General features: G+C 40.5%; 3 protein-coding genes and 1 long non-coding RNA gene across 11 annotated transcripts in view; 3 read left to right on the top strand and 1 right to left on the bottom strand.

Moving 5' to 3' along the window:
• The window catches only part of ttc14 (tetratricopeptide repeat domain 14), a 9,449-nt gene extending 699 nt beyond the window's left edge, over window positions 1-8,750 (top strand). Inside the window, exons 3-12 of the mRNA XM_034583708.1 lie at window positions 278-477; window positions 1,527-1,611; window positions 2,346-2,475; window positions 3,147-3,302; window positions 3,729-3,800; window positions 3,914-4,033; window positions 4,154-4,276; window positions 4,748-4,865; window positions 6,435-6,541; window positions 6,765-8,750. Coding sequence (XP_034439599.1) covers window positions 278-477; window positions 1,527-1,611; window positions 2,346-2,475; window positions 3,147-3,302; window positions 3,729-3,800; window positions 3,914-4,033; window positions 4,154-4,276; window positions 4,748-4,865; window positions 6,435-6,541; window positions 6,765-7,716 — 2,063 coding nt within the window. The 3' untranslated portion in view covers window positions 7,717-8,750. The remainder of the gene's footprint in view (window positions 1-277; window positions 478-1,526; window positions 1,612-2,345; window positions 2,476-3,146; window positions 3,303-3,728; window positions 3,801-3,913; window positions 4,034-4,153; window positions 4,277-4,747; window positions 4,866-6,434; window positions 6,542-6,764) is intronic.
• Window positions 8,751-29,324: 20,574 nt separating this feature from the next.
• Window positions 29,325-40,452, top strand: fxr1 (fragile X mental retardation, autosomal homolog 1). Of its 7 annotated transcripts, XM_034582819.1 has the most exons (19): window positions 29,384-29,491; window positions 31,814-31,866; window positions 31,978-32,071; window positions 32,162-32,233; window positions 32,460-32,608; window positions 32,735-32,828; window positions 32,957-33,073; window positions 33,343-33,513; window positions 33,672-33,750; window positions 34,149-34,258; window positions 34,397-34,492; window positions 35,340-35,471; window positions 35,635-35,887; window positions 36,033-36,126; window positions 36,314-36,426; window positions 37,058-37,267; window positions 37,468-37,545; window positions 38,058-38,143; window positions 38,622-40,452. In XM_034582819.1, exons 1-19 carry the CDS (start codon window positions 29,441-29,443, stop codon window positions 38,808-38,810), a joined length of 2,241 nt encoding a protein of 746 aa, XP_034438710.1. In that variant the 5' UTR covers window positions 29,384-29,440; the 3' UTR covers window positions 38,811-40,452. The 7 variants fall into 7 exon arrangements, with proteins under 7 accessions (XP_034438715.1, XP_034438711.1, XP_034438710.1 ...); XM_034582820.1 differs by lacking the exon at window positions 37,468-37,545 and having other exon boundaries at window positions 29,365-29,491; window positions 38,622-40,229; XM_034582822.1 differs by lacking the exon at window positions 35,340-35,471 and having other exon boundaries at window positions 34,406-34,492.
• Window positions 40,453-41,079: 627 nt separating this feature from the next.
• dnajc19 (DnaJ (Hsp40) homolog, subfamily C, member 19) lies at window positions 41,080-43,495 on the bottom strand. The gene is made up of 6 exons (XM_034582827.1): window positions 43,354-43,495; window positions 42,931-42,982; window positions 41,929-42,002; window positions 41,698-41,777; window positions 41,443-41,513; window positions 41,080-41,273 (listed from the first exon to the last, which is right to left on the bottom strand). Exons 1-6 carry the CDS (start codon window positions 43,354-43,356, stop codon window positions 41,203-41,205), a joined length of 351 nt encoding a protein of 116 aa, XP_034438718.1. The 5' UTR covers window positions 43,357-43,495; the 3' UTR covers window positions 41,080-41,202.
• Window positions 43,496-53,498: 10,003 nt separating this feature from the next.
• On the top strand, window positions 53,499-66,223 carry LOC117760127. Of its 2 annotated transcripts, XR_004613618.1 has the most exons (4): window positions 53,499-54,080; window positions 54,388-54,451; window positions 62,070-62,168; window positions 65,970-66,223. It is a non-coding gene; the product is annotated as an uncharacterized LOC117760127 (long non-coding RNA). The 2 variants fall into 2 exon arrangements; XR_004613617.1 differs by lacking the exons at window positions 62,070-62,168; window positions 65,970-66,223 and adding an exon at window positions 55,257-55,368.
• Window positions 66,224-71,718: the final 5,495 nt, after the last annotated feature.

Below are 71,718 nucleotides of genomic sequence, written 5' to 3'. Positions count from 1 at the left end.
GCTCAGTCCTCTCCTGCTCTCTTTGTTCACCTGTACTGTTCAATACTGGTTTGTATTGCTCATCAGGGCTTCAACCAACAATTATTTTCATTATCAGTTTATCTTTATGTTGTTTTTTCTATAATAGAAGTCAGAAAATTATGAAAAATACCTGTTCTACGATTAAAGAGCTCAAAGTAATGTCTTCAAATGTCTTGTGTTGTTCAAACACTGATCATATCACTGTTTTCTTATTTCCTGCGTGTTTGATTTGTATTTCTCCCTGTGCTCTTCTCAGAGCCCTATGCCATCATGCCACCACTGGAGTTATTCATGGAGGTGTCGTACGAGGAGAGAAGATCCACGCTGTACAGAGACTTGGAAAAGGGAGACATTGTGGTGGGCAGGATCAACAACATAAGAGATTACGGCTTCTTTCTCACTCTGCTGTGCATTGCAGGAGGACTGAAGAGAGACATAGAAGACCTGGAGTTGTCGGTGAGTCAGAAAGCTAAACTAACAGAGTGTACATGACTCAGGTCATACATGTTCTCACACATTAAAAATGGCCTACTTCCACTTAGGGTGATGCCTCATATCATTAAATTAAAGAAAGAGAAAACTGGATCTGCCAGTTTATCTGGATCCGCCCCACAACAATTCTTGAGTAATGGATAAAAGATCTGTTCCAAAGGCTTTGGGTTCTTTCTGGTTCCACACCCTTCCCTTCCACCAAGTTTCAATAAAATTGGATCAGTAGTTCTGAGGTGATCCTGCTGACAGACAGACAGACAGCATTGGAAACGTAACCACTTTGGTGAATGTAATAAATAATGTTGGCCAGATCCAACTGTGTGGTTCTCTGGGTTTCTGATGGTTCCTGGTATTTACATCCTGAGTGATCAGAATCTCAAATGCATTCACACCTGAGATGGAGGCTGACACCAGGTCTGAACTGGGCCTGAGTGACTGCCATTGCTATTCCCCAGTGTGTTTTTTTTTTTTTAATGAACCACACGGGTTGAGATCTTATGCAAACAAACGTGTGAGAACTGACATTATTTGTACATCTCTGGGAGTGCTCCATTCCAGATGCTCAGCAGATCAGGTGGGAGCGGGAGGAATTCACAGAACTACATAAACCTGTCCAACTGCGTACCCTGGTTAAATGACACGTCTGGAATCCCAACCAAACCAGACAACCCAGAACAAAGAAGGAATGAGTTGGTTTGCTCAACATCAGTGATTGAATTGGTGTTAACTCTCAGTCTAACTATGAAAGATTCACAATGTGCTTCAGAACCTGGAAAACTAAAAACAGTGAAATTGATGCATTTTTGAATATTTGTAAAACCATCACATCCATGAGTTTTTCTAACTCGTTATGAAAACACAATGCAGTTCCCCCTAAAACCATTTCACTTTGAGATTCTCAAGTATTTGGTGTCATGGGTAAATGCTCATTAATCAGTTTGATTCCTCCTGCTCCCCTGACCTTTCTGGATTCTGTACGATTTTGAAAACGTGATTTTCCTCTCCACTTTTAGGCTCTGTGTCACATCAGAGAAATTCCCTCCACCGGCAACCACGATGATCCTCTGTCCTACTACCAGATTGGTGACTTCATCAGAGGTTAGTGTCTTGTTTGGCTTCGTCAGTTTAGTTTTTACACATAGATAGATAAAGTTGGCATTTGTTCCCTAAAGTTATTACTAGGCTCTGATCCTTAAAGTGACGGTTGTGGCTAACTGGCCCAATACTGATAGCCATAGCCACGCATACCTTCTGTAATTTCTTCCTGGTTTGCCTCTTGCTGGTGTTTAGTTGCAGACCATAGTTGTTAGTTCACACTGGGTCAACACACCAGCGTCTTTTTAAAACAGCATGGTGGGATATGACCCATCGTCAGTGTGTTACTGCCCTCTTGTGGCGTCATATATTAACACCCAAAAAATGAAACCATAAACACCAGTATAGGCTGCAACAAAGACTTGACTCAAACTGGTTTGTTTTTATAATGGGATGAGACCTTTTTTTGATCATGTAGTTTTTTTTAAGAAGGTATTTCATCACCAAAACAACGAATTTGTTGTCAGAAGGTGTTAGCTTGTTGCTATGCTTAAGCCTTGTTCAGACCAACATTAGCACAATGGTAAAAATACATACCCCGATGTTACACATTTGAAATACTTTCTCAGATTGCCCTCTCGAAATCCACCCATTAGTCGGAACTCCTTACATTTCACACGTAGAACAACATAACTTTATTTTGTCTGTGATTATTTAATGTTTTTCCTCAATCTTTATTGAGGACAGATGAAGTAAAACAAATCTCCTCCTAAGCTCTGTGCTTTGTTCTTCCCCAGCTGGAGTGAAAGACATTGACCGCTACCAGGAGAAAGTCACCATCTCCCTCCAACAGACGTCTCTGTTGCCCGGCTTGGGGCACGTCAAACTGGGGGTCATCACCCGAGAGGAGCTGCCCGTACACTACAGGTAACACGATAACATGATAATACAAACCACAAGAAAATGGGCAACACTGAAGAGACTTTGGCAAACTAACACAGAATGAAACACACAACGTGTAACTTAACAATATAATGTTTTAACAAGGAAGAAACAAGACCAGACAGATAAAATGAGGATCAAACGGTGGAACATGAGCAGAGAAAATGGAAAAATGCAAAAGATTAAATAATGTATATAAATATAGGAATAGTCAGTAAAATAAGAACCAATGCCAATCATTTGTAAAATCTTTCACAGGGATTTAAAAGAAGTTGTAGAAAAAACGTGGAACACAATTTCATTTAAAAATGTCATATCAAAGAAGTAATTCTATTTAAAATAAGATGTACGTGATTAGTCTGTTGATCACAGCAACAGCTTCACCCTGTTCACTTGATTCTCACTTTTTTAAATTGTAAATAGAACAATTCGATTTTTGGCTAACACTCTTTACTTTATTTGTTTACAGCTTGATGTGATTTTTGTGACTATAAAGGAAAATAAACAAACCTATCAAGCTTGCTACGGCTTGAATAACCATCATGTTTGTCTAATATCCTCATTTATTGTTCTGCACAGATCCTCTAGTGTTCTCAGTGTTCCCGCTCGAGCATGGGACTCTTCCACGTTGGTTCACTCTGAATCTTCTCTTTCAGTCGTAGTGTCCGTGCAGCCAGTGACTCCAGTGAGACGTACGAGTTTATTCTGAGGCGCTGCCATGGTTACCACAACCCCTCTGTAGTGGAATACCTGCTGGACAAGGTGCGAATCAGTGACACCCACCCACCGTCAATGATGAGAGGACTACAGAGGTAAATATGTCGACTGGCTTGACCTACTATTTTCCCAGAAGTTGATTCAGCTTTCATAATATGTTACGGTGTTTTTAGCAACAGGATTGATTGATTGATCAGTGGCTCACTTGATTTTATAATGACAACCCAGAACAAGGGAGGAATGAGTTGCTCAACATCAGTGATTGAATTGGTGTTAACTCTCAGTCTAACTATGAAAGATTCACAATGTGCTTCAGAACCTGGAAAACTAAAAACAGTGAAATTTATGCATTTTTGAATAATTGTAATATATACACAACCTCTGTTAGCCAAATTTCCACTTCAGGGATAATAAAGATCATCTGTCCTTCAGTCAGGTTCTCTTTGTAAAACCTTCAGTAACATTGAGAGGACTGATGTGAACGTCTTCGGAGTTCTTACCTGTGTCTCTTTTCTCCACAGTAAACTTTTCCAGGCGGAAGATTTTGCCTCTGCCATCAGGAAGAAACAGTCTGCATCCTGGGCCTTGAAGTGGTAACGCTAAACTTTTTTTCAATTTTGACTGCAGCTCATAGAAGGATTTCGCTCTCTTCTCCCTCTGGCTGCTTCTTAATGTGAGTGTTTACCTTTATGTTCTTTCTTTTCAGTGTACGTGCAGGTGTGGACCTCTTCAAACATGGCCGTCATGTGGAATCTATGAATGAATATAACAAGGCCTTGGAGATCGACACTAACAATGTAGAGGCTCTGGTGGCACGGGGAGCTCTGTGAGTTGATTCTTATTTTAATACAGGATATTTTACAGATTCTTATATTTACCAGGGTCTTTGTCATTTCTACTTTATCTGTTTACATTTGAAAAATAAATTGTTCCCATTGTTGCTCAGGTACGCTAACAAAGGCGGCATCATGAAGGCTATAACAGATTTTGAGAAGGCGCTGGAAAACTGTCCAGATCACCGCAACGCCAGGAAGTACCTCTGCCAGACGCTGGTGGAGAGAGGAAAACAGTAAGCACTTTATTTTGTGTATTGACCCTGTTAACAGTTCAGAGTGGTGACATCAGAAGTCAATAATGGTTTAATATACGGTTACTCAATATAGTTTTTGATAAACAAAACATGTCGGCGCTTTCTCCCAGCTTAATTAAACCTTTCCTCATCTGCACCTCCTAGTACATTTACAACATGAGCATCAGTGTTTCCACTTTCAAACTTCTTGCACTAGTGTACAGTTAAATTTATGTTTAGAAGACGGCTGAATACCTAAAGAGTTTGGACATTACCAGACTCGGGTGGAAAACTGAATTGACGTGACACAATGTGACAGAAATGCTGTTTAGGAACAGATGAGTCAGCATCAACTGGTGTGATTTGTTTTCAGACTAAAGATTAGGACAAGGTAGAGACGGGAGTGGCTCCAGGAATTTTGTTAATTATTTGTTACTGTAAATATACCTCAAAGTTTTATTGTGTGTGTAGGCTTGAAGAACAAGAGAAGCTAGTCACAGCGGAGGGACTGTACAGGAGAGCGTTGTCTCTGGATGACTCGAACCCTGAGGCACAAGAGGCCCTGCACAAGATCACAGACGCGATACAGGTGAGTGGGACCACCGCACTTGACGAGGGGTTTGGGGGAAGTTTGCAGGTATGCACGAAGTACATCGTATACCAGATGCTAACAACAGTGGGCATATCAGAGCTTGATGCTCTTTATTAAAATACAGTATAACAGATGATGTCAGAAAACAAATAAAGTAGTTGTTGAAGCAAATAAACAAACATTCCTTTGTTTTTTTCCACCCGATTCTTTGTGGGTTTTTTGGACGTTTCACAGTTTGGTGTGTCGATGGTGAACACCCAACACGCTAAAATCCAATACCGAGCAGTGGGAGAGCATCTGCATCCCACTGTATATGAAAACCTCAATCATTCTAACATCACCAGTGTGTGTGTACAAACTTTAAGAGCACTGTTGCAGTACAAGAAGCAACATTTCTAAATAAAAGTTGAATTTGGTTGAAATCAAAATACATTTGTTTTCCTATTCAAGTTATTTAGCCACTATCTAAACTCAATAAATGTTCGGGTTATGAGCAGCTCATCCATTTCTTATATCAAAGGGAATATTCTGTCTTTATACTGTCTGTCTAGAAGAATGGATTTGGGAAAATCGTCTGTATACGCCCAGACTTTCAGTGAAGGGATCTAATGAGAGAGCTGTCCATGGTGCTGAATCATGTCTGACTGCATTTACAATGGGATAAACCATAGTCTGTAAATAGAGATGGACGCCATGACGGCTCCACAAAGGTAAAACCAAAGTGTTTTGATCACCTCCTGGTGGCTGGCTGTGTCATAGGTCATAAGCCCCACCTCCTCCATGTTAACGGTCACCCAACACGTCAGATACGTTTTTCTCAAAGATGGTTTCTGTCATTTACGTTAGCTCTTATCACACTGATGTACTTGCTGCTGTTTGTAATACTGATGAAGTGTTTTGGTGTGTGTGTGTGTGTGTGCAACCCCGGAACTCTGCCCTTTGACCCTTCGACTGCCACGGCCTTGTCACCTGTCTCGTGTGGGGGGTGAATAAATCAATAACTGCACAATGACAACGACTTCTCTTCTGGACACTGGGCGTGCTGCCATGTCTGTGGTCCAACACGGTAACGTTGAAACCGTCTCTCTCTCTCTCTCTCTCTCTCTCTCTCTCTCTCTCTCTCTCTCTCTCTCTCTCTCTCTCTCTCTCTCTCTCTCACTCTCTCTCTCTCAATGGGGAACAAATGCTGTTTATTTTCCCTGCACATCTCTGCCCTCTGTCCTTCCATCCAACCGCCTGTCTGCCAACTTCCTTACTCCTGGAATCTAATCACTTTTCCTCTGGTAAATACGTGTGCATTCCTCCGTCATTCTGTCACCTGTGGTTTTTAATTGCGACGCTCTTCTGTCCTTCTTAAACTTTTGATTTTCCTTTTCCTCTCCACTTTCTTCTTGTGACGTAAATAACAAAATAAATAAACGAATGACCGAATGCCGTTTCTTTGGGGCCTCGGTTGCATGCTTTTGGGTCATGGTGTGTTTGTGTGTGTTTGATTGAATATGTCTGTGGGCTTTTGCGTGCCTTTGTTATGCCTTGCCTTGCCTTGCCTTGCTCGGTGACGTGAAGAAATCGATTCGCCTGCAAGAAGAAGCGCAGGCTAAGGAGCAGGTGAAAGATAAGAGCGGCCAGACCAGCGCTGAGAAATTGCGTAAGATCTTAAAAGAAGAGAAGAGGTGAGTTGGTTCTAATCTTTTAAAGGTACGGGAACGATCAATCACCACGTACCGGGTCGCTAGTTTTAATGTGATGTCATTCTGAAGCATTATTAACATGTTTTAAAACTTATTTTGTAGTTTCAAATGCTGGTAAGGCCATTCAATAATGTAATAATGTAAGTAATGTAAAATGCAGGCCATTGATCAGGATGAGAATATCAGTGGATTTATGTTCCCTCAGAATGAAGAAAAAGCGAAAGAGGTCTGCGTCTTCCTTGTCATCGTCCTCAGCTTCCTCCAGGAACTCCTCTGCTTCCTCATCTTCCTCCTCCTCCCGTAGGAGGTCCAAAAAGAAGAAAAAGAAGCGTAGGAGGTCTGAGCGTGGAAGTAAACGCCACCGTAGGATCTCCTCAAGGGGGAGCAGGGGGAGTGAGGAGGGTAAGAGTGAGAGAAATGGGGGGAAGGATGAGGATGAGGTGGAGTGGTATCCCGCACCTCCAAACACCTCCGCCACCTTTCTCAACAAGAAGGGAGGCCCGGGGTTTGGAGAGGGGGATGATGAGGAGGAGGTAGAGGAGAAGATCGGTGAAGAAAGAAGGATCTCTCAGCTTTATTCTTTGTCGGCAGCCTCAGATAACGAAGAGTCTGACTCCTCACGTAGAGAAACCAAGAGAAGGGAGAGCAAGGAGAGCAGGACGGGGAGAAGGAAAAGCAAAAGCCCAGAAAGAAAGGATAGACGGAGCAGAAGTAGCGAAAGGAGGGATAAATACAGGGAAAGAGAGAAGGAGGATAAAGGGAAAAACAGTGACTCCAAGAGGAGAAGTAGCTTAGATGAGAACAGGAAGCAGAAAGTGTCGTGCTCATCAGTGGACTCGGAGTATTCACGGAAATCTAGTTTCTCTGGTTCTGCCTCCAAACCCCTGGAGAACAGGTCAAAGAGGAACTCCGTCGATGGCAGTAGGTATGACAACAGAGGGAGGGAGGACATGAGCGAGGTAGAAGAAGTGAAAAGAGAGAAGGAACCTAGACAGGGGGGGGCGGATGGAGGATTGGGTAAAAGTGCTGGAAATCATAAGGAACAGAGAGGTGTGTCTGGGGAGAGCTCTAAGAAAGCCCTTCCCTCGAACCTCCTTGATATCTTCAGCCAGATTGCAAAGTTTGAGAAGGATAAAGGAGTCGGGCCCAAAAAATAACTTCAAAACAAAAGCCCAGAAAAGGCCAAAAACAAGTGTTAAAAAAAAGAAATGGATGTTTGTGCCATTAATTCAACTGAGAAACTGTCGATTGAATGTGACAAGTTGGTGTCAGTGGCAAAAGGAGTGAATCTGATTTGAAATGTGTTCTCTCTGGGGGATTTAAGGCCTGTAGTGAGCTGTAATTTTTGCTGGATAATAGTTGTCATAAAAAAATGTTCATCTGAAAAGATAAACAATTAATAAATAATTGGAAAAAAAAATCTCAAAATGTGAAAACCTCGTATTACTATTGTGAACGCTGATCATTAGTGAAAATTCATTCATTTCTACTTGATATATCATATTTAAAGATAACGTGACCAAATATGATTTAAGTATCAAAGACTACATATATTGAGTATTTAGTCAATATCATACATTAGCTGTGGTAATTTCCCACTTTACAAGCTGCTGCATTAGTTGTCCTGTATGTGTCACATCAGCTGCTACAGGCTTTAACATGTGTTGTTCTTTGTTTATCTCAAATTGAGACTTTTCTCTTAAAGGTTATATGTATGACATTTACTGCCACTAGATGTCGCTCTCTCACCAGCACTCATGTTCTCAGTTGACCAAAAACTGAGAACAGTTCAAACCAAACTTGCTAAAAAAGAACTCACACAAACTTACCTAAAACTACAGAAACCGTCTTTGAGTTAAATTAGTTTTGATGATCAGATCCCAACACTCAGTGGGAGGGTCACTTCGTTTTCTCGGGCACCATTTCTCCATGTTTTGAAATGGAGAATGAGTCTTGGCTGTGATATCAATGATCAGGATCTCAGATATATAACCTTTAAGAAGATTCTGCCTTGTGTCCATTTGTCTGTTCTTTCTGTAGCTTGTTAAATATCTTCCCAGACGACTTGACTGTTAGTTTCACTGTTCTTTTTTCAGCTTTATACAATACAGATGTTCCAGTTGTGTGCCAACACGTTTTCTCTTGTCGTGAAAAGAACTCGATGAATAAAGCGTTTACAATGTCAATACTACATGTTGTGATCCTTAAGTCTTTGTGTTTGAATGAAATGATGTTTTACATGAGGTTGATCGTTGACAGTTTTCTACAACTTTTGTTTTGTGAGGAGATTCACATGATGGAGTTTCTCTTACACTTATAACAGCGCTTTAATATTAGACTAATTTATTATTTGTTTTTTAAATTACTAATTTTAGAAATGCACTACATTGAAGAAAGAAACATTTTTCACAGCTCATTTGTAAAAATCAAAAGCAACACGTTTGAAAAAATGATCGTTTCCCTGAAACTGTTTATTATTATCAGTGCAAGTACTTAATAAACACTTGTTTTCCAGCTGAATATAAACAGACAAGAGGCTTCGGAGTTTTTCTTAGTGATGTGCAAGCTTCTCTAAACAAGGTCAGCGAATTCTATCCAACATTTATCAGCTGAAGAGTGTTTAGAGGCGAATGAAGAGGTTTTCTCCAGATTAAAGCAGAGTTTAAGACGACTCTCCTGTAACGAACATGCTCATCACAGAGAACAGCATTAGCACCATGAACTTTTATACCAACATTCATGGTCTCCAGAGGACTAAAACTAACTTTCTCAGTAGATATCTTTAAATTTTGGTACATTAACTGACTCAAAGGATTAATTAATTAATCCCCCAGACAAAACAAATACCTTCCTCACTCATGCTTCACTTTAATTGTGCAGAATAGCAAATATGAACATGCTAACATGTCATATTATCAGTATCATGGTGAACATTATACATCCACATGTTATGATGCATAAACTTTATTGTCCAATATCACATCTTGACATGAATCTTACTCATTTGCTTTAAACGCAAACTTCAGCTTTTCTACATTAACATCTTATTTTTTTTGCTAAATGTTAAAACATAAGATCTTGTCCGTGAACCTTTGATCCTCGATGTATCTTTCAATTTTGTTCACTTTTTAATATTATTCTTTATTATCTGTCAGTCTGAGGAAACATTGTCCAAAAGGTCCAACACATCTGTTTGTCTCTCATCCTTCAACTTAGCAAATTAAACCAAACGTGGCCTGGTGGCTTATTGGTGCTTTAAGCTACTTGGTGTCACACGTTTGATTTAATAACTGGACACACACACACACACACACACACACACACACACACACACACCAGTGGCAGTGCGACCAGCCGTGCGTTTCTCCCTGTTAAAGTAGCTTATACTTTAGGCTTAGCTCACAACCTTTCACTTTCCTCCTCAATCATTACTGGTCCCATCATCAGTGACGCAGCAGATCATGTTGCAGTCTATCTTGTTAGGGCAGATTAACCACTAATATACAGGCAGGAAAAAAGCCTCTTCATCTAATACTGTACACACACACACACACACACACACACTCCTGATCCTGTCCTCTGTCTCAGACGCCTGACATCTTAATCTGAATAAATTCTGACTCCAGGAGCCGCTCGCTCTGTGGGTCATCATTAGACCTTTAAAGAAGCACTGGAGGAATTTTTTTGGTCCTCAGCAAGATGCATCACTGAGCACAGGGATTATTCTGGAGCCATTATTCATCCTAAAAGAGACTCGTGTGAATTTCAGTCTGATTTTTGCAACACATTTTCATTTTATTTTTTTTTTTTTCATCCATGAATACAAAGTTTTATCTTCAGCCTTCGCACCTTGTCCAGTAAAATATTTAATTTTTAGATTTGAAAACCTATAGATTTATGTTTGACCCTGCATAAAGTACATGTTTAATGTCCATTAGAAGAGAAAGTCTGGTTTTACTCCTTCGTGGTACCTGAACAAAGACACATTTTTAAGTTTTCAAAAAGAGTCTTGATTTAAGAAAAATATACAAATCTGTGGTCGTAGAAATCTTCATACACATCTTATTCCTGCAGAGGTTTCTCCACCTTAGATGCTCAACACTCAGATTGACATTTCCTTTAATATACACAAGCTAATGCAGGTGTTTCATAGTTTCATCTTTGTAGTTTCATGGTTACGAGTATATTCACAAACCTGCAGAGAATATTTGCACAAAAAGCACATGTAACATGGAGGGTGGCGGCTGCGGCTGTAACGTTACACTTGGCTGACTGGTGGGATCAGGGCTGCGTGGGGCCAGGCCCTCGGTTGCAGGACTTGTTTATGACCCTGGCTGTTTGTTTCAGGGTTGTCATCATGATGGAGGTTCGATCAGACACCTTCCTCATGGTGTTTTAAGCTGGATAAGAATCTAAACATCTGTATTTTTGCACATTGTTGTATATTAGTGGGTCAGCCACTGCTCCAGATGTGTCCACGATAGAAGCACAGCTGTGGTAATGCAAGTATCTTAGCAAGTGCTCAACCTCCCTCTGTCATTTCAGCTGGATCTGAGGATATTTGGCTAAAGAGGAAATACATTCGTAATCGAGCTACAGTCGTGCAGCTGTCCACTGGAGGGCAGTGGAACACTATCTGTGGACATCACTAGATTTCCAGAACGAGGGGAACATAGTCGAGTGCGTCTTTTTCTCACTGCTGCTGCTCTCTGCCTTTGTCTGAGGAAGGAACTTCATATAAGTTTAACATGTGAGTGAACCTGAAACAGACGATTGAGCTTCACGTGCTCACTGTTCAACTTGTTTCAGTAAACAGGGAACCTCTGTGATCTCTGGGCTAGAATCTCAGAGGTCCACGTTTCACCTGGGACCCTGAATGGATCGTAAACAATCAGCTGGTGGTTTATTTACAACCAGCGAAATCTAATGCAGTAAAACCTCCATGAAAGTATTCATGTACAGTAAATACTGGAATAAATACTGAAATGACGTGTTTTAACGTAATGATCATTCTGGAGGATGTAGTGCTGAGTTGTTTCTGTTGTGTAGCCGACTCATTGATATAAATGGAATAGATAAAGGAATATGAGTTAGTGCATAAGTTCCAGCGAGGATTGATAAACAGCCATTATCTAATAATAATACTAATATAATCTATATAATTGATCTAATCTCTTCCAGGTGTGACACCCAGATTCATTTAAAACATTTTCTTTTAACTCTCCAGCCCTTTCATCGTGAGGTTTGTGTTAGAAACGTTTGGCTGCAACATAATTAAATCAAAGTAAATAGTTTTTGTGATTTGGATCATGTGGCCCAAAACTTTCCTGGGCACAAACATCAGAGCAAAATTCTGAAAACACACTTAGTTTTTAAAAAGTGCATTTAGAATATGATAACAGTAATAATACGTGAAATAAAATTATGTCAAATACGTGTGTGCGTTAAACAATGTACCAAGAAACATTATGTAAGAACACAATGAGAGAAAAAGAAAATCCGCTCCGACTGCAGCTAAATAAACGTCAGTAAAATGTAAAAGTATTGTGAAAAATGTCCGTCACAGAGTTTATATCCAACACAAATATCTTTGAGGGGTGTACAAATAGGTCTACTTGTATTTATTTATATTTTATTGATATATGATATAGTTTTATCAGAATAAAATGGTGAAATTACACAAAAGGGGTTGTGTAGTTTTGGAAAACATCCCATATATGAAAGTCTTGTGGGTAAACCAGCGTGAATTGAATTGATCCAACTTTTAGTCACGAGTTAATATAACTTAATAATAATGAATGCAGATCATGAGGCTTTAAAGCAGAGCAACAGTTATTTTCCTGTTCACCACAAAATGCTACAAATATCACAACTCATCATCCACATGTTCCGTGTCCCGGAGCCACAGAGACACCTCGTCATTGTCCTTCTCTGCCACCCCCGAAGGACTTTATTTCTCCGGGAGGTTAAGTCCCAGCCCTGCACCGCCGAAATAAGCTGAGAGGGGAAAAGTGACAGAGAAAGAAAAAGAAAGAACGACAGAACGAGGAGGAGAGCGGTGTGACTGCCTGAGGGAAAAGAATAAGGAGACCTTTAGTCCTTGAAGGTGTGGGTCCCTCCGACGGCTCGGGGGGTCAGCGGCAGCAGCTGTCCTGCTTGACCGACTCTGATGAAGCTGCAGATTCTCGCCTTCATGAATCATCCCGCTCCATTCTCCTCCTCCTCCGCTCCCACCTGGTCTCCTTTTCACAAAGAGAGGGGATTCCTCCTCTTAGGCCTCTTTCTTCAGCTCTGAGGCAATCAGACTGTTGAACACGCACAGGGAGATGAGACATTTTAAATTAGTGTTCGCAGAGAGGGAGAGAGAGAGAGAGAAGGGGGGGAAATGACATTTTTCATTTTCTACAATAAAAGGTACTACATTGAATTCTCCGAGCATGACAATACGGAGGAGTAAGTAATGGAATAGGAGCAGACGTGGTGTCCGTGTGTTAGTGGATAATGAGGAATTTAAAGACGTACGCTCCTCTGCTGCCATTCAATCAGAGTCTGTCGCTGTCACTCGTCTCAGCGCCGTCACAATACTCAAACTTCCTGAAATCATTTCTCGAGTCGGCCAGAACTGGTCGTGGGAGTCAGCTAATCCAGGGGGAGGGGGGGGGGGGGGGGCAGCAGCGTGTTTCTATAAGTTACAGTATTTGCTCAGGTGGTAACGAGGACTCGATTACCAACCAGGTAGAGTGGACCAATGACCTGAAGCCTCCAACCCTCACAGGCCACGTTTGACCCGTGTGTCACAGGTGATTTCACATTTCACTGTCGAGGATGTGACAGTGAAGAAAGATCAGAAACAGAAGCAGAAACATCTTGAGGGGTTTTCACAGAGGAAGTGAAGCTTTGCAGCGTGGGATCATTCAGACATTTGTACCAAGATACCATCTGTACAGATGTTTGCTGTGACCGAGCCCGCACTTGTTAAAACAAATACTGTACTTTAGTAAAAGTAAGTCATGCAAATGTTACTCAAGTTAAAACATGTAAATATCATCATAAAAATGTACTTGTAGTTTAAAAACAGAGTTCCTGTGGGACAAAATGACCCCTGTCACAGTTATACTATTATATATCATCATACGACTATGATTTTAGATGAGTTGATCAGGAAATTGGTGAAATCTGCCGTCACAATCATACAGATTCAAAATGTTTTGTCCCAACCTCAAAATTATAAAATGATAAATAAAAGAACTTTTTCATATTTATGAAGCTGGAACAATGAAAAGTCCGGTTCTAGCTGCAGTTTCATTTTCTGTCACTTGACTTATAGATGAATCACTTTCATCGTTTCCGCTCTACTTGGACTTCGTCTTTATGTGTTTTGTGTATAAAAACCATAGAAATGTGAAAAGCGGTACCACAAACAAGTACCAGGTAAAGCAAGTATCTTATATATTGTTATCTGTTTGTTTTAATCAGCCTCATCAGCACAAATACTTTTTCCACCTTGAATTTCCACCAACCTGCACATGTTGAATCCCGCAGGTCTGCATCTACAACTGTACATCCCATAATGTGCCGAGTATTTGCAGAGTGATCAGTGGTTCCAGAATATACTCTGTGTGTGTATAATGTACAGATCCCACATGGTGAGGTGTCAACACGTAGTAACAGTTTGTCTTCAGGCTCTTTGTTCAGTCCTCTCACTGTAATAATTATATTGACCATAGTGTTTGTAAACTACAGTATGTCATTTGGAAACCTAACGTGGTGACATCATCACAAAGCGCCATAGTAATTTCGACCTGTCAAACGCACACAGGCCCATTTCCACTGCGGGACAGAAATATTCTTTACTGCTACTTGACATAATTGCAGCTCTGCGAGTGTGTGAACTGGAGAGTGAACCTCATTTATCAGAGTCTTAACATCCTCCTGGGGCCGCTCCGCTCGCAGCGAGCCGTCATTAGAGAGCACACGCACAGCGGGGGGCCCCAAGACAAAATGCAAACAAGTCTGCACGTCATTGTTCTGCGTGTCCTCTGAGTTATTCCTCGCAGCCTAATGGCATAATGTTTCTTTTAATTCTTTTCATTTCACGAGGGGGATTCAGCACGACTCACTTTGCATGTACCGCACTGACGTCTTTTTTTTTAATCGGAAACGCACAAAGCTTCAAACGTTGTTCTTGCCATATGGTTTTGACAGCTCTATTATCACCATGTGAACCCTGTCGTGTGTCTTTCCTCACAGCCATCAGGTTTTATTTATCCACACCCCCCCCACGATGTCAGGATGCCACCACTGAGTGTTCAATTCAGTTCCAATTTGGATTTTTCTTTTCACTGATGAATTCCAGTTGTGGATGTTTTTTTTCTTCTACATTCATTATTGAATGGGAGCGAGGAGGAGGCGGGAGTTCAGGTTCAGAGAGAAGCTGCACCGCCGCCATCAGAACATCCTTCAACTTGTGGAGATGAATGTTCTGCAAGTGTTCATGGCCGAAGTGAGAGATGAGAGGAATGTGTTGATTTGCTAATGGAGCAGAGGTGACAGGTACACAATGTCCTGTGTACAAAAACACTCCTGCTCTGACCTCTTTTCTCTCTTTCTTCTCTTTTACACCTGCTTCTCTCTCCCTCCTTCCCCACTTCTCCCTTTTTCTCCTTCCCATTTTTCCGGCCCATGCATATTTAAATATTCCAGTCACCATTTATGACTGACACTTTCCGAGCCCTCAGCATTCAATTGTTACATCCTCGACTTCTCTGAAGATGCAGGGACAAGCACATTGTGCACCCGAAGGAAATGTTCCTTCTAACAACACAATTACACCTGCATACAAAACAAGCGCGCACACCCCAGTGCACAGATGTATGCAGGAACACACACACACACACCTGCATATTTGCATACACGTGCACACAGATAGACACTCGTGCAGATAGGTGTTCTCATAAAAGCTTGCAAATTCCATTACACTACAAAACTCGCCAACCTCCTGAAAAGGGTTTGGATTAATTTAGTAAACAGAGGGTCAGAGGAGCTGTGTGGAGGTGAGGTGTGTGTGTGTGTGTGTGCACAAGCCTCAATCTGTGTGTTTGCATATGTGCATGTATGTGTATGTGTGTGTGTGTGTGTGCGAGAGGAAGAAATGCTGACTGTGTGAAGCAGAGTCCTGGCAGCAGCAGCAGCAGCAGCAGCAGCAGCAGCAGCAGTCGTCTAAACCCAGCCACTCTCTCCAGAGATAGCACTTCTTTCTCATTTGCTCTGGCCCTATTTTAATAATAGCTGTGCATAAGTAATTTCTAAAAGGCCAGGCAGGCACATGGGAGCGGGTGTGGGGTGGGGTGGGGTGGGGGGGAAATTAAACTCATTTTATCTGTGAGCAGGTGGATTCCTATTTATCATTAACATGCATAGAATTTGCACAATGTTATTTCTTGCTGCTGCTGCTACTGATGGAACGTCATCCAAATAATGTCGGAGGAGGGTCTGGCTCTTTTTTTTTTTTTGCTTATGCTGGAGTGAAATTCATAGATAAAAGTACCAGGGCTTTTTTTTTTTTTCTTCTTTCTTGCAATTTTCTGCAAACGGAAACTAATTCTGGGAAGCTTCTTATTACAGTGCAGGCTCATTTGGTTTGCATTAAAAGGGGGGACAGGAGCGACATTAGGATTTCTGCCAGATTTCCAGGAGATGCTCCAACATTCGCTCTTATATCATTAGTAACGCCCCCCCCCCCCCCACTTACAGAAGCCCCTTTCCTCTTTTAACTGGCATTAAACAATCTCTACTCATTATTGGCCCAATAATAAGACTGGAATATATTTGACTTCCTGATTTAGATCCTATCAAAATATTGGAATGTAAATGTGTAATTCTGAACGCATGATATGGAGGTTTTAATAATTGCTGCATATTCTCTGTGTTATTTTAGCATAATTCAACAGCAGGATTATTGGCCATTTTATTTAAAATTAGGATTGTGGGTTTTTTAAATTTGTTTTGGATTGTTAATCTTTTATTGCCACAGCTGTTTCTACTTTATCCAGTTTTGTTCTCAAAATATCTTTTATTACGTTCCAAGTTTCCGTCATTTATGTTTATTAGGGCTCCGGCTGTTATTTTCATTTATAAAATGTAAGAAAACTTAGTCCCAGGTGATGTTTTTCATGTGGAGGGTTTTGTTTTGTCAGACCAATAATCCAGAGCCACATGATATTCAGTTTAAAATCATATAAGACAGAGAAAAGCAGCAAATCTTCACATTTGAGTTCTTGAAACTAGCGTAATTAATCAATTATCAAATAGCTGCTGAATACTTGAGTTTTAACTCTTTGCAATATGTATTTGTAAAGGACTTTTTAAACTTTAAAGGGCATTACGGGTATTAAAAATATAAATATCATCAGTATTAAAAAAACAATTATTAAACTCAAACCTTCACACTTTTCCATCCCGTTACCTCTGCATCCACACCCATGTTGTTATCATGTGGTGGAACGACATCACACGCCACACTTTGAAGAGGGGGATCATGGGAGATACAGTGCGTCTGCGGGCGGGATTAGACGCGCTGTGACCAGTCATTCACACCAGTGTTTACGGCGATGAGGCGCGAGATGATGATGTGTGTCTCTGTCTCCTTTTCTCTCCCCTGACAAATAACAGCATGGCAGCTCATGGCAGCTCGGCGGCTGCTGACAGTCAGCCAAGCAGCCAAGCAGGCAGGCAGTCAGCCATTGTTTTGTAATGTGTTTCACTCTGCCAGCGCTGATCCTTGCTAAGGTACTTACCACGCCATTGTTGTCTAAGTATGCTATTTTCTGGCTGGGCACCTCCACTATAGAATAGGCTGCTTTTTCCCCCCTTTCTTCCTCTCTTTCTTTCTCTCTTTTCCCTTCAAAGAAGAGGTTTGTTACAGTCACCGTCATGCTAATCCTGCTGTGTGATATGTATATGTGTCAACACAGAGAAAGAGCGAGGGAGAGAGGGGAGACTTAACCCGACAGAGGAATGGCGTGAATGGCAGAGAGGCAGATAGACAGACAAGTCCCATTCACTCCCCGCTGTCCTCCATGACACCAAATTACTGTTTATCAAAATAAGACGAGCGCCATAATAAGGATCCTTTAGGAGTGTATCGTCTAATGCGTCTCCAGTGTGTTGAGGCCTTATGGTATTTGCACAGAAACACTCAGCCGGCAGTCAGATTAAACAGAGCAGGTCAGAGGAGGACTTTCAGCCGCTGTCCTGATCATCAACGTATTTACAGAAGGAATAACAGTCGTAAGGGGAAGTTTTTCTTTGTGATGTGGTGTATTTAAAACAAGGGTCGTTCAGGAGATTTAAGTTTGGGGATTTTTTGGGATATACTCCAGCTATCACCAGTTAGCTTAGCTTAGCACAAAGATTGGAAACAGAGGGAAACATCCGGCCTCGCTCCGGCATCGCTCCGTCCACGTTTAACACAACACACAAGAGTTTCATCAATCCTCTCATCAAACTCTGTGTATTTCCCCCAAAAAGTTCACTTATTCCTTTAAAAACCACAGATTTACCCTCACAAAGTGATACTGTGCACACAACTTTATTTTCAATTCATGTGCAGATCCAAAACATTACAAAAATATCAATACGACAGGCTGAATGCTGGGGAAATGTATAAAATGATGCCAGGTTCGAGTGATTTCACTCAGCGTGTACGTCACAGTTACAGCAAACCAATACAGATTATACCTGACACCGATAAATGTGGAATTAAATCAGTTTTTCCGACCTTAAAAACAACTTAAAAGGGAAAACTGTATGTTTACAAATCAACCCCTGAAAAATCCTAAATCAACAACAGAAAAACCTTTTAGTTTCCTGTTAGATCAAGGCTGCAGTCATGACTTTAACAATAATGACACTGTTGATAATGTAATACAATCCCATTATTCTGGTGCACAAACAACAAATCAAAACAATTGTTTTTAGGGCTGAAAAAGCCAAAAGTAGAGTATTATTAATTGTAAAATAAAACTCAAAAACTAAATGTTTTGTGAAATTCTTGACTCCTCACGACCCCCCAAACTCTCCGAGACAACACACGTGGTCGTGTCCCTGAAACTGCAGCGTCCCCTCCTGCTGTGATGCATCACTGCTCAATCTCCACTGTAATTAATCATCACGTCTCAGACCCTTTTATTTCTCCATTTCTGGTTATGTGTGCATATTTCACTCGGCCATTCTGACGCCAGGAACAGAAAATCTGTGAGAGCCTTAATAAGCCTAATATAGAAACATATTTGAACCCTGGTCCTCCACTAAGTAGATTATAAACATTTATTATAGCATGTTATCATAATATCCTGCACAGCATATTGCAAAACTTCTGTGGGCCAGTTTTTCTCCCGGTGCAGTGGAAGATCATAGTTAATTCAGCAGCGTTATGGTAATGTAGAGGTCCCTATCGGTCCCGGCATCACACATACTAACAAGCTTAGGATAAGCCCAGCCTGGAATGGTATGAGGTTTGAATTTCTGGAACCAACGCGGTCTCTGCAGCCAAATCTCACTTCAGCAGAAACCAGTGGGGTGATTCCTCTGCTTAAAAAATTAGTGCTAGTGCATATATATTTTTTTGCAAGGAAAGGAGGTTTGGTACCTTGTGAGGATGGAAAAAATGCACTGTGGGTAAGAAAAAAAATATTTTAAGGATGGCAAAAATCGTCTTGAGAGGGCTAATCAGCCGGCGACTCTGAAAAGCCTGTAATGTGCATTAAGAGATTTATACACAGTGCAGAGGTAAAGCCTCGCAACATTGTTGACTCATTTAAAGATGCCAACATCTCAACTTTGTGCACTGTTAACAAATGCACACATGTTAAGTTGGTGTACTCTGCACTTCTCCTGTCTCTGTAAATCGCGGTGTATCTGCCATAAGCATGTTATAGCCCCGGGGCTCATCAGCAGCATGTGATCCCAGGCAGTGCTGCCACTGTGAGACAACATGCGAAATCCTGTTTGTGAGACTCGGCTGTTCTCAGCTCTTAGACTAATCTAACCACCCTCAACCTCCGGGAGAGGAGCGTCTGTCGCTCTGAGAGCGGGAGAGGAGGAGAGAGGGAGAGGAGGAGAGAGGAGGAGGAGGAGAGGAGAGGAGAGGAGAGGTGGGGGAGACGTGAGGAGGAGAGGAGACGACTTCGGTGTTACATTCAATTTTCTCTCATCAGTTAAAGAAAACACGATTGTTTGCCAATAAGAAGTTGCTGATGAAGAAAATAAATGTATTTATTTGAATATATGAGTTTATCACAGAAATATGTGTACATTTTAAAAGATTCTCGGTTCATCTCACATGAAAAGAACCAAACCAAAGAGTTTAAACTACAATAGAAACATGTGTGAGGGAGCAGATACTGTAAGTCCGGATCGTTGTTTCCCGTCACGTCTCGTCCAAATTGCCGGTGACAGGATGACACCTCCCACACTAAACACAAAATATTCTAATATGAATAATTTCAATTCTTTCAGGCCTTTAAACACGTGAGAGAAAACTTATGTCAGGTTTATAATATGTTATATACACAGTGTTAAAGGTATTGGAAGATGGAATTCTTCTATTCTCCCAATGTTGCTTTCACAGCCTCTTATAGCAAACTAAAGAAACACGAGCTTGTCAAGGTAGTTTTGTTGTAGTGTTGAGATTATCAGAGCATCTGACACGGTGTCAATCACACAAATGGAAGTATTATTTCATTTTGATCTACTTTTTATTCCTTTGTTTTGTGTGTTTTCCATGTTTCTGTCTGAGTTTGTCAACTGTCTGTTTATGTAGATTTTTGTCATAACCCCCCAAAAAAGGCTTTAAAATGAAAGTGTGTATGTTCATCGTTGAATATATTAAAAGCTACAGTTTACACCATTATGTCCACGTAAGACATCATGATGACTGTTATCCTGCATTAGTGAACTTTATACTCTACGTTCTGTCTCGTCCACAAAGTTCGATTCTGTTCAAGACACCAAACTCTGGACATTTTCACTCACATTTCTGGATTTCGAAGAAGACGAAGAAGAAGCGAAGCAGATTTTAAGTTAGTTTTCGGCGTCAGTCTCACTTTTATTCTCCCTTTTCACTGTTTCAGTAACTGTCTCTCTCTCTCTCTCTCTCTCTCTCTCTCTCTCTCTCTCTCTCTCTCTCTCTCTCTCTTTGCCCCTCTCTGTCTGACTCTTCCTGTCCGTCTCTTTTCTCTCTCTCTCTCTCTCTCTCTAAATGATAATGCAGAACATCACAGATTTGGCACTTGTTTCGCGGCAAAAATTAATTAATGCAAACTCCAAGTGCTATCAAAATTATACATTTGGAGCGCGCGGGCAGATACAGAGAAAGAGAGCGAGTGAGAGATGTGAGGACGCTCCGGTCTCATTAGGAGAGCAGGCAGAGTGGAATTAGTCTGAATATAATGACAGGCCACACTATCTCATGTAAAAACAGCCCTGTTTTCCTCTCTCATTCATTGGCACTAGTAATTAGTTTTGGCCCTAAAACTGTCACCCTTTACTCTAGAAAAGGCAGATGTGATTTGAGGTGCAATTTAATCTTGCTTTAATGAAGAACTAATGGACGCATTGCAAATTACTCCCCCCCCCCCTCACCCTCTCTCCCCCACACCCACTGTATGATTGAACAGGGGCTCGGGAGGGAGAAGAAGAGAGGGAAAAAAAAAATCTATTTCCTGCTTTTGAAAAGATCAAGAGTATCTTTGATAATGGTGAGAGCGTCACCGGCAGCTTCATCGCATCGAGCCAACAAGCCTCTTTTGCCCAAATCACAATTCAGTGGAGAGGAGGCCACAATTAGTGACAAAGCAGAAAGAGCGCTGCGGGGCCCGGGCGAGCAGAAAGCCCCCCGGCGCTCCAGGCTCCTTGTTAGAAACTGGCCCTGGAGGTGTCACACAGGAACAATGAGGCCTCATAAATTACCCCTGGAATAAATAAAAAAAAGAGGAAAAAAGATGTACTACTAATTTTCAATTACACCTATAATGCATTCCCGATTGGGGAGAGAAATTGGACATGTGTGGGGGAGAACAAACAGTCGCCTCCCTCTGTTTGTGACACACCGGAGCCTGTGATACCCAGAGTGTATTAGCAATGAATTACATGGTGTTTAATATAGCAGTGCGCTGGTGATTTAGCTCCACGGAGATCCAGAGAGAAAGAAGAGGAGGATTGAGTATCGCTGCCAAATAATGTCTCGTCATTACATTTGATTTCTGTTAGAGGATAATCACGAGAGAGAGAGAGAGAGAGAGAGAGAGAGAGAGAGAGAGAGAGAGAGAGAGAGAGAGAGAGAGAGAAGGAGGGAGACAAATTGCATTCTTATCTAATTTGGCCTAATTTGGAAAAATGATGTTGTTGTATGGAAAAGGGAGCATTTGTGCCGGCCCAGAGGAAAGAGAGGAGGTGGAGGAGAGAGTTTGAAGTGTGGGAGAACTGCCCGTCTGCTGCTCTCTAAACCACTTAAGGGACACTGTGTTTCAAACTGGCATCGCTAACGCATGATGCTGTAGAGAATATATCAAGGCCAAATAATGGTCCTTGAAACGGGTGAAAGGAGATGTGAGAACTGAGGAGGGTCAGACATGTGGAACATGTGTATCTGTCTTCCTGTGTGTGTGTGTGTGTGTGTGTGTGTGTGTGTGTGTGTGTGTGTGTGCGCGTGTGTGTGTGTGTGTGTGTGTGTGTGTTTGACTACAGCAGCAGCACGGCAGAAAGCCTAATGGGAGTGGGCTTAACTCTTGCACACAGCCTCGCTACATATCTGATTACTGGGACCAGTAATTTTCTTCCTTTAAATAAGGAAGAAATTGGATAGGATGAATGAAATTTGGCTGTCGTATTGCAGTGATGGTGCAGCATGGAGATTATGTGTTTCACATAATCGTTCATCATTTCCCGACCAGTGTTCGGGCTTAGCATAATGGAATTGGTAAACTGGTTTAAATCAGAACGTGAGGACAGACTATCAGGCCGAGTGTGAGGGTCTGTGGTAATGTCTTCAGACCGAGCAGAGTATTTCCACCACAGAGCTGCACACACACACACACACACACACACACACACACACACACACACACACACACACACACACACACACACACACACACACACACACACACACACACAGACCACACAACAAACACTTCAGGAACACGCTGTCTCCTCTGCTTCTCCAAAGAGCCGGAAAACTCGGAAAAAACGCCTCATAAACATCTTTGAAGATTGTTTTTTTTTTTGCGGTACAATAATTCAGCTTCAGATCTGTTTTTCATGCATTGACTTGAATATTGATCTGTGGACTTGTCTCATATTCATTGAATATAACAGAGTTATGACCTATTCTTAAAGGATTAAGACGTTGGAGGTGACTGCAGCAAACCTGATGGAACAAAACATACCTGAAAATGTTTTAAATTTCTTTACTTTGCATTATGTGTTTAACAACTTCTTTTAGCTACTGAGTATTAACCACAGATTGTTCGTTATTTACTTAGAATTTTCATTTTTTAACATTTACATCTATTTAGGTTTCTTTTATTTTCCTGTACGTGTAACTGACCATGTAGCTCTTTGTGGAAAAGTCTAAGAAAAGATGATAATGATGTTTTGATTACGGAAAATTGGAGTCAACTGGATAAATTACAACAGATTGTATTTTATATTATTATGATGTATTGATGTCTGAAGTGGATGTCATGTCTGTCATATTCCCTATAACATCAATTTTGATAATCCATGTTAACTCTAATACAAAACTAAGACAAAATACTTGAACTGATGAATGAGTGTTGATTAAACTGTGTCCGTCAGTCATTTTTCTCCTTATAACAAAAACACAGTTTCATAATTGTGAAAATGCATAATTGTAATGATGAATATAGATTATATGTACATGTAATATTTAGTTTTTATTATTAATATTATTTACTTATTGTAATTGCCATGCGACATGTGGCTGTTTGCTTTTATTTCTTTTTCAGTTTTTGGTGTTGGGGGATTGTTCTTCATTTTCCTTATTGGGGAACTTCCTCCAGATCAATTTACTTTAAATAAGTGTTAAATGTGGTTTACCCAGAGGGTTGTTGGTCAATCCCCGTCTCCCCCATGCCGCTGTTGGGCAAGATACTGAATCCCAAACTGCTCCTGACTGCTGAGTGAGATGTGATATAGAAAGTGCTGCTCATAGATGCACTGATGTGTGTGTGAAAACTGTACTTTAAAGCACTTTGAGTCATTAAGACTAGAAAAGCTCAATATAAATAGAGACCATGTCTCTGCTCCTGTTTCACTGTGGAGCCACATCCGCTCTGAGGAGCAGAGACCAGTCCCCAGGAGGGAAGCTGTTGGCCACTAGGTGTCACAGTGGCTGTTTGTAAAAGAGGAGCCACAGGCTTCTCTGGGTTTCACTGACAGCTACATCCAGTGTGGTCCGACCAGGATCCAGCCACCAAATCTAAGCAGCTGCTGCAGAGCAAGAATTTAGTGAATTTCACTGAAGAATATGATTTTCTAAACAAACTGTTTCTGACAAACACCAGTCTCCAGCTGTGCAGGAGCTTCTGACGATCAGAGGATGAACAAGGATGAATAATGTTTGAATCACAAACCATCAGCATCATCTGTGCACCAGATGTGACAGTATTTCCATTTAAGTATTAAAAATGTGATACTGTGATGAGTTTGAGCTTTTAACAAGGCGGTGTTGAATTTCTACAGGGGTAAATCTGATCAATCTGACTTTATACATGTTTTAGTAAACTAAACATGTTATTTGTAGACTGACAGTTGAACTGTTGGTGTTTGTGACTCTTTGACATTACAAAGGAATCAAACTACAGCACATGTGAACTTCAGAATGCTTTTTTTTTTATTGGAATTGGTTGACCTTTACTCAGAATTAAAGATTTTACTGGTTTCAATGCACCAGTAAGTGAAGGTCATCATCAGTACGTCAAGATCCACAGTGTCAGTAAAAACATATATAATTATTGTTATATGATAATCTCTGTCAGGCTTTTTTCATCGGGCCAGAAATGCTTCACATATCATCACTTCTAACTGACCTGCAGTCCCAGTGGTCAAACTGGGATGGAGAAAGGAATCACTGGACCAGATCCACACCTGTAAAATACAACAGAGCAAACAGAACTCCTCACAGAAAATAAATCCATCTATCTTTTCATTTTTTGTTGTTGTTGAATCCAGAACAAGATGAATGATGATTCATAAAACTGTATAATGTTTGTTTTTTTTACAGAAATACAGCGGAAGGTAAAAAAAAAAAACATTATACAGTTTTATGAATCATCATTCATTTTTTAAAAATGTTTATATATTAGGTATGCCAATATATATTCAGTTTAACAAATCTAGATATTTATGATTCATGTAATATTATGTAAGAACTGAATACTTGTCGGCTGTGTGGTGTTATTTTAATAAATCTATTGTTAAAACCTGTACAAATAACACATAGTGGTTATTATGAAGAGTTTATAACACATTTTAAAAAGCATGTAAATTATAATATCACAGCAGTCTCTTTTCTAAACATATTTTTAAAAGCTTTCACAACGTTTCTACTTTATATTCATTTGTTTTATTCACTTTTACTCTCATTTAACTATAATGATTAATAATTAATTGACAACTGTTTTCATGACTAAGTTTGAACATTAATTTAGACATTTAAACTGTTGGTCAGACAAAACAAAATATTTGAGGTTGTCACTTTGAGCCGATGGGAATTCTTCTGTTTTACAAACCAAACACTTAATGGACGGATGAAGACAATGATCAGCAGGTGAATCCACAATGACAACTATCATCAGTTGCAGCCAAACTAAATTAGCTAAACGTAAACCACCACCGAGAGTAAATCAATGTCATAGAGGCCATTTGCTTTGCTTTTCATGCATTTATTAAGTTTTTTATCTTAGTTTTGGGCTTCAGTTCAGAGAGGACAGAGACAGAGCTGTGAAGGCATCTGGATCCTCCCTCAGTAACTGAGATTTAACATCCTTGTGATATTTACTCTCCAGTTTTTTCACCACAGTTTTCCCAAAGGCTCATTCTTCATGGTGAGTCCATTCAAGGTCTGCCTCACCAGACGTAATGACTGGTTGTTCCACTTCTTCTTTCTCCAGTCGTCCAGAGCACCACATTTTTTCTGCACCTTCCATCTCACCATCGCGACAAAGCCTCGGATCTGCTTCACTCTCTGGCCGATAAAATCGCCTGTATTTTGGATAGTATGATGAATTCCTGACGTTGTTGACATCTTATTGTATGGCATTGAAAATGTCATTTGTTGGTTGCAAGTTAATAGCAGTAAGTGAAGAAATGCAAGTTGTTCGGTGTATTGGCGGGTTGTCCTTCTTCTATGTTGGGTTTATTTGTGCGGAGAGAAAGGAGAAATTCTTCTTTTTATTTTGTATAAAATGTCTTTGATATCAACATTCTTCTTCTTCTTCTTTGTCCGGTATATTAAAGGATAAACTCTAACTTATATAGCCCACTTGTCCTCTGATCTGAAATGTCTTCGATATCATCCTTTAATGTTTTCTTCATCTCTGTTCGGTTTATTTGTGGGTGGCAACCAACGTCAAAGTGCTTCCCTGCCAGTGAACCGAGAGCAGAGAAGAAGAAGAAGAAGAAGAAGATATCAAGGTGCATTACCGCCATCTACTGTGTCTTCTTCTTCTTCTCTGCTCGGCCCACCGGCGGGTTTAATGTGTAATGTACCAAGATGCATTGGATCTTCAATGAGGTTATGCTTTGATCCGCATTTTTGTTTGTTTGTTTGTCTATTGAATATTAGGTCATTCAAATCTGAATCTCTACGAGTAAATGATCTGATAACTGCACCTTGATGTTGGATGCCAATAAACCGAACAAAGAAAAAGTAGAAGATGATCTGCAATTTGATTTATTCTGTGTGATTGAAATACTGCAATAAAATGAATATGAGTTTAAATGAATCAACACTATGCTAATTCTCATATTCCTCAAAGCAGAGGCCAAGGTCTAAAGGTAGCTAGAGCTTATTTGAAAGCCTCACTCTCAGCTGCACGAAATCATATTCACTATTCACTCATTTAAGCAGCAAATCACTTAATAAGGCTAAAATAATCTCGTCTTCTGTTTTGCTGTTGTAACCAATAAAATCAAAGCAAATCAAGAGATCAAAGACTAGTTTTTTTTTTACTTGCAGAGGAAACAAGCAAAAAAAGCAAAGAACTTTCCTTAAAAAACTGAAAAGATTTTAATTCCAAACAACTCCAGTATTGATTCGTTTTACAGTGGCCTATATGTATCGTTCCATCCATCATATCTAACAGGACATTATCCATTTTTAATACACACTCCGTCCCATGCATTTGAATTTCTAACCTTAGAACACATTGGAACAGAGAAGACAGAACTATGGCTCATAGACAGACATACCTATGTGCTCCAAGTAGAAACACAATTGTTGTTACTCAAGCACACACACACACACACACACACACACACACACACACACACACACACACACACACACACTAATCAGTGCTTCACTTGCTGCCAGTGAGCCTTATTGAAGGCTGTGTTAATGATGACTTAATAGTGTGTCTTTAGATCTGGTCAATAGCTCTAAAGAGCCATGAGTCACATCACCCGGGTATTGAAAATGTCAGTAATGTGCGTGATGACTCAACACTCTGAGAGCAATTGGGTTTATAAAAGCTCAAAGTTCAGCCTTAAAGTTTCAGTGTGTAGAATTTAGTGACATCTAGTGGTGAAGTGTCATGTTGCACATTCACCACACCTCACCCTCCTCTTCCAAACATGAAAGAGAACCTGTGGGTCGCCTTCAGTTGTCATAAAATCTCTTTACTGCATCATTTACACTGTGTTTTAGGCCTAAATGTCCGGGACCGGAAGTGGCTAAGCTAACGGACTTCATTTGAAATATTTTATTGCTCCTACAATCTGTTTATGGCACTCTTAAATTATATTTATATATTATATTGTTTTTGTCCTTTAAATCTGTGGAATGAGGCCACAGAGACAACAGAGGGCTTGTCATCACAGGGGAATCCATAGCATCTCCTCCTGTCAAGAAGTCAGCCACGGCCCAACAGTTTGGTGAGCTCTTCACGACGGAGGTGGGAATCGGACCCACTTTGCAGCTGGTGAATGAAGAGGTAACCTTATACTGGGACTCCACCTCACTGGAGTCCAAGCCCCTTGTATGGTGGAATACCAATGAGCACAAATATCCTCATGTTGCCATGTTAGCAAAGCGCTACCTGGCTGTTTCTGAGTGTTAATGTTCATGTTACAGCACAGTTCAACAGTTGATTTTCTACATGCTGCCCCTTCATGAATATATTTTATATTTGTATTCATATCTTTGGATAATATTTATGTTGCACAGGCATAAAAAGAAGCTGAAAGCTGCTCATGTTAAGTACAGTACAAGTACAGGTATTTTTCTAAAGCTGAAAGCTTAAGTACTGTTAATTGTGTGTGCCTAGTGGAGCACACACCACTAGGCACACATATTAGGATGTTACCAGGAAGCCCGATAGGAGGCTGGATTTTCAAAATAAACCACCCCAGACAGTAACAGGATGTTAACAGGAAGCACGCAGAGAGGACAGTTGAAGTCTTTAAAAGAACAACTTTCACAACTGTTCAGCAACATTGTTTGTTCAGCTCAGGTGGTTGAAATGCTTGTAGAGTAAATAAGTGGTTGTGGTTTCAAAACCAGCCCTCGGCAAAAGTTTTATTTTGCTTATTTACTGCTGCTGCTGTTAAATAGAAACACACAAAGTCCTCTCTCTCTCTCTCTCTCTCTCTCTCTCTCTCTCTCTCTCTCTCTCTCTGGGTCTGTCTGTGTCTCTCTCTCAAACTGAAAGAGTCTCTCTGGAACCTGCAGCAAGCACTAGGGACACATTCAAACTTTCTTGGGAGGAATTTTCTAGTTTTTTTTTAATATGGTGCACCTAAATGAATACTTATTTTACAGTTTTTATATATTTGAGAGAATATTTGTGATCACAAATTTTGTAAAATTTACTTTTTTTAGGTAAGAAAGACACAGCAATAGTCTGTTCAGTTAACCAATGTTGAATACATGTTAAAATACAGTTTTCTGTTTTCTGTTCCTTGTTTTTGTTTCCTCAAAACTTAGGTACTTACCGAACCGGGATTTTACTGTTACACCCCTACTATGCAATAGTGAAAAATGTATTAATGGCACGTGTCAATGTCAACTTTATTTATAGAGCACATTTAAAACAACTTGGTCGGCCAAAGTGCTTTACAAAGTAAAAGGTACAACAAGAAAACAGCAATATATAATACATCAAAATACTAATGATAATAAAATAACATCCGCTGGGATAACAACGTGCACAACTGGAAAAGAAGACCAAAGAGAAGAGATGTGTTTTTAACAATGATTTGAAGCGTGCAAAAGATATTTTTAACATTTAAAAATCAATCCACATATTAACCAAACTTTTCATCTCAGGCTCTTTCAGGGTCCATGTTGGGGTCCGGGGACCTCAGCTCCTCCAAAGTCTCCATTAGATGTTCATCTCATGTAAATAACAACAATAAAAACATGTTAATCTCGTGTAAATAACAACAATAAAAACATGTTCATCTCGTGTAAATAACAACAGTAAAAACATTATATTTCACAGTGTGAGTGTTTGGTTTCATTTTGGAAGCTGGTAAACAACCCGGACACGTGTCACCTCTCACCTGCCCTGACTTCTCCCCCCTGATGCTCCCAGCAGCAGCACCTGTCGTCCCAACATCCTTTGCGTGTCCAATATGGAGGAACTGGCGGTGGAGGTCCGCGGCTCCAACGGGGCTTATTACAAGGTAAATACCGGCGTATCCGCGCCTTATCACCGGGGACAGCCCGCCACATAGTGCGGGACATCATCCGGAGGGTGTCGGACTCCAGCTGCGTGTTCCGACCCGCTCCGAAACCACGTCGTTAGCTTGTACTAGCATTGCTAGCCGGAGTTAGCTGGCTAAGCTAGCATCGGTGGGGCAGCTCTCGAACCAGCGACCTTTATCCAACACTCAGCCGGGAACTAACACGAGCTCGTCTCCGATCAGTGGAAACTCATAAAGATTCAAGTTGTTATTTACTGCGCTCGATGTTTGGCGTTAGCTTCCTGGAGCTAAAAGTTAGCTAGCTAGCTAGTTGACGTCAAGACGTGAAGCTAAGTGGGAGCCGAGCGATGATTTATTCGGGTAATTGGGTCGTGTAGCTGCCCGGGATTCGAACGTATAACCCTCGAGTGAACGTGTTTGATGTTTACGAAGCTGAATTTCTGGCCATGACAGTGATTTCTTGTGAAACTTCACGTTGTGTGCGTCTATTATTTGACACCTCATCATGCCCGAGCTATTTTTTCTCTGTGTGTGTGTGAGCCAGCTGTTCCTTGTCAATCCTGACCGGCTGCCATGTCAGTGGAGGGGGTCACCGACACCACAGACTATTTCGAGACTTGCTGCGTAAAGTCTCTTCTCTAACTCCTCTCACTCATCACCTTTGCCACACTGATTCCTCCTTTCCTTTCCTCCTTTCCTTTCCTCTCCTCGTCTCAGTTCAGGCCTCATGAGTCACTTGGTCCTCAGCCCTGGTTGAGTTGTGAAGCTGTGATTCAGTGGTTCTGTAAAAGACCAACTTCAGCGATGTTCTGCTGTACTTTCAGTTTTGATCTGGTTTCATTTCACACTCGTGATGACATAAACCTTGAAGACCGTGTCACAGATCATAGTTTAAACTGTTTAAAGCAATTTCCTGAAATACCTGGGCACTATTTTTATCAACTAACTCAGATTGGATCAATATGACAATTGGTGGGGAATTTGTCAGTTGTGGATAAAGACCTGGTGCAATGGTTTAGTCTTATAATTCTGTTAATGTCTCTTTTTTTAAAATCTCATTTCTATCTTGCGTGTCTTTTATTGCATCTTCCTCTCACACTGTATTTACTTTCTATTTATTCATACTTGTTTTGTTCTTCCTTTGCAATGTATGTAAAGCCCTTTGGCTCAACTCCTTTTTTAACACACCATATAAATACACCTACTTGACTTCATGATAAGGGGGGTGGGGGGGAACACAACATCCAGTTCAAATTGTGTTTTGACACCAGTGTAGCTTGTCAGTAGGACACAGGCTGGATTTATTGACCATTAGCTAAACGTAGAATACTACAGACTTAAAACAACAGGACTTTTGGGCTCCAGAACACGTAGCACATCTAACTGCTGTATTTCTTTGACCAAGTCATAGCATAAAGTGAGTTGATAATGTGTAAAACACAGACACAGGAATGTACTCAGCTTGCTTTGTGCTGCATGCTCTGGCACTTAATAGCAGCCAGACACATTTGGCATGTAACACATGGCTTGTACCAGCACAGCACACCCAGAATACCCAAACAAATTCCCCTGTCCCTCTGGGTGTGGAGCCATGCAGATTATTTTAGTTTATTTGCTCAGGCTTCGAGGTATCTGTAAATACATGTTCCGCCTCTTTAATAAATTAGGTGTGAGTGGAACTTTATTCATGGAGACTCGAATAATTGATAAATGACATCTGAAAGAAAAATTACATACACAGAACAAGTGGTTATTCTTTTTTTTTTGTAAGGAAACTACCAGAGATAAACTGGAACCAGTGAATGTTTAAGTATATTTTCAAGCAAATATTCCAATTGATCAACTATCAGAGAAGTTGCTGATTATGTTTCTGTCGATTGACTGATCGTCAAACTTCTAAAAATCATTTTATACTCTTAATTTTGTAGAAATGTTTTGCAAAATACTATATTAACTCTTTGTTGTGTTACTTCCATGCACATTTATCTGTATCAGCCAGTAAGGTATTTTGTGTATGAGGAAGCAGCTAAAGAACTCAGACATCACCCTGAGAGAGGGAAGACAACACTTGATGAGGGAGAGACAACAACACGAGAGAACAGTCGTGTTTCAGATTTTAATTGACTCACCTTGAAGCTCTGCTCCTCGCAGTTTCTGCAAATTGTTTGCAAATCCTTTATGTCCTTCACAAGGTTTCTTCAAGAATCACAGTCATTTTCCTCCGTATTCCTCAGTTGAACTCAGTTGCTCTTCACTTCAGTCATGTTCTTACAGCTTTGTGTATGTCTGTCTGTCTTGCAGGGCCTTGTCAAAGACATCCACGATGACTCTCTCACCATTGCCTTTGAGAACAAGTGAGTCGTATTCCAGCTGCAGTCTTAAATCACGTCAGGTTCAAGATATTTAAGACAAATGTTGTGAGCACCATGTTTTAACAAGGGTGGAAACTACTGTTATATTTTCAGTTGGCAGCCAGAACGCCAGGTGCCCTTCAATGATGTCAGGTTGCCCCCACCCGCCGACGCCAAGAAGGAGATTGGGGAGGGCGAGGAGGTGGAGGTGAGGAGCACACACATGTGGTCTTTCTCTTTATTTTACTTTCTTGTCTCTCTCTGTTGGTGGTCTTACTCTGTCTTCATCTCCTGACAGATCCTCTCCAGAGCCAATGATCAGGAGCCCTGTGGTTGGTGGCTGGCTAAAGTTTGCATGATGAAGGGAGACGTGAGTGTTATTCATTATGAAGCTTTTACACTTCACACTCAATGTTTACATTAAAATGAATGCTTTTAAGTATTTCAGCATTATTATCAAAAATGTACGAGTTTTGTCACTAAAACATTGTTTTTGTTGTCTGTCTTGAGGTTAAAAAAACCTTTTACTCATGTCATAATTGCGATATAATCAATATGCTGAAATTCATTTCACACACACTTGTCTGTACTTTCAGTTCTATGTGATTGAGTACGCAGCGTTTGATGCCACCTACAATGAGATCGTGACCTTTGAGCGCGTGCGTCCAGTCAACCCCAACAAGGCCATCACCAAGAACTCCTTCTACAAGTGCTCTGTCCCTGTTCCTCAGGACCTACAAGAAGCGTACGTACACCACGACAAGGGTGGTGGACACATCTTAGTCTTACAGCTTGTGTATTTCACGATTCACATAGTATTTATACTTTTGATCGGACTTTTAAAAAGTATTTAATTCATCTCGTATCACAGGTGCCAGAATGAGAACGCCCATAAGGAATTCAAGAAGGCCGTGGGAGCTCTTACTGTCTCTTACTGCCCAGAGACCAGCGAACTAGTGATTGTGGTAACTGCTTTAATCCTGTCGTCAATATGTCTGTGTAGTGGATGACTCTTCTTAGTCGTCGTCCACAAAGAAGCAGCTCCATGTATGTTAATAATTCATTCTTTTATTTTGTGTGTGTGTGTGTTTAGTCCACCAATGAGACAACAGTGAAGCGTGTGTCTCTGCTGAGTGACATGCACCTGCGCAGTCTCAGGACCAAGCTGCTTCTGATGTCACGCAACCAGGAAGCTACAAAACATCTGGAGGTCAGTTAGTAACCTGGGAAACCACCCGCTCATTGAGGTCACACAGGAAGCTTAGCAATCATATGATCGTGTACCACATTCCTTTGTGTTTTATCTAAGTACAACTAGTGTTGATCAAAACAGTCCTGTGTCAGGCAGGTGGATGTGGATTTTCAGTTTTCGTAAACTATGATAACTTCTCTCATAAAAACATATTTCAAATGATTACAGCTATGTTTTTCTGTATCGTCAGACAAAGTCAAGTGAGATGCATCTCCTTCTTTGTTCAGAGCTCCAGGCAGCTGGTGTCGTCCTTCCAGGAGGAGTTCGTTGTGAGGATGGATCTGATGGGTCTGGCCATCGGCACCCACGGCAGCAACATCCAGCAAGCTCGCAAAGTTCCAGGTGTCACTGCCATCGAGCTGGATGAGGAAACTGGCACTTTCAGGATTTATGGCGAGGTAGGGTGGTGCCTGACCGAGTGGTGCTCGAAGCTTCAGAGGAAAAGGAGTGAATGAACCCAAGTCTAAGAAACATAATATGGACACATTTAAATTTGTTTATGTACCTGTGTTTTAGTTGAATGTATAATGGATAAAGTAACTGGGTTTTCTTCTAGAATGCAGAGGCGGTGAAGAAGGCCAGGGGCTTCCTGGAGTTTCTGGAGGATTTTGTCCAGGTGCCAAGGAACTTCGTTGGTATGTAGACGCGCACATTTCCTGCTTGAGATTGGAAATCCCGAAAATCTCTTTTTACCAGCAGCAGTCACAGAGAAGCTGAAAATTAGATGCTCTGTGTGCTGTGCTTTTCTATATATGTGTTTGTTCTCCAACTTTGAAAAACTCTTAAAACTTTTACTATATTAAGTGTTTTGTATCCTGGGTCTGATCCTACTGACTGCTTTTAATTGTTTCTTATTGGACTTCAATTCTTCATTTTTAACTTGTTGAGCACATTATAACTGTGTTTTAGGTTCTGTGTAAATTAAGTTGATTATTGTCATCTGTAACTTTGTAAAATCACATCACAATTTAATTTTAAACTTCAAAAAATGGTTATATATTCTATATTTACTAATTTAGTTGATTGTCTGCAGGCAAAGTGATCGGTAAGAATGGTAAAGTCATCCAGGAGATTGTGGACAAGTCCGGTGTGGTGAGGGTGAGGATAGAAGGAGACAATGACAACAAGCAGCCCAAACAGGAAGTAAGTCTGCTGCAGCAGCGTGTTCACTGCGGCTGATAAAGCTGCTTGAAGAGAAAAGATAACAGTCAGTTTCACACAACTATACAAATGATGTTCACTCATTCCCATACTAACAGTGCGTTGTCTTTTTGTGTTTAGGTGACACAGGGAATGGTCCCCTTCACCTTTGTTGGTACTAAGGAGAGTATTGGCAATGTTCAGGTCTTGCTGGAGTATCACATCTCGTACCTCAATGTAAGGACAGTACGTATGTGTGCGTGTATGTGATGCATGTTTATTTATGTTATAATTTTCTGGAAACCTTTCTAATACTAACCAGTGTTTCACTAATGAAAAGCATGAATTGATGATGCATGTTGGAATAATCTGCATAGACACAACCTAACTCACATCTATCTGGCTGTCTACACCGCTTCATAACCCATCACAAAATCTTAAAAAAAACAAGCTGCTTTGATTTGATCTTGTGCTGTGCAGGTATACAAAGTGATATCAGATGGAGTAGTATTAAAAAAAAAACAAATCATTAATGATGTGTAAGGCCTGGGTAACAAAACAACATCAATAATGATTATCGCAATAGAATTTTCATTAATAGCAACATAACTAAAGATTTGTAAAATGTTTTGTTTGTCGTTCTCTGCTCATAAAGAAGAAATGAAAACCACAAACTTCAATCTAACGTAAAAACAAAATCAACTTGTCAAAGAAGAACAGAAGCCATTTATTTATGTGTGGCTACTGTGTCTGTCGTCATCTTGTCAATACATTAAACACAAGATGATCTTTCAGACTTAGCGATCCATTGATCATATTATCGGTTTTGTTGAGATAAATCAAAGTAACATGTTGCAGCATCAGTACAACCAGATGTGAAGTTTTCCACACATATATTAATACCACCTCTGTTGAAGTTAAATTCCACGTTGAAACACCTGATTATTCTTATTTATCGTGAATCACACTTAATGATAATCATGACCAATGATCACTTTGCTGCTCTGTGGTGTGTATTTTGCTGTGTGTGTGTTTATGTATGTGCATGGTCTGTGCCACGTGGGTGTGTTTGTTTTGTGCGTAGGACATAGTGGAGCTTCTTTCCGAGGGCCAGCGACTCGAGGAAGAGCTGAGGCTGAATCTGGATTTTGCACAGGGAACCAGCCTAGCAAGATTCAGAATAAGCAACAGCATGCACACTGGATGTGATATAGATGTGTGTATGATAACTGCATGCTGACCAGTGATGACATCTCTAAAAGATTTGATTGATTTCCTGAAAATGCTAAATTATTATAATCACATCTTCTTTTTTCTTGCTTTTCTTTCTGTCTGATTCACTTTATTTGAACCTTTTCACTTATTTATTTTTCGCCCAGGAGGTTGAGCAGCTTCGTCTGGAGAGGATGCAGATTGACGAGCAGTTGCGTCAGATCACCCAGGGTCAGAGGGGGGAGAGAGGAGAGAGGGGCGAGAGGGGCGAGAGAGGCGAGAGAGGAGAGAGGGGGGACAGAGGAGGAGCGTACAATGCAGATGGCAGCGCCAATGCCTCCTCGTCCACCGTACATGTCGGTCGCTCCTACAACAGTCGTGGCCGTGGACGCAGAGGCCACAGCTACAGCACTGGATATGGTAGGCACCTTTAAAATCAGCTTATATGGTTCCAGATACTGTGTTGAAATAGTCTGTGCACAAATTATAAAATAAAAAGCTCCAGTATGTTCACATCTGTCCTAACTTCTTCTCTCTGTCTTCTTGTGCATCTGCCTGAGTTCAGGTACCAACTCAGAGCAGTCCAACGCCTCTGAGACCGACTCAGAGCGCAAGGAGGAGCTCAGTGACTGGTCCCTGGCTGGGGAGGACCAGGACAGGTGAATAGCTTCAAACTATTGAACCCAAAGATGAACAAACATGTTCATCTGCCATTAAAGGAAGTTTTATTAGCCTGACCATCTTTTGTTATGTAGCTATTGATTATTCGGCAGTGGATGTTTTTCATTAGATTTTTTATGAATGGATCAGTGTGAGATGTTGATTGGTTTACTAACTGACTTCCAGGGACAGGGAGCGAGGCCAACGGCCACAGAGAGATGGTCGTCGGAGGCCAGGACCCGGCAGAGGCCGTGGAGGAAGAGGAGGAAGAGGAGGAAGAGGATACAGCAACAGTTATGGTAAAATATACTATCATACACTTTTTACAGTTGTTGTTGTCACAAATAGGCAGGAAGGCAGTCTAAGTAAACAATAGTAAGCAGTAATAAAGGCTAGTGGCTATGTTTTCACCAGGTACTTTCTTATGCCTCCGTGTTGGTGTTGAGAAGATCACTGTGAACAATTTCTTTTGGCCTCATGAACATGATATCTTTCAAACGCCTTCAAAATTTTTTCTCAACAATTAAGGTGGAAATTACGACAAATTTTCAGACAAATTACTATTTGATAAAATGATGAACTGATGTCCAGACGGTCAAAGGTCAACTTCACTGTGACCTCATAATGAAACCACTTTTATAACCTTGATTTAACGAAACACTTCAGGAACAGAAGGGGAGATTTTAATCATGTTTCCTGTAACTTAACTTGAGTCTGTAAATGTAGTTTTATCTTTTACTTCTTCAACCTCAACGTGGACTGAACGATGAACCAGCACTAATTGGCAGAGATAGATTTGCGACAAGTTTTGTGAACATGTGAACGGGGCTTTCGAGGACACACTGTGTAGAGAGGAACTACCACACACCTTTCTCTTTTCTTAAAAGTAGGTTTGATTCATCGAAGTCTAACTTGTTTGTCTCTCTGCAGCAGGGCCCCAGGGCCACGAGGATAACAATGCCTACGGAGTCCTGGAGACCAACACGGAGACCGACCACACAGCCGATACAGATGCTAGCGAGTCAAACTTGCCTACAACCCGCCGCAGAAGGTCTCGGCGACGCAGAACTGACGAGGACGCCACACTGATGGACGGCATGAGCGAGTCGGACAACGCCTCAATGAGTGAAAATGGAATAGGTATGGAAGTCACATGATCTATAATATTATTAAACCTCATTGGTCCTAGTTGTCAAAGGATGCTCTAAACGTTTCCTTCTTGGAGCCGACTGTTGCTGTCAGAGTTTCAGTTAATCAGTGTGAAATCAGTCAGTGCAGTTTAATGACGGTTTTAAGCCCCAAATCAATCGCTGTCTTTGTGATGACCCAACAACCCGTAGATGACCCGGAAGCTAAATCTCAGCGTCGTAACCGTAGTCGACGTCGCCACATCCGCCTGCCTGAGGAGAGGCAGCCAGGTAACCATGACAACCTCCAGTGTGCTCACCCCTGGTCCCTGGCTCTGAATGGCTTATTGAGAAAGTTGAACACCAGGCCTCATGTTTGCTTGTGTGTCTCCAACTTACTAAACAAAGACTTCTCCTATAACGGGTTAGACAGTAAACATGCATCTTCCGTGTGTTATTTTGGCCTCATAATTCATTACTAATAACTCAGCCACAACTTGTTTTGTGTCGTCATCTACGCAAATATCAGTCAAGTTGTCGCTCAACTTGTGTAACTTTCCGAAAGCTGACAACCATGCCTGCTTTTCACAGTCATTGCACAGGTGTTAACATTCCTCACCTCGCACTGCCACCACTGTTTGTGTTCTGCTTCTCTACAGGGAGAGTAAGAGGTGCTGTCATCCTCATCGGGATGAAGTTCCAAACATGGGGCAGATTTGTTTAGAGCTATGCAGCCGTCTCAGCATCTCGGCTTCTGTCTTATTTTACCATGGTTTTTCTTTCCTCTTGTCTTGTGTGTACAGTGACTGTGGCTGACTACATATCCAGGGCTGAATCTCAGAGCAGAGAGTTGACCTCTACCGACCCCAAGAAGATAACCAAGGATGTGGTTAGTACTCAAGTGATCAAATTGTTGGCAGACCACAGGTGACCTTCATAAAAGCTCTTGGTGAACGACCATCACGTATTAAACGGAAGGATTTTCTCCAAATTACTTGGGAGGGTATCTTGAGATTATAAACTTTTGGAGCTGATTGGTCAATGACAAGAAAAACATGGTCCAAAAAACTAATTTTACTAGATAACTCCATAATTAGGGTGAGAATCTAAAGCATCAGAAAAGTGACGTCAGGAAAAATTCCCTATGAGTCAGAAAATTACATCATACATAGTTTAAAAATGCATTTTTCTAGTCATCTCTGCATCCTATTGGACTATAGACACGACCTGAAGCTTATATAGATACATGATCATATCTTTAAATTAAATATTTAGCATTGCCTGATGGCCCCTCTGATACTTTTATTTAATGTAAATATTGCTTTTTGATTCTTTTCAAACCTTCTCTGTGCCACATGTCTCTTCAGGCTCAGGTGGATGCCATCGCTGAGCACAGCCCGCCGTCTCCCCCGGCAACCACCAATGGTTCCAACAACAGCGACACCGCTGCTGACGGTGAGGGCAGCAGCAAAGCTCCCAGGTCTCCCAGTGAGAGGCCGGCCAAAGTGTCCTACGAGGACCCAAGCCCACAGCCCGTTGTTAACGGACTCTCCTAGTCAGACCGCATCAAAGGAAATGGTTTCAAATATTTGAACACGTTTGGCTGCACTGAATTTAATCTCACTGTCTCTAGAGCAGCCCTCGTCTAAATACAAAAAGCACTGTTCTTTTTTTTTTTTTAACGTTACGAATATTTGAAACCTGTTTCACTGTGCAAGTTTTAGAGGTCTAACCCTAAACCCCATTTTACATGTGTTCTGTTCCAACTATCCACTTTACTACATTTTTTTTACAATAGTTCTTCCTGTATGAGCTTGCCAAAGATAGTCAAACACACTCAGACGTACATACATCTCTATTCTACTGTTCCTCTCAGTCCACTCTTCATTGAGAGCTCAGGGGGAGGTCGGACTGAATGCAGTATTTGTAAAAAAAACGCAGACAGGGATTCAGTTCGAACCCATAACTGTGGTATGACTTCAGCAGTTGTTTTTATTGGTATAAATAACATCATAGCAGGGTTTTAGAATAAGAAATCATGCCTTTTAACAGGCAGATGCAGAAAGATGCTTCCACACCCTTTTTCAGGATGTTTTATGAAATCTGAAGTCGTTTGGAACTTCAGCGTTCTGCATGAGCAGCGGCTCAGTGCAGGCAGGTGTGTCGGAACCCCCCAAGTATGTAAGACATACACGTGATCAGCTGTTGTGCCTTGAGAGTAGATTCAACATGTCGTTGCCTGGCTCTGCACACCATCTGAGATCCGCTCACTCATTTCCGTGTTACTTGGTCGCCTCCACCTGTCACAGTGGAACCAGAGCAGCCGTCTCCTTTGTGCTACATGTACCGGCACTGTCGGCAGGTGCAGGCCGACACTGAGACCCTGGTAGGATTTCAGAGGCATATCTTTTTTAATTCAGGTGTGTCTATTCTTAATGTTTGTGGGGCAAATGAGTCCAGTTATCCGAGTTTGACGTTAGCTGCTTTGTTTTTCAATATGCAACCACTTTGGTCATAGAAGAAATGTTATTACAGAGTGTCTGGAGAGGAAACAAACAATGGAGGAGTTGTTTTCTTTGCACTGAAACTTAACCTTTTTCTTTGTTTAAAAAAAAAAGTTGATTGTAGTCGAGTCTGGAAAGTGACCTGTTACTGTTTCGTGCTGGACAGAGATGTAGCCATCAGTGCTGGGTTTCCTGGAAACATCTCGTTTCATCGATTCCTCTATTGGAATTAACAGATTCAAAGCACATTGTTTGTCTTTTGAGATTTCCCCTCTCCGGTTCCGACTGAAACAGAAACCCTGTCGCAGCAGCAAGAACCAGACGAGCCGGGTGTTGAGATGTTTCTGGGAAACCAAGCAAGTGTCATTTTCACGATTCTTCCACAGACCAACTGGTTGGAAACTGGTCATGACTGTTCCATTTAGGAAGGAGATTTATTTGGTTTATTTATTTAAAAAGTGTACAGTATTTAAAAAAAACAAAAGGAAAAAAAAACAAGAGAAGCTCTTCATTTTCTTGACACTAAACAACATGTTGCCGAGGGGTTTATTTTGGAGACATAAGACAATTTGGACTACTGAGGGTTGTGACATCCAGTATGTTTTTTTTAAGGATCATTCTGGTTGGTTGATGTGCAATATGTTTTGTATGCAGGTAGTTCTTAAATAAACTTGATCTTCTGTATAGATCTAAACTCGACTGTGTGCTCTGTTGCTGCCACATCACTTCACTGGAGCATTTTCAATTTAACTCAGTTCAGTCACTTCACAGTCCAGCCGTCAAATTATTACTTTCATCAAGATACAAATTAAAAATGTAATGTTTAGCAGTATATTCATATCGTGTCTATTTTGAAAATTAAGCTGAGCGTTTTTTTTCTTAAATGTGAGCCACTGAGCATCTCCATGTACTGAGGCTCACGCCCTCTGCAGTGGCTGCAGGTTCGACTCCCAACTTGCAGCCCTTTGTCTTCATGTCTTTCTCACCCATTCACACTTAATCTGTTCTTTCAATTAAAGCAATAAATATCCTAAAATAATAATATGTCTATGTAGATGTAAAAAGTTTGTTCTATAACTGTTCCTTCCATCCGTACTGGTCACAAGAGAAATCTCCTAAAGCTAAAATGATGCCGGACAGTATGAGTTAATCAAATCAAGTGGGTGTGTTTTTTAAGTGCAGTGTTTGTAGTGTGCAACAAAGATTTTAATGTACTTATCGGAATATGAGTTGTTTTGACTTGAAAAAAACAACTACGAGCTTCAATTCATTTGCTAAAAAGTTCACAAAATAAATTTAAATATAATGAGGCAGGGCTCTGTTGACATTTTGTACAGTGTGATTTTATTTGAGAACAATCAGTTAGAAAAGTGGTAATCACTCAGTCAGCTCAAGATCAGGAGCAGAGTGAAATCACATTAATGTCCGACCAGCATCTTCATCTCTATTTCTTCATCTGTCCGTCCATCAGATCCTTGGCTTCATTTATCTTTGCTGCGAGGTACGGAGATCCGCCTGGGAAGCACACAATCAAATCATGGGATTAAACTGCATATATCAGTCTTCGCAGTCATGCTAAACACAGTGTTTACATGTTAGAACAGACTGTAAAAACTTTTAAAATATTTTAATAGTTAACAGCTGATGCCAGAGATCAGTCAGAACTTTTAAAGCTTCTTCTCACCTCGATCTGGATGGTTCAGGATCATCAATTTTCTGTGGGCTTCTCTGATCTTATTTCTATTGGCTGTTGGACTGGAAAACAAAGATACATCATCAATTATTAATGTAATAATCTGTGCAGATAGGTTTATTTGATGCACATATTAAAACCAGAGTTGACAAAACAGAATAAGAAGTTAATAAAACCAACTTAACATCGCCCAAAAACCATATAATAATTGTCAGTGGTAAACTGTTCCAAAGAGTGAACACGTACCTGACGCCTAAAACAAGGGCAGCTTCTCTCTTGTTCATCTTTGGTTCAAACCCCCCTCTGTAGAACCCTCCTCCAAAAGCCTGTGACAACATATTCAGCAAACAGCTCACAGCCTGGATCCATAATCGCAAAAACACTTATTATAAACTAATCTAAAGTGAAATGAGGGATGAAGAGATATCTAGCACATATACTAGTATTTACAGGTATGTGTGCTTGTTTCCTACTCACCGTCGTGGGGAAGCTCTGAAGAGCCTGTTTCATCTGAGGCTCCATCTGCTTCATGGCCTGCATGGCATAACGGCCTGAGAGACAAAGAGGAGTGAGAGGCAGATATATCATGTTCAGTTTATTAGGTACAGCTAGCTAAAAGAAAATACAGCAGACCTGCAACAACCTGACCTTCATTAAGTTATAGTGTTCAGATTCTATTCGGTCCAACAAGGAGGTTTTGTTTTCATTGCTATTTGTTTGTGTCTGTCAGAACGTTTGCTAAAAAACTACCGCACCAATTTCCAGGACATTTTATGGAAGAGTGACCAAAGAAGAAGCCAAGACAGGATCCTCTCCATTCTGGAGAGGATCCACAGAAACAGGGAAATCTAGAATAGTTTGCACCTTGTAACATCCAAATATCGTTCAAAAGATTAAATATACAGTCAGCTGGCAGTTTATTAATTCAATTCAATTCAGTTTGTATAGCACCAGATTATAATAAACATTATCTCAAAGCACTTTACATATCATTCAGAGAGATGTTTATTCAAGTGTGTGTTATGTTGAAGTGCTTATTTGAGGCTGTACTGCAACATACAGCGATATGTTAGTTATCTAGTCTGTCATTAGAAACAGAAACGAGGTGGACAGAGAACTGAATTGGATGAGGTGAAACGTCTTCAGGAAACACAAGCAAGTCCAGTTCTCTGTGTGCAAGTCCTGAAGACAACATGGAAACATCTGTACAGTTAAACACACGTGTGCCAGATGTGTCTTCTTTCTACGAGAGTTTGTTCTTCTTATACGTCTATAACATTATGTGTTCAAGTTTTCACGTGACACAGCTCTACATTTATTCATTTAATTCGAACACCACCTTGTTTCCTCGTCACACTGCACCCTGCTGATTGTTATTTATCTTACATTTGCTTATCTTTATAAACTCTGTTTTTAAAGAAGTGCTTTATAAATGCATGAATACAGTTTATATCAGATATAAATGAGGAAGGTTGTTACCGACAAACCCAGCAGCAGCCAGAGCCAGTCCCGCTGCCACCATGGAGCTGGCCTGCACGGGGACAGAGAAGCACACGGAGACATGAGGAGGACTCACAGAAGATCAACATGCAGCAAACTGCAGCTGCGACGTAAACACACGTCACATGGAGTCTAGCTCGAGCTTTTCCTCACTGACGCTAGTTTCACACATTCAAACCACTTCTTAGAACTCAGTGAAAGTTGGTGCAGCGGCTGATTAGAGCCGTAAATCAAACGTGAACTCGGTTTGGGTCATGTCGTGCTGGATCCAACACACATGACTGAGGCTAACGTTAGCTTAGCCGTGTGGAAGGGACGTTATCTCGTGTCCTGGTTGGATTCCTGAGCCTGAAGCAGTGTGCAGGTGATCAGTGCATCCAGAGGACAGCAGGTCCGACCCACCATGTCCGTGTGTTCAGGTCCGTGTCCGCTGAAGATCAGGATCCTAACGTTTGACCTCTCGTCTCCATGTCGCTCTGCGCCCCGCTCCTCTGTTTACGCCGGAAACGGAAGGGGACTGTCGTAAAGCAGCAGAGTTGCCAGATTTGACTGTTTTGTTAAAAACAGCTGCACAGAACCTGCTCATTATAAATATAATTATTTATCCCCAATAAAATCTGTTTATGTAAATGTTCCCTAACATGTAGAAAATAAAGTCCTTCAAGAAACACAGTATTGATCTTAGTGAGTTATGTTCTGGGGCTACAATTTGTACAAGTATGTTTGTTTACATTTGTAAAATAAGTGTGCCAAATTAAATTGTAGCACTTTCTCATTCCTACGTATTAACTAATTACGTTTAAATTAATCAATTAATTATTAAACACTAATAACTATCAATAATCACTTTAATACTGAAGAACATTTAAAACACAAACATTCCTCGGCCAGTTCTGAAGTTGGTCTATAACTTCCTGATGATTTCTTCACTGGTTTATGAACTTTAATAAGTTGTTTATTGCTTTTGAAACACCTGCACACATCTGTCCATTCCCCGTCACACATGATGTTATCATACAGGTCAAACCAACGTCTCTATATAAATCTTCTTGTTTGCTGGTCCCTCAGGTGAACCCGAATCCAAGATGGAGTCCACTCAGAGCCTTTTGGTGGTAGGTTCAGTTTTACCTTACAATGGAGGTTTAACATGCATTTAACACCTTTATTAACCTTTAAAAATAATTAGCTAACATTGTCATGTTAGCTAACTTGTCTCATTTTAGCTAAGTTGTCTCATTTTAGCTAACTTGTCTCATTTTAGCTAACTTGTCTCATTTTAGCTAACTTGTCTCATTTTAGCTAAGTTGTCTCATTTTAGCTAACTTGTCTCATGTTTGCCAACTGTCTGGTGTTAGCCAACTATTAGCAAACCTTCTGTTGTTAGCTAACTGTCTCATGTTAGCAAACTGTCTACAAACTGTCTCACGTTAGCAAACTGTCTCACGTTAGCAAACTGTCTCACGTTAGCAAACTGTCTACAAACTGTCTCACGTTAGCAAACTGTCTACAAACTGTCTCACGTTAGCAAACTGTCTACAAACTGTCTCACGTTAGCAAGCTGTTAGCAGAATGTCTGGTGTTAGCCAACTGGTGTTAAGACTAATGAGAAAACCTATATTGTGCCTGGTTCTCTGTGATGGAGCTAAACATGTGACCAGGTTCCATGTCAAGTATTTATAAGCAATTTAACACTGTTTGTATTAAAGGTGATTTCCAGCTCAATCTTTCTAGATTGAAACATTTGGGCTAAATTTGGTTTGAAAGTTAGTATTTATATAATAAACGTTTATAGATTATTAACTGTTGTTTCAATGGCAAATGGTCTTGATTTTCTATTGAAAGTTTTAAAATAATATTAAGTCTTTTAAATTAAGCCCAGTATTTATCTGATAACCAGACGTCTTTGGACATGTCAGTCACTTGAAGTGTTTGCTTTTTAAAAGTTCAGGCAGTGGAGTGGTCATCATTCACATTCTGCCATCACTTATAGGATGATTTTATGACAGAGAGGAGGCAGAGTCTGGTGAACAAACCATGATGTGTTTTTAATATAGTTACAGTAATTATTGTGAGTGTTGTTTACAAGTGTTCCACTTAAAGATGCAGGAAAAGGTAAACACATCTTCTATCCACTTTTTGATGCTCATTAAAATATGAGCAGTTCCGTGTGAATTGACGTCCTTGAGCTTTCTGATAAACACAACACCACTACCTGTCTTTTCTGTGGGTGATGATCAACCTGTTTCATCATCATTTAGCCACAAATGCTTAAAGAACAGTTAAAAGCTTATTTTTAACTATTTACTAGAGCTCAAGGTGACAAATTGTGTAATTTGAAAAAACCCGGAATAGATACATGTTTGACATTCTTTGCTTTTGAATAACTTAAAAGTTAGTTTTTTCATACAGATGATAATTCAACACAAACAGTGCAGGCACGTTGGCTATTGGAGATGCTCTTATAGCAGGCATAACATACAAGTAGTGTATTTACATGTAAGGATACAAAGCATTGTGTCACATACCAGCAGTATGCTGAAGTGACCCCCAGCTCTCAGACAGATGAACCAGAGGCTGCTGCCAGTATCGTGCATCTGGAATCCCTGGCTCAGTTGATGCTTAGTTACAGGACTGACTATGCCATGAACATCTGCAGGCTGCCTGTAAGGAGGGATTCAAACCCTGCTGCGTCTCTCCTACCATTGGACTGCAACAGAACAGCAGCTAACACAATGGGACAGTGAAGGGCCTAATTATTGCCCCTATCATTTGCATAATTACAATGTTTTTCTGAAGCAGGGGCAGTATAGAAATTGTAAATTGTAGTGGACCCGCTGTCTCTCCTTGGTGGAAGTCATATTTAAATGGAGAGAGCCTGCTCTGCTAGCCAGGCAGCTAGGCAGCCAGGCTCAGGCAAGAGGTCCCAATCAGCCAGCCTCACAGACTGCTCATTCAATAGGATTTAAAAAGCCAACTGTGTGGAGAAATGAGAGTTTTCTCCCTCCCTAAATCATATGGAATTACAGTGCTGGTTGCATATGGGGGGAGCCAGTGGCAAGCACAAAAGCCCACAGGAAGCAGCTATTTCTGTGTGTTTTATTAACCCAACCAAGCAATTTAATTCTTTTGTTCGGGGGAGTTCTACTTCATTGATTAACAAAAGCGGGGATATAATTTTTTCAGCCCCCTTTGAAAAGCCTGAAATGTCAAGCCTTTTAAAGGAGATTATTCTGCCTGTGTGCGATGAATAGAGCCCAGAGTAACCTTTTGTCTACAATTAAATATTCCAGCATAAATATAAAAGAAAATCAGAGATGGGGAAGATTGAGTCAGGAGAGATTGGAGAGGTAGATCCTCTGCCCGATAGTGGCAACAGCCTGGCTCTAATTAGATATGCCAGGCGGGCTGTGAGCAGTCACTCTCCACAGCACGCCGAGAGAGGAGGCAGCCTGAGAGAGGAGGACAGAGGAAACCTATCTGCTCATCTGTCTGTCCAGCGCCTTCCTCTGGGCATCCACAAGGTATTTCAGGAGACTTTGTTTTGTTTTTTTTCCCCCGCCGTTATTTGTTTTCCCGACATCTTTGCCGCAGGCGAGGGAGACTCTAAAAGGCAATGCCTTATGGGAACTGCATAAACAGAGAGGGCTGAATAAAATATAAAAAAGTTGTGGGATTGTTTATGATTCTGAGGCGTGATTAGGAATGACAATACGATACTTCAGGGACAGACGGGTGTTTTTTTTTTGCTCGCTGAGGAGGACGACTGAGAGGATGCGTGCTGAGATGAAGAGGGTTGATATTAAGTTTGGATCCATGCAGGGCTGCGCTTCACTGTGTTTTGTGACTTTGGATTTATATTGTGCGGTGAGGCTGCTACAGTGTCTGTGGAGCAATGTGACCTGCATGTGTTCACAGATACATTAGCTTTGCAATGTTGTTTTCATCCCTTATGGAAACATTTACCCAAAGAGAAAAGTTTTGTCATTAGTTGATTGCAAGTTTTTAAGAATCCCTTGCTGAGGAGATGGTTATTGTTTGCAGTTTGGTGAAGCTGTCATCTTCAGGTTTTGCAGAAATTATTAAACGCTTTCAATTTACTTCCCCTTAATTTAAGGCAAAGTAAATAAGAGTCCAGCTGGATGAATTTGATCATAACTGAGAACTACTCTGCTGGAGTCAGGTTTCGATGTTCGGTGCTGTGACCTCTCGTCAGTGGATTATTTTCCTGACCAATCATTTTCAGGAATGACTTCATGAGAACCACTCATTTCTGCCAATAGGTGTGGAGCTCCTCTTGTCTTTTTGACATGACACGTTCACATGGTCAAACATGTGACTTTTTATGCTTTATTTTAGGCTACGACAATAGAATTATTATATTTTTCTTTAATATGACTTAAATGGTTTAAAGCTTTTTTCACTTTGAACAAAAATCAAACTGGTCACATTATCTTTTTCTGTTTTATTTGAGTTTTTAATGGCACAATCCATCATGTCTAATCAAATCTTGATGTATTTCTTGGTCTTATTTCAAAAGCATATGCTAAAGTATGTTATAAGCATTTTTGTGCGACAATCGTCACACATGGATGAAGCAAACAATATAATTTATACAAATTATGTCTAAAAGGTGAACACATGCAGACTCTGCACCGACACAGGATGCAACAGGCCCTTCAATCAAGTTAAATACTTCTATTACTTCTCACTAATTGTCTTGAAATCTGTATCAATAACAATTTTCAATTTATCCTGAAAAACTGCTTCAAAAGTCGAGTCATGTGAACATATAAATGAAACTTTCAGTTAGTGTATATATAGAAAATATGGAAATGTAGTCGTGATATCATGACATGAATGAAAGTGAATTTCTTTACATTTCAGGGAAGGATGGAAATATGAATTGTTTGTATTTTAATGAATAGAATCAGGATGTGAAGTATCTCATTTATCGATCAAACAATCAAGTGGTTGAAAAGTATCCTGCAGCTTTTCCTCCTTTTTAATTTCTTTTTTAAAACCCTGTTCCTCACCATGGAAGGATCTAATGCACATTTATCCACAACAGTGTTTTCAGTACAACAATTTAAAAGGGTCGAAACTCAGCAGAGTGCCACTGCACAGCCAATTTTTTGATGTTTTTGATGTAGTTGAAAACCGATTTATATTTTCAGAATTTTGAATTACAAGACTATTTTCTGTCTTGGTCTTTTAGTGGCAAGTATAGTTAATTATCAAGCACATGGAAAACCACAAAAACAAGGCTCATTACAGAGCAGGCTACAGTCCTAACAAGATGCACACACTTGAGACTCACTGTCAGATTTAATTTCAAGTACACAACTGATCCACTTTGATAGAACAGTAGGTTCAAAACTTGTACTTAGTGTCCTGCTGATATGTTTGAGCCTATTAGAGAAAGTCAGGGAATCAATTCATAATAAAAAAATGTATCCGCTGGAAGACATCTTGCATTAACTCTAACTTTGTCAATCCCAAACCCTCCTACTCTCCACTCTCAGTCTGTCAGCTGTTATATTAACTGTTTAACCTAAACCCAAGTTCAAACCCTAAGCTATCCTCATTTTAACCTCATTCCAAACCTGTGCTTCATCTTCATTCTTATCTGAACCCTAAACCAAAGTGCTAATCCCAAACTAAGCCCCTCAAGAGGTGAATAGAACCAAAATATATGTGTTGGTCCTCATAAGTATAGAACCACAACAGAGCGGCATGCATGCACATTACACACACACACACACACACACACACACACACACACACACACACACACACACACACACACACACACACACACACACACACATAAATCTAATGTCACCTCTATTCCAGCAGCCTGTTTTGTCCCTGAGGGCTTTATCAGAGCTTTGGGGGGGCTGATTGGAGGAGACTGCTGTAATGACTACAGGTCGTGAGGTCACAACCCTGTTATGATAACTAAACTCAGAGGTCAAAAGGCTAAACGGCAGCATGCACCGACTGCTGATGATGCCCGATAACAGCAAGCGTATAATGCTGTTTAAATAAAAATTCATTCATACCTGGAATTAGCTTTTTGCTCAGTTGCCAAAGACCAGCTGACCAGTCCCAATGTGGTAGTGACTGTTGGGTGATTGTTTACCCTCAAATCTCCCATTAGTCACACAAACTGTTTTCTTAAACAAATTTAAGCTTAAGGTTGAATATTTTTAACTGGTACCAAAAGTGCAATTTTAGAACAATCAATATGTGTAGATGGTGTGAAGTATAAACAACAAATCCTATTACTTGTGTCCAAAAGGGGTTGATATTTAGTTAGTTTGAAGTGGGTTCTCATTCAAAGACACTTGACACAATTGAATGATCAGCTTCACCAAGTAAGTGTGAGTTTATCTTTAAGGAGCTCATGTTTTCAATGCTGTTTTTTTACATTTTTTCGTAAATTTCTCAAGAAATGATGGCAATCTTTATGGAAACAATCATGGACACGAGTGTATAATTGAATCGAAGGGAACTTTTGGGCCTGCATGACGTTCTCGCTCCATAATGTTGGACTGACTGCAAAGTTACTTCAAGGACAATTTTATGGTAAAGAGTGATCATCAAGTAATGAAGTAAGGTTTTGCTGTTGAATGAATGAAACTGATCATTTTGGGGGGAGTTTGATTCCACTCTGGTCACTTTGGCGGTTGTTTGATGTTTGTGTTGTGTTTTAGGGAAAGATGCTTTTTTAATTAACTTAAACTTAACCACATGTTTATATCAATGAAACTAGGCTAAATAACACAGACACGTTTCTGAATATGGTGCAGTACTGTCTTAAAAACTGCAGAATTAGTGTATGTTTTTAAATCTTGTGCACAAGATTTGGATGTTGAATTACACTGGGACATCAGGGATTCAGAATTTTACAAATACAGAAATAATTTTAGGCTCTTGTGCATGTTCTCTTGAATGTACCAGGTTAGACAATGTCCAGAAGAAGCATCAGTGTCTAAAAATATTGTCTTGTGAAATTATGTAACAAGACCTTCTTTAGATGTAGTGAGTTCCCTGAAAATACAGAATTCATGTTTATTCTGTTGGACACCAGAGTGTTTCAACATCTCCTCTGACAGACGTGCAAGCAGTCAAACCTCCAGACAGACGGGCGGACAGGGTGGTGGTCAGACATACAGTCTAGGCAGACTGACGTCTACAGACAGACGGAGCACATGTACAAATCTGTCATAATGCTGATTTTCTACTTTTCCCAAAGAGGACTGCTTGCTTGGCAGAAAGGAAACAAGAATTATTCAATCAAACAGCTCTCCTTCCATATACAGATTTGACTCCAGCCGCATAAAGCTGGCTGCATAATCCTTTTATCAACCCTCCGATGGAATACTCTTATTGGAAATACCCGGAGAGAGAAATAATATTAAGGTCATTTCTATCTCTAGTTTATTTTCCCCCTTTAAAAAAAAAATCTCCCCTGCTTTCCGTTTTTATCTTGAGACAATAATTACTTCAGCTTCCTGGATGGACTTCAACTGCTGATTATGAATGTTCTCTGACCACTGAGGGAATCTCTGCCCTCATCAGTAATCACAGTATGAAATTGTCCTCATTTACAAAAAAAAGAAAAACCAGCATCTCTGGGAAAGTGTGTTGGCAGTCCTCTGTGGTGAGCCTCAGTCAGACAGGTCGGCAGGAAAATGTAATGTAGGTCGACTGGTGATGATGGCTGCTAGTACTAATATATCTAAAGTGCTAGATATGGAAGCTGAGGGAGCTGCTGCTCTGTCCTGTCAGCGTTTTACAGCTTTATATCTGGTGCGTGAAGTAAGTGTGTGTGTGTGTGTGTGTGTGTGTGTGTGTGTGTGTGTGTGTGTGTGTGTCAGCGTAAGTTGGTTTTGGTTGTATCGTTCAACCTATGGCTTGGGTGGAACTAAAATAATTTTCCGGACGAGAAGGTATTTGTCTGTCTTTTTTTTAAACAAGCTATTTTTATTTAGTGTTGTCCAATGGTCTAAATTTGCAATGCGTAAACCTTCAGCTGCAATGTGGACATAAACTCTTATTTAAAAAGAAATATATAGTTTTACTAATCTTAAATCTTGACTATGCCTTTCTGTTTTATTTATAAAAATACTTTAAAGTTTAAAAATAACGCTGAAAACGTCATCAGGGTTATTTTGATATTTGCTGAGAGACTCAAAGCTGAAAACCTCACAAACTGGCCACTTGTCATACAGGTACAATGTACTAAAAGAGAAGTTGCACACTGGGAGGTGCTGAGAGCTTGAATTATACAAGAGACTAAAAGTCATGATATTTTCACTTCTGCTGCTATGAATTCTACCTCTTGTTTTAAAAAACTGCATTCTTTGTATCCCTCAAGATTTAGAGATGCATACTCGCTTTTAATACCTCAAATAATGCAAGTATTATTCTATTAGGAACTTAAGAATAGTCACGCTCAGCAATTGATGCTTTCAGGTTTTTTACATGAGCAATCTAAAGTGACTCTAAAGCACGATCATGAAAACAATTCACCCGAATCCGAGCACATAACCAAAGAGTAGAATATGACCCCAGAGTGACACAGTCTGGTAAAACTGTGACCACTTGAACCTCAGGACCACTCCTACATTTTGAGGTGTCCTGCATTTGCTCCAACACTTTAAACGAAATATATCTAACTATGGGATAGATTGACGTGAAATTCTATACAGATATCTGTGACACCAAGATGATTTTATTATGTTTAGTAACCCAAGACTTTAACTCTAGCCCCACACAGAGATTTAACAGAAACTCTCAGACCAAAACATCCTCAAACACTTGTTTATTGCAGCCTGCACATGTCACCCAAGCTGGGATTGCCCCCCCCCACCCCAGCGACCCTCAAAGGATAAGCAGAATAGATAATGGATGAATGTTCTTTGGTTTATGACGAATACATCTACAAACTTTAATAACATGACCTTCCTATCTGCCTCTGCCATACTTTGTGTTTAGGGCTAATGCTGTCATTCTAAAGTGCTTTATTAAGATGGTAAACATGGTAAACATTATATTTAGCATTGACAGCATGTTGACATTATCATCGAGCTCAAATCACTGATCTCCTGAAATGCAGCCTCACTGAGCTGCTTGCTTGGCTGTAGACCTCTGTCGTCTTTCTGTGTGACATGATGATGATAGTTGAACTTATTCTTTAGGTCAGACCTGTACCCACGCTGAGACTCTGCTCTTTCACTCGCTGTCACAGTCCCCGACGGTTCAGTCGCTACTCGGCGTGTGAATCAGATCTTATTCATATCGGAGAGAACGAGAACCAGACGGTACAATGTGAGCCCTGACAATGATTTCCTTTCTGCCTGTGAAAGATGTCCAGGTGTTTTGTGTGGCTATAACCTCAGTGATGGCAACCGTTTTATCCCACTGATGGAATAACACAGCCTATGACCTGAACTGCGGCGTGTGGTCAGTGGATCCAGGAATTAACCGACCCCTGTATCCATTAGTTCCTTTGACCAGAGTGGCCGTCGGTGTGATGATTTGGTAATGGGATAAGAAGTCATGGTTCACTCTGCATTGGAATATACACTCTGCTGTGTGTGTTAGAATGAAAGTAACAGAGCTGTATGTGTGTGTGGGTGTGTGTGTGTGTGTCTACAGACCTATAATTATCCTTCTGAGGAAAACAAGTGCAGAGTGAGTGGTCCATTGTGGAAACAGGATTATAGCCTGTGAGAGAACAGAACACTGTTGGCTTATGTTTTCAAGTTCAGTCTGAGCTGTTTGATTTAAGCTGAGTAGGTGTATGCACTGTGTGTGTGTGTGTGTGTGTGTTTTATCAAATCTAATGCTCATAGCACATCTCATTTTATGAATTCCCTTCCTGTGTATACTTCTGATATGCTACTTTGATATTTCTGGAATGTGACCCAGGGCAGGCAGTTATTAATGCGACAAAACATGCAAACACACACATGCATGCGAGCAAACAATCTCTTTATTTCGCAATCAGGCGCCTCATTTAGTCTGTTTTGATCAAGGTGTACGACCCGGAGAGAGAGTGAGGTGCAGAGACAAAGAGAGTGAAAGAAAGGGAGAAAGAGGAGGCAGGCTTTTCTTTCTCAGAGTTCCCCGTGTCACTCGTGTAAGAAAGCCGCCAAACCAATAATTTTGTCAAGTTCTTTTTTTAGCGGAGCGGCTGAAGCGTCTTTGGATTGCCACATGTATAAAGGCAGCCCATATAAAGCCATTCACAGCACTGAATGAACACGCCATCTGTGGGGCTTTCTTATTTCCTCTTCTCCTTTCTTCCCCTCCTTTTTCAAGCCTTGTAATCAAATTTGAGCAAAATCAAATGGCGGGAGGATAGAGGCAGAGCAGTGGGGGGGGAGGAGGGTTCAATGAAAGTACCTTTTGTTGGTCTGAAACGAGCAAGTAATTTACAAAATGCCCTCCCTTTGTGCAGGGGGCTAAGGGAAGAAAGAAATCAGTAGCTTTTAGAAGCTAGGCCTTGCGCTGCGACGGGCAAGATAATGAAAGCCGTCTTGTGTTTGTGGGCTAGAGAGCATCTCAAAGGCAGACCGGGCCCCGGCTCAGGGTTAGCTTGGCTGCTGAAAAAAAAAAAAACACAACACTCTCCTCTGTGTATGTGTGTGTGTTTGTGTGTTTGGCAAAGAGCGGCAAAACAGGACGGCTGTGCCCGGCTACTCTTGGCAGAGACACTCCAAGGAACAGACAGACTTATCGATGCTGAGGAGAAGGATGAAAGAATGGTTTCACCTGCACTGAAGACTGCTGATCTCCTGTTACCTGTTGTCCTGTTGCAGGTGCGTCCGGTCGGCCCTCCATTCAGAGGTGTCACACCTCCGCAGCGTGTCTGAAGGAGAGATGAAGGTGCCGGGGAGGAGGAGGAGGAGGAGGAGAAGAAACATTTTGCAAGGATCATTGTGCTGACGGATTACGCGGAGCACGAAGAGGATTTTTTTGCTGACTGTTTTCTTCCTTCTGTTCCTCTGTGACGACTCGGAGTAGAGCACCTGATCACGGAAGGACACTCAGCATTTACCTGCAGGGATTATTACCTGAGTGACACCTGGGCAGGCTGCTGCTGTGGATTATTACAGGTCAGAGCATTTGAAATAACTGTAAATTACCAATTGTGCATTTAAACTTAGTCAACTGACTTGTCGCCTCAGAATAAGAGTAATTTAATATGAATCACAGACACTGTGACACATTTAGTCCACTCACCTGAGATGGTTTCAGACGAGTGACATGTTTGAGACACTGACAGGTTTAACCAGGAATTGTCAGTTACGTTAGATTCAGTTCTGATGTTGTAAATCAGTGGCAGTCATCCCTGAAGTTAGTTTTGACATCATGTCGATAAAGTGTGTTTTGATGGGGGGTGTGTTTGTGTCTGGCCTGCAGACTAGTCCCTGGATCACAGTGCATGGTCTGTTACCTGAGGTCTCTTCCACCGCTACACAGAGTGGTGAGTTATGACATTTTCTATCATAGATATCAGAGATGTACTGTTTCTGTCCTCTGCTTCCTGCGCACATACATTTCATTGTACTCCACAGTGTCTGTATCACTTTCACACTATTTCTCTCTCCTGTTACTTAGTAGTTGTCTCAGCTATTGCTTCTGCACCCTGACTCAACGTATATCTCATGTGCCAGGATACGTGCCTGGATCTAAATATATTAAGGTGGATGCTTTTTTATCTATGTGCTGTATATATGTGTGTGTGTGTGTGTGAGAGTTTATCTTTATGATGCATCTCTTGCTGTGTTGTGTTTGTAACTTCAAACCCGTTCCTGCACTTCAAGAAACTCTCGTCATATCTTGTATTATCAGTTTAGATTTTCTTGAATTTAGATATTTTGGAAATTGGATTAATTTTCAAAACTTAAAAAAAAAACAAAGACGGCAAATCAAATGAATACTTCTTGATGCCCTGATATTGAATGTTACTGGTGATACAACACTGAGAAATCTTCTGTGATGTGGAGAAAATCACCTAAGTGTGGTGCAGGCCAATAGCAACATGGTATCATGAAGTCACACCTTGAATGAACATCAAAGACTGAAGTTGTTGCAGAGTAACTTCACCATAAGCAGAACTTTACTATACAGTAAAATCAATATTTACCAACAATTCTCTAAGTCATGAATCGCTGCATTAAGACTGGAAGGTATGGAATCATCAGATGATGGTTATTCTGTGGTTGTTCAGAGGGAGGATTGGTGGAGATATTACATCCTGACGTTTGTTGTGAATGTTGGGATTCTAGATTTTTACATGTAGAGCAGGTTCAGGGTGCAACTGAAGATGATGTCATCACTGAAGGACTGTTTCAGTTACACAAAGTAGATGAGCAGCTCAGCATCTAAGTGATGATCCACAGCGAAGTGTCCTGATGCAATGAGAATTAATACAATCTTTCTTTCAATTTCATTTCATTGTTTTTCTGCTAGTTTTTGCTGAAAATATTTGATTATTTTTCTTTCACCTAAATGGTTTCAACTCGAAATGTGTGCATTTTATATCGTCCTCAAAACTACCCACAATATCCATGGTGGGTAGTTTACTCTTTTACACTTAGTGATGATAAATGTACGAGTGGTGCACATCCAAAATCTTAAATGCACTTTACTCACTATAGAATAAACAGTTGATGGTCTATTATATGAGGATTAAATAAAACAGGGAGTGATATTTTGTATTTCCTGTAAACGCTGATCAACAGTTCAACCACTTTTCTATATCAACGTGCAAGCTACAGTATGAAACTGTGTGTAACCATAGCAACCGTTCCTTTGCTTAATAACTTATTTTTTGTAAAGATGTGTCATGATTTTCCCTGTGGTTCTTAGACATGGGAAAAACATGACAACACATAACGGAGAACTCACAGAATAATAACATGAAATGATGAGACTGGAGGAAACAGCATTCTTGTGGTAAAATGCCAATTTAGAAAATGCTTATATGAGCTTACTTATTTTATTTTTTACTTTGTTAACCCATTCATTGAATTTCAGACACTTGGCCCAAGCCTATAAATATTTGAATCAATTTGAATTATTGTTACATAGCCTACAGATGGGGGAGAACTGATCCATGTGTTCGACTGAAGAGTTCATCACACCGTCAGTTATATTCCCCTCATTTCCTCCACCTGCTTTTTTTTTTTTTATTATTCAGGGAACAATAAACAAGTGAGCCAGATTCAAATGAGCTGAATTCTCTGTTGGCATATTGAAATGACAGAATTTGCACCGCAACAAATACTCTGGTTAAAATTCAATTGGAACAGAATGGGTAATGAGCTATCTTGTTGGTGCCACATACAGGCAGAGTCAGTCTGTCTGGAGGGTTACAGTCACTTAGTCACACAGCATGCATCACTGCTTTGATTGTTGCCAACACACCGCTCAACCTCTCACATCCCGGGCCAGGTGTGTGTGTGTGTGTGTGTGTGTGTGTGTGTGTGTGTGTGTGTGTGTGTGTGTGTGTGTGTGTGTGTGTGTGTGTGTGTGTGTGTGTGTGTGTGTGTGTGTGTGTGTGTGTGTGTGTGCGTGTGCGCGTGTGCGTGTGTGTGTCTCAGAGAGACTAAAGATGGGAGCACACTGGATTTTTACAGGTTGATATCTTCAAATTACACACCTTAAGCTACCATAATATTACAAGCCTTTCAATATCTTCATTTTAGGCTGATCTCCAAATCTACCAGTTTCCATGTCTTTATTTAAGAACTTAAAACGTAAGTTAAAAAATGTTTGTGTTACTTTAGAACTTCGTTGTAATTCAAAACAATTATAGATTCAGCACATCAGACTACATCTAGGTCCTTGCAGACCTTTTACTGAGTGAGACTTCTTTAATACAACCAATTGTTTGATTTACTAATTCACTAAATGTCTTGAATTCAAGACTAGTGTGTGGAAATCTTGTTTTGTTTAAAGTATATTAAACTCCTCTTATGTATCCGTATGAGGGAACAGATGTTTTGGTGTTTATATAGCACAATAAGAAGTATAATCAATTAAAATAACGTAACGTAAGATCAAAATGAAAGATGAAATACAAATAAACATTAACTAAAAGCCATTCATCCTGCTACTTGAGGTCAGCTGACATCTTCTCTTAGACGACTCCTGGGTTTATATCTTTATGCATATAGAGTGTATTTTTGCTCAAGATCGGTCAGGGAGTTATAAACTAGCAGAAGCTGCATTTACAAATATATTCTAAACCTGTATAGTTGCAATAAAGCCTTTTTATATAGACATTCATGTTGTACTGGGATCAGTAAGCATGACTTTAGGTAAATAAAAATATAGTATCTTTTATTTCCAGCTCGTTCTTGTTATATTTCTACATCTTTTTTTAGTGTCAAACATTGATTTTTATTTAATCGTGCTAGTATTGCCTCTATTAAATCTCATAGGTCATTAATCTCTGCTCGGTTAGCAGTGTGTTGTGACCCGTGCAGCTCCCTGAGGACCCTCTAATAACTGCTAATGGGCTGTTAAAGTAGTGGGCGGGACCTCCGGCGCTCAGGACTAGATGGTAGGGTCTTGCCAGCAATTACAGCTCATCGAACAGGAGAGACAGACGTCTGAATTCATCTGTAATCTGTTGATGTGTGTGAGTGCACCTGCATGCGCGCGCGTGTGTGTTCATCTGTCAGTCGGGCTCCTCTTCCACCCAGCTAGCTGCGAACAGGCAGTCATTTGCAGCAGCAGCCAGTCATTAAGCCCATCATTTCCTCCGTCAACTGGCTGACCTACTGATTTGGACAGCTTCTGTACTTAACCTCTGAACCCCGACTCCCCCGGTTACTCCACACGAGGAGTCTGATTGTGAACAGCTGAGTGAAGGAGGTTTAACTAAAATATTAAGAAAAAGGGGATTTCTCTAATGTTGGCACATGCATGTTTGTACTAATTGGGCGCCGATGTGTGTTTTGGGTGAAAGAAATTTTTGAAACGTCACCTCTTATGTTACCAAAACCTTAACAGAAAGAAAACAGTTTTTTTTCCTCCTCCTTCTCTAAGATTTGTTTCAACAGCAAATTCAGCACCGATCACATTCTTTGATACGTCTTTCTGTTTCTGTTGTGTCGCTGCATAAATACAACACACTGAGACCATCAAAAGCCATAACTGCTGCTTTTTCTTCAGGACTGACAGTAATGCCAGGGTACTCCCAATGAGACCTGTAATAAAATCGGCACTTGTCACACATGCAGGTGTTTGACGACATAAACAAAACAGTGCGAGTGAGAACACCTGTGTATTATGAGTCGCCGTGTACTGACATACAAAATGTTTGATCATAAAATCAGGTCTGAGCTGGAATTTCTGTCGGTAGTTACTGAGTAAAATATCAACCGATATTAAACTTAGATTTTTTCATATGGAGTAAAACAAAGCTTCTTGCACACCTGACTTTTCTTTGACAGGTGTGTGTGTATGGAGCAGACGTGAGCAAAGATCAGTAAAGAAGAAGAATCACCAGCACTTATACACAAGAAAAACATAATTTAAAGACCTTCTGGTATCATACATCTGATACACTGTGAAATAGACAGTGCACAGGTGTTTCTTCTTCCTTTGCTTATGAGGAACTGAAAAAGTCTTTGGGGTGAATAAATGTAAACCATGTAATCAGGAAATTTGCCTAATTTCTCAATAAGATAGTCTTTAGGGCATTAATGGTTTGATAGGTTAGGGTTACTTGGGAAAGACTTGCAATAAAGGGCCTGGTTTGGACCTGAACCTGTCTCTGTTCAACCTAACTCCCCTATTTCTTAGATTTAATCTTAATTTAAACAGCACATTAGAAACACACTGGTAGATGGCCTTGAAATACGTGCTGCCACTTCATCGTGTTGCAACCAAACCACTGAAACGCACCATCAAACTAAAATTTCCTTCCGATCTAAGTAGAGCTTGTTTCTCTTGAAGCTAAAATGTATATTTCGCCTCTGTCATAATCCCACAGTTGCATCCTAATTTAATTCAAACGTGTGCTGCGCTCAAATGTGTGCGCTTGCGTATGCGACTTTGAAAACCTGCTGTAGAAATAATCTATGTTCAGCCACATTGAAGAAACAGGTGTGAATTGGTCCCTTCATTTAAATATCCACTAATACCCTCTGACTCCTCCACTGCGGGGATTAACCTCTCGCTACTTTGTCTTAGCAGCCACTCACTGTGCCTCCAGCGAAGCCTCCTGAAGCCCTGCTAACGGCGATAGAAGCTGAAATTAGGCAGCTTTCAGCCCCAAAGCTGCTGCATTAAGGCAGCCCTCACCTTGGCCTGCAGGAGCCACGTTAGCTGCACAGCTAATCCAAAAGCTAGCAAAGTCAATCAGTCAGACCTTAAGCTAACTAAAGCTACCTCCGCTCTGCCTTGTCTCCTGGAGATAAGGTAATGAGGAAACAGAGGGGTGGAGGTGAAGTTCGGCCATCATGCATTTCAGTGTCAGGTGCCGTATGGCTGACCATTGGGAACCTCAGTAAATACACTGACTCTCGTGGTAGAAGTGTAGCAGGGGTATTGTCTTAAGACGATAAGGCAATGAGAGGCTTAAGGAGTTGTAAAAGTGGACGAGGATATGGAGTCCTGCTATCGAGATGTGACACCTCAGCTTGGCCCCTGAGCTGCCTAGGCAGTGTTAATATTCCCTTTTGTCTTGTCCTGATAAGCTAATGAGGGTTATAGCGAGGGGCGCTGAGAGTGTTAAGAGCTGCATTAGTGGACAGAGAGGAACGAGGGACAGTGGAGGTGTTAAACCACTTGGTTAGATACCCCGGGTTGCTGCAGCTCCCATCTCCAGGTGTCGATCTGCAATCAAACTTTGTCACATGCTGATAAAGTAGAGAGGTGAGAGGAGAGGGCGCGATTAAAGTTAAAGGTACTAAGTGGAAAGATTTATGCTCTCAGGATGATCAGGGATATTTAATAACTTCCAGAAACTGATTTGATCTCCAGTTAATTTCCAACGTCTTAAACAGCATCTGTCACTCGTTGGTGTTGACAAAACAGCATCTATGTCCTCATACACAGTATGTGGTTTAAACATGGCTCTGTGTCCATATGCAAGTTAGCTGGATTCAGTCCTATGGAAACCTCTGGAAACTCCTGGGTTGAGAAACTCGTCCCCTTCGAAATTTTGTGGTCTGAAATTTGCCTCAAACAGAAAAAATAAATGAAAGCTGACACAGGTCAAGCTAAAACTGGAAAACTTGATTGTGTGTGTGTGTGTGTGCTGCCTTGAAGATACTGGTTGGATAAGCAGCAGCAGGTGTGTGTGTATGTGTGTGTCTGTGGATCTATAACTAATGGTGCAGATGATGAGCCAGAGGATGAGGCCTCTTGTAATCGTCTGCCATCCATCAAACAGCAAGCTGACAGTTCCACAATACACAGTAGGGAGGGGAGGGACAAATGACTGTGAGCATACACACACACACACACACACACACTCACACACCCACACACACACACACTCATGTATACATACAAATACATACAAATACACAAACTGCTGGTAATTGTGGCTGTGTATAAAATGGACCAAAAAACTGCTTCTACACACGCGTCATGCATTTCAGTTTTTCAGCTCCAGTCCTTCATCTGAGTGTTATTGCACAAGTAGCCCAGCAAAACATGTTTAATTAAATAAATATAAATATTTTTTTACCTCTTTATATGAGTGTATTTTCCACCATTTCTACCTCGAAGTAGGTTTTGCAATGAAATGCTATCTGTGAGCTTGAATAGACCAACACAAATTATTGATTCGAAAATGTGTGTCATTGATGGCAGTGTGTGTGTGTGTGAAAGCCTCTTGAGGACTCAAGGCTTCTTGTCTATCTTCTATACACACTTGCAAAGACGCACACAGCTGCACACACACCCACACACATACATCTGCACACACACAACCATCGACTGGCACCCTGCTCTGCTTTTAGAGCCATTACTGTCAAACAGCTGTTAGCACGTCAAGAGAAGTGGTGTTGATGGGATAGAGCGAAGGAGGGAGCGAGGCTGAGGGATAAATGGTCAGGGCCAATAGATAGATAGATAGATAGATGGATGGATAATTGGAAAGAGGGAGGGGTGAGAGGGATGAAGTGGTGGATGGATGAATGGCAGCGTGGAGGGAGGGTGAAGGGCCGGGCTAAGCCTCCTCTAAGTGAAGACAGATTGATGTGGGTGTCAGAGAGGACTCCAGAGAGGAACAGCCCTTTATTTGGCAGTCAATTATCAGATGGACCCAGTGGCATCGCAGTCTGCGGCCGTCACCCCTCACGCAGTACACAAGTGAGCTTCAAACACTGGCTCGCCGCACAGAGGTGGACCACTGGGAGATTTAACAAGGCCCCAAGAGGAACAAATTGTGGTTTCAATTGCTGAAGGTGCTTTAGTCATCTTAAGTTTTTGTCAGTACGTTCTGTCCTATTATTGCCTCCGTTTCCTCTTCATGTCCTTTTGTCAAAAGATGGATAGAATAATGGAAGGACTGTATGAAATCACAATTTCTTATTCAATGGACATTGGCACATAAGTGTAGGTTTTTTTACACCTTATTCACATGAACCTGTAAATGTGTCGAGATGTTTCCTACAGAGCACTTTTACAAGTCAACAGTACACAAACTGTTACTAGCATTATTGTGGAAGAATTGACTTTAGAGAAGCAGCTTATAAAAAGGCCGTTAAGGTTTATGTGTGTTGGTGTTTCACAGGAATTACGTTTTGGAAACAGAAGATCAAACTCAAGTTTTTTCTGTGACCTCACCAATTAAAATCCAAATCAGATCTGTAGATGTAACCTGTAGTTAGTAGTTGCTGTGTATTTTGTATTAAAACCATCTGAAAGACTTTTTTTTAATATAAGTATTATGATATTAAGTATATTATTTCCTGCAAACAGGAAATGTGCTTGACACATTTAAATTTGACAGTCCAAATCTGATGATCAAAATGAACATGTTTCCCTCTTGAACTGAGCTTTAATTGATATTAATTCACACTAACACAGAAAACAATGTTTCCCTTTTTATCGATTCCACAAATGATTTCCAGCGTCGCAGGTCCTTTTCGTGGAGCACGTTATGAAGCACACTCCATGAGGATGTGGAGGTTTTCAAGGGGCCTCACAGAGCACAGCGGCCTTGCAGCAAGGTCGGTGCAGTCGCGTTTCTATTGGCTAGCAGTGAGGCTTGATGATGGAAGCCTCATGTGTGCTATTCAGCGTTTAGCCTTGAGCTGGGACGCCACAGACAAGTGGTGTGTGTGCACACACAAATTGACATTATTTGCACCTGTAGGAGCAGATATATGAATAGATATACAGTACAACCCTTTAAATCCTTTATCTGCCACAGTTGTCGTTGTAGCTCATTTAAGCCACAGCGGACAGAGTGGAATTTTGAAGCACTGTAGTGGAACAAAACAAACCAACTGAGATTCAATTTCAAACCACATGATCACATTAAGACAGCAGATACACATTCATGCAGAGAAAACATGTTTTTCATGCAAATTCACAAATTACATGCAGATATGGAAAAATAAACATAATCCGTAAGTGGAGCCAAGTCCCTGAACTTTACTTTTCTCTATTTGTTGCTTTGATGACTGCGATGGTGAACATCTAACAGTTTGTTTTGAATATGGTAACTGTAAAGGTCAGAATTTTATGTATTTTATTTATTTTCATAATCATCAATCAATTCAATGACTACTCATGCTCTTTATAAAGGAGGGTGTTATTTCTCTAACCATTGAGAGCTATAGATGTGTGTCTATCACTTGTATTTATATTCATAGTATACAGGAATATATACTGCATTCCAAAGCGTATTACCTCCACAAAGGAGGTTATGTTTTCATCTGCGTTTGTTTCCCTGTTTGTAAGAAACGTAACACAACAACAACACAATGGATTACTATAGAACTTTGTGTAAGGATGTGGTTTGGGAAGAAGGGAAGAAGCAATTACATTTTGAGACAGATCCAGATCAGGGGGCGGATCCAGGAATTTGATTAGGGAAACTATCATCACACCATTAGCAGCTGTCCATGGTCCTGAACACACGGCAGCTATTCAGAAAACTTTGGCAAAACATTTGAGGAATGTAGCTTCGATAAATATCTTGATGAACAAAATATCTTTGTAGACGTGGAAGGAATTTGTACAACGGTAAAGTCAAGAGTGAGCAGAGGGAGGAACTGACTCAAGCTTCTTTATTGAAGAAATTCACAAGTTGCCTTGCATTGATTAACGATGATACAAGACTACATGATGGACTAATTTAAATAACTATACCAACTTGCTGTTATTTGCTATGATTTAAGACCAGAGATAATTCAGGATTTCAATAACATAGATATGTTGTAAATGTGACATTTTATTGTCTAATTTCAATAAAGTTGAAAGGTTAAAATATTATATAGATATTTCATTTGAAATTCTCTTTAAAATAAAAGCACTATGATGAATTCTTGATTTCACTCTATTTTATAAGTCCACAAATTTAGTTGTTCAGTAAATCTGTCATATAAGGATCCTGGAGAAATGGCAGCAAGTGGGTCTTTTAAACAAAGCTTGTATTTGCACAAGTTCAATGCTGAAACATTCTGTCCAGTACCGAGAGCTTCAATTGTGAGAATTTGTGACCTACTTGTGGATTTTATCCTTCAAAGAACATGAACACAACTCAGGGAGCAGGTTGCATCTCATTTACCTCTGTTGTGCTTGTTAGAAACAGGTTTTTATCTGATTTCACTCACAAACATCTTAGATCTGAAATCTATTCAATATTTCTTTTTCAATTCTGGAGCTTTTCAACAAAACACAGAAGATCACCTGTTATTTTTCTGTGACATGTTTTGCAGGAAATTTAGATGAAGCAGAAATGCAAAAATGTGGCGGAAAAGTGTAGATAGAAACCAGATCAAGCTTTTATTATAATTTAATTTTATATTTAACATTATATTTCTACAGTCACCATTTTAAAATCCATCTAACATTTGCACCTCACTTTCTCTTATGGCAAGATTTTGTGTGAATATTTGTTTGTCTGGTGTGCACATTGTTGTGCACATTGTTGTGTGCGGTATGTGTGTGTATCAGCTGTGTGCTATCAGTGCCCCCTGCAGTAAAGCCAAAGGGAATAGAGAGACGAGGGAGCGAGGGAAACACCGAGGAGGAAAGATAGTGAGAGAGAGGGAGAACAAGAGGATCGTTTTCATTATCTCCAGCACACAGAGGAACTTAATCACACTCGTACAACACACAGGTCTTATAGCCCCGGACTGGATCCTGGATCTCTAATATACATACCACTCTGCAGTTCATGCTGGAAATGTACACCACCCACACAACAGTGCAAACAAGATATTCATATATTGTTCTTGTATGTGCACTCAAATACAAACAAGTATAACATCTGGAAGAATGTTGCACGTTACCTACAAACAGAAAAACCTTCTCATAAAGCTCTAGATCAGCAGCGGCACTATGTAGGTGGATCATTTGTGAGACAGTGAAATATGTTCTTATTGTATTTGTATGTATTTTTATCTATATTTGGCACAATTGTCGTATTTAATACAAGATACAGTATCTGATTATCCCAAACATGGACACGGAAAAAGAATAGTTTATAATTCCAGTAGTCAATGCCACTCTCTTTGTACTTGTTTGTTTATTCATATAATTACTCAGTGATATCTGTGTAAATTAATTATTTTATAAAGGGCTTAGTTCAGTCGTGCTAACCTCTAATTGGTGCGTGGGCTTTAATGTGTGTCTTAGCAGCTTATAGTTTAGGTGAAGACTTTCATTAAATGGTAAATGGATATGACGCCTTTCTGCTCTTATTCCCCCCTCAAAGCACTTTATACTACTGGTTCACACATCCATGCAGTGCTTGTGGTATACAAATACACACTCACACACTAATACTACATTCAGGGTTCAGTACGCTGCCTCAGAACATTTCAACTTGCTGACTGGAGGAGATTTTAATGCTGTTTACTCCATTTTTCTTCTCATTCTCACGCTGACATTAAACTTGCTCACTTTAAGAGAATGAATGTAAAGACAATAAATTAGATTAATTATTTTGTTGCTACAGATTTTGCAAGACAACTGTGCAGAATATACTCAAGATATTTAGGCGGAAAATATCACATACCGGCATATTTTAAAAACTTAAAAGCAATGACATCAAATTGTAGTGTTTGGTTGTATAGAGTCAAATCTTCCAGATTAGGTGTAAAGGTGTATTGACAGGTGGGCCTATGTAGCTATATTTGAAATCTGTGAGCCATTTATAGCGTTGGATTTCACCTTCTTGTGGCTGAGAGCAGAATTTAACAAACCTCTTTTATGTCCAGGGAGTAAAATCCTTTCTTTTTTCTTATGTAATACAGAATTCTACGGTGTCTCATAATCCTGCCCCACAAACCCAGAGATCAATTTGTACTGACTGGCATTTGAATGATATAGTAAAATAGTTGTTTTTGAAGGACTTGAAGGACTTGAATGGCAGTTGGGTGTTTTCATTTCATTCCAGTCCCATTTCTTTTGCTTCAATTTTGACTATTTGTGTTTTAGCGTCTGTAAACTGCCTCTAGTGCAACTCTTTAATATCAACGCTGCTTCAACAACATGCAGTGATTTATTTCTTAATATTTTGCACAGAATAAATTCAAATATCACAGATATAATCAACAATTTCATCCACGTTATCTTCCTATGGTTGCCACAGATTTTGCGTATATATATATATACACACTAGTCATTTTTTATTTAGCTATTCAAGAGATGCCATCAGTTTTATTTACTCACCTTTAATCTGTAAGGTTAAATTTACCCATCACACATCCATAATCCTCCTTTTCTTTTGAACAGTACGGAGCTTTGCAGCATGTTTTTCTCAGGGAAAATCTGTGGCTGTGATTTTTCCTTTGAAGAAACTCTCCTCTCAGGCTCTTCCTGCTATGGAGGCAGCCGAGGCTCCAATAGATGGCATCACAGCACTAGACTTCACTCGTCCCCTGCGCTCTGCTCCTCTCTGCAGTGCTGTGCTGAGATGCTGCTTCTGAGCCGTGAGCCAGACTGGGATGTGGACCACATTAAAACAAGCATAGTGTTCACACTGAATCTTTTAAAAATCCTGGTTTTAATTTAAAAAAATTGAGCACAAAAAATTTGATGCTGACTTAAATTTTTTTTAGATGTGATTAGAGCTTTAGATCCAAATTGTAGCTGCGGTGATTGTCTGTCAGATTTGTGTTAGATTGTTATTTGTGGCGACAGAAAACACAGAACGCGCTGCTGTGTTTCCCTTGGCTGCCGGTCGTCTGCTGCAAAAACGGTTTCAGGATACAAAAGACGCACCATTTAATAAAAGCATAGGTTAGGTTGCTGGAGTGCTCATATTTCATAAATAAAAACCAGGGAATTAATTTGATGTGACACAAAAAATATGCCTCTGTCACAATTAATTTCCTTGCTAATTTGAGCATTATTTTAATATGGAGTGGCCTGTTGAAGCTAGTCAGTCCTGTAACTCAATATGATCCACTAGACTGCTGACAGTTATGACTCAGAATTATAACCTGTGTGTGTGTGTAGCCATGTCACCACACCATGTCTCTGTAATGTGATTAATCACACTCCATTATACTGCCCTCATTTGTCCCACAATGCACTATATAGGGAATTAACATAGGTTTTTATTGGCTTGTGGAATAAATCAACATCAGCACCTTTTGCCGCTCGCGTAAAAAAAATAAATTATTTGGCTTGACGTGAAAGAAGCGTTTCTGTCCGTTTGGCTTCAGAGCAGCCGTCCTTAAATCTGTCAGCTCTCGCTTTCAGCTGGAGATATGTGTGTGTCGTTTGGACTGTAATGTGTTTTTGTGTGCGTGCGAATCCCCTGCTGGTCTGTTTCGTGCAGACACTCTAGACAGGAGAGGAGATCGTCAGCTCGGATAATGGAGCGTTTCTCCACAGCAAATGTATAAAAAGGGGGCTCCTGAAATGACAAATGATTGTGGCCTAAAACCGGCAGAGACAGACGGAGGGGGAGAGAGAAAAAAATGTATTCATTAGAAATTGCACGTGGATGGCAGAGGTACGCCGAGTGGACTTTAAGAGTGCGGCTGAATGTTGTGATGTGAATTTGTGTTTGGTGCATAAATAGAGGGAACGCATGGGAATGTGCGGAGGAGAAAAACATGTGCAAACATCTATTTCTCCATTTTCTCTTATTTTCAAACATACAGAAACACAGATCTGTTATATTCCAAAGAACGTTTGCATCTAAAAGACAGAAATCATCACTGTTTGTTTTTGCTTTTATATATTTTTACACATGAAAAGAAGATATCAAATGAAATTATGCATTTTCTTAATCATGTGGAAAATTTAGAGTGTAAGAAATTATCATTTAGCTTGAATTACGATTCAATTAATTTGAAGAGCACTTTATGTTTCTATTTATATAGCACCACACTAATGCGGTAAAAATAAAATGCATAGAGAATCAGAATCAGACTGTGCTCATGCTGTATTTCCTTTTAAATAATGAGCTTTTATGTGTCTGTAATTTGCCGCTGGTGTTAGTATCGCATTGCAGCACTGTAATATTTAAAAGGTGAAAGCTCCCAGCTGGATTTTGTCTTTTTCCTCTTACATAGAGGTATCATATCAAAACGACAGCTGTTCCATTTAATGTCCCTTTAATGTCATTTAAATCTCTAACTGTTGTGTGCAGACTGATAATCTTCCTCTTTGTGATCCGCGGACTAATGACACCTCTCCTCGCTGCCTCTCTGTGGTGAAGTCTCCATCCTAATTTCTTAATGCTGAAACACAAAGACTTGGCTGCAGCGTGGCCTCGGCGGATACCCGAACTGACCAAGATTTCATTTGAATAAAGGAACAAAAAAAGGAAAGGAAAGGGGGGGAGGTGGGAAAAATGGAGCCGGAGAGGGGAATAGCGGCAGTGCCAGGCATTTTTAAGGCAGTATTGATGAAAGGCCATCATTTTAGCCAATTAAAGGGATGCAGGGAGGGAGACAGGCTTGATTTTACATTAACGGGTCGCAGCTCTGCATGCATGGAGGAAAACTAAAAAAATACACCAATCTTCGCTTCGCCGTGCACCACCACCGCAATGTCACATCCCTGATTAGTACAGGGTGGAAAATCTGGAATAATGTGTAATACCAGAGCAAAGGAGGGAGACCTTTAGAGGAGCGATCGGAGAACAGTGTCGCCTGCTATCCTGCGAACATCGCCGCTCAGCCAAAAGGTTAAGGCACGGCCTCGGCTGCTCGGCACGGATATACGGAAATTAATATACACACGTGGGAGATAAAGCACATGTTCCAGATCTACTTCATACATTTATTTCACTTAAATTTACCACAAAATAATAGATAAAAATGTGTTGAAAGATTTGAAATTTGAAAGTACCAATGAAAGGAAAGTGTATGAGGTGGCAGACTGTTGCAGAGTATGCATTGCATTTAATTACTGGAACTCGTCAAAACACAAAACTGAAGTAGGAGAGCTTATGATGTTTTCAACGGAACAATAAGGTCCAGGGTCCATCATTTGCTCTCATCCTGGAGGACTGACGCAGATTTGTCCATTATCAACAGGTCCAACAAGTCTTCCAGCCGATGTTGAATGATGTGGATTATTGTGCTTTTTGTTTCTTATGTGCAAAGTGCATCAGTGAAGGTTTGTGTCTCCACAGGTCTGAAATAATATAATCAATGTTTAAATTATCTATGTAATGTCTTTATAATACTTTAAATTGGGTGTTTGTTAGGACATTTTTCTTTGATCATTTCAGAAATTCAGTCTTAATAAAAGCAACTGACACACGGAAACTAAACGGTGAAGAACGAGTCGGTCTCATCTTTCTTGCCCTTTAGTTCATCCTTCCATCTTTTCATCCTCATCACCAGGCCTCAGATAAAAAGATTGTCTTATTTTCCATCTGAGCTTTTCTCTTGTTTATTCCCCCTGTTACCCACTGATCAATCCCTCCATCCTGAGAGGCCTGAGATTTCTGACTTGTGACATTCTTTTCATTCTTCTCCGGGCCGGCCATGATTGCATTGCATCGCTGGTTCTGCTGCTGAGACGCATTAATGCTTTCTCAAGGTTGACTCATATTTTCTATTCAAAAAAATGTACTTAAGCTTGTTTTAACACTCGGCTACTTTTGCTTTTTATTTTCTTTTGTTTATGTAGAATTAAATAAAAAAATATATTTTCATTAAAAACTCAAAAAGCGTTAAATTGATCACACTAACAAGTACTGTTGATATAGGCAAATCCTGATGTTGCTAATTCCTCTGCTTCATTGTTGTATATTTGACATTTAAAGGTCTGAAGTATATTTACTCTTGCATAAGTAAAAGTACACGTGTAGTATTGATCCACATAAGCCAGTTTAAATAACTGATTAAAGCTTGACGTCTTGGATTTGAACTGCAGGTGAAAGGAGAGTCATTTTCTCGTGCTGTGTCAACATTGGATAATTGGATTAGCTTGATCTACATGTGAGGTGTATTAAATGATTTCTGATTCCCATCTGCTTGGGCGGTTGACTTATGTAAGAAAGGCGTCCTGTAAACACACACAGGCACAGACACACACTCACAGGCCACACGTGTGTTTGTGCTCATACACATTCAATGTATTACTCACAGATCAAATACAGGCTTCCCACCTACTTCCCTCCCCAGAGAGACTGAGTGTATGTGTTATTAACCCCAACAGCACTGCTGCTTGTCTGCCAGCATTAACCCCATTATCCTCTCCTCTTTTCCCCCCCGCACTCTTCCACTCCTCTCCTCTCTCCTCCCTCTCTTCTCCCAAAGCAGTAATGAAGTTCAATAGGTGCAGTTTTCCTTTCCTCTCTCATGCGCTTATTCTTTCCTCGTTTTCCCCGCTCCCTCCATCTCTCTACAGTTGGCTGTGGCAGAGGTTAGACAAGCACACTCTCTCTCTCTCTCTCTCTCTCTCTCTCTCTCTCTCTCTCTCTCTCACTCTCTCCATCCTCCCCTCCCTCCCTCTCCCTCCCTCCCTCTCGTCCTCACCAGGTCCCAGAGGTGCTTTCTGCTTAACGAGGCTGGATATCTGTTTCCTAAAATCAATCGTCTGTCTTAAACGAACATCCCCGACCATCTGCTTCAGGGGCTTACACACACACACACACACACACACACACACACACACACACACACACACACACACACACACACACACACACACACACACACACACACACACACACACACACACACCCCCACACACACACACACGCAAACACAAACACACACACAAACTGCCTTTACCTTGCAGGACCTCCAATCCCAATATTTGTTGAGTGTGTGATCCAGCAGGCTCCTCGAGGGCCGCAGAGAGCCCATGTTGAGGTCCTCCCGAGGCCCCTCACACTGCCTGGCTGGGGGCCTCGCACTTGGCTCCGCTCCCTCCCTCCTTTCTTCTCGCTCTCTCCCTCTGTCGCTTTTCTGTTTGATTAATCTCTAAATCTGTGTGACACATGGACGAGGCTCTGAGACTCTGCCAGATCTGTGTGTGTTTGTGTGTGTATGAGTGTGAATATGTGTAAGTGTGTGTGTTGGGAGGAAAAAAAAGTGAAATGCACAGCTAATCCTTTTAGCAAGCTGTTAGCTGTTGTATTGTGTTTGGTTGGTAACAGAGGCTGCGACAATCTCACGTCTTTATAAGAGACTCTCACCCGTGTTGACCTTCTGACCTTTCAGCTGGGGGATGAAGGAATGTCTCCAAGAATCCAAAACTTGTTCCTCGACATCCTATCATATCAAAATGCACCTCTTTTCTAAGCATTCTTACCCACCATTTTATTTTACCATATATATTGCACATATTTGGAACAACAACGAAAACACTGCCTCGAAAATGGCTTTAAATGTTTTTTTTTTTGTTATTGTGTCTACATTACTTTGTTAACAACTCAGGAGAGCACACACCTTCTCCAAGGTCCAATTGGTTTTTTCATTAAAATTCATGAATTATTTTCTGGGAAATCAGGGAAAATAAAAAAAAATAAAGTCAATGTTCAATGTTAGACTTTGATGGACATTTTAAGTCCCTTTGATTTAAAATAGTAAAAAGCCACTGATGTTGAGGTTCATGGTTGGTGCGTGACCTCTGTTTTTTCTTTCACTGTACTGTGACAATAAATACACAGTTTTAACTCGTTAAGTGGTTTTATTGTTTCGCCTTTTGACATCTTTGAAATCTGCTTCAGCTGTAAGAGGTATCATGTAAAGGAATATATTGTCTTAGTGTGAGAGGGCGAAATAAAAAAACTATTTGGTCGTTACTATTATCCAAGTAAATGTCGTGAACTACACCTTTTCTGGTCTGCAGGATAAAATGTTCCACAAATGATGTCAAATGAAACTGTTGTGTGGAGGCTGTAGTCACTGGACAACTTGAGACACTCAAGGGTGGCAGCTTTTTCTCAGAAGAAATCTGATGCAGTTTAAATTTACAGAACAACAGAGGAGAGAAAGGAAAAGAGCTGATAAACTTTTGTGTTCAACTCCACAGAAAAGGTCTCTGCTCAGACAGACCCTTTCTTATTATAGTGATAATAATATTCATATAGCAGCCAGTCAACACGCTGTATTGTCACCTGTTGAC

This window comes from Hippoglossus hippoglossus, chromosome 4, assembly GCF_009819705.1.
Source record: "Hippoglossus hippoglossus isolate fHipHip1 chromosome 4, fHipHip1.pri, whole genome shotgun sequence".
Lineage (NCBI taxonomy): Eukaryota > Metazoa > Chordata > Actinopteri > Pleuronectiformes > Pleuronectidae > Hippoglossus > Hippoglossus hippoglossus.
The sequence above is the reverse complement of the archived record's forward strand: the minus strand, read 5'-3'. Positions and strand labels throughout refer to the sequence as shown.

Excerpts from the sequence above, each read along its gene's own strand:
- fxr1 (XM_034582819.1), top strand. The coding sequence starts at position 29,441 with ATGGAGGAACTGGCGGTGGAGGTCCGCGGCTCCAACGGGGCTTATTAC. Across the intron at positions 33,751-34,148 it reads GGTGCCAAGGAACTTCGTTG|GCAAAGTGATCGGTAAGAAT; the intron begins GTATGTAGACGC and ends GATTGTCTGCAG. Across the intron at positions 38,144-38,621 it reads AGAAGATAACCAAGGATGTG|GCTCAGGTGGATGCCATCGC; the intron begins GTTAGTACTCAA and ends ATGTCTCTTCAG.
- dnajc19 (XM_034582827.1), bottom strand. Across the intron at positions 42,003-42,930 it reads GGCTGCTGCTGGGTTTGTCG|GCCGTTATGCCATGCAGGCC; the intron begins GTAACAACCTTC and ends TTTGTCTCTCAG. Across the intron at positions 41,778-41,928 it reads TTCAGAGCTTCCCCACGACG|GCTTTTGGAGGAGGGTTCTA; the intron begins GTGAGTAGGAAA and ends ATGTTGTCACAG.